This window comes from Telmatherina bonti (genome assembly GCF_933228915.1).
Source record: "Telmatherina bonti genome assembly, chromosome: 8".
Classification (NCBI taxonomy): Eukaryota; Metazoa; Chordata; class Actinopteri; order Atheriniformes; family Telmatherinidae; genus Telmatherina; species Telmatherina bonti.
Window position 1 is genome coordinate 18,187,747 of NC_136626.1, and position 72,089 is coordinate 18,259,835.

Genomic DNA, 72,089 nt, shown 5'->3' on the forward strand with positions numbered 1-72,089 from the left:
TTCTAGTCCTCAACCAGTTTCTTTTGCTCATTATAAATAAAAACAAAGAAACATGCAAAAACTGTGATGGAAAATATCCCACTTTGTTTGAGGGACACACACAATACACTGTTTCTGGTAAGGAGACTCTGTTCTGATTAACAGTGACTGAGCTGTGGCAGGTTTTTCATTGTCTGTTACCAGCAGACAGGAGAAAAGCACAACACTGTCATCAGATTGTTCTGGCAGCTGAACAGGGATCTTTGTTCCTCAAGGTGCCTGGTTGAGGACCCTGATGATGGCACCATTGAATAACTCCATTTAGATATTTGTTGCCTGCCGCCCTGAACACTGACAGAGGTCAAGCTAGCTTTTCTCTGTGGTGTTATGTCAGCCGTCTAGAATGACCAGTCTGGCTTCTTCTCTGTTTCACCTTAGACAACTGCGCACGGATCATTTCTGTTTCACATGGTACTACTTTTATATATCTATTTTTCCCCTTCTTCTGCTTTTATATTTTCCTATTAAATGGCTATTATTATTATTATTATTATTATTATTATTATTATTATTATTATTATTACATACAAATCCTTGTGTTTTTAATGTTGCAGCAGTTCTAAAGATTGGCTGCATAACACTAATGAAAGCTCTTACACTTTTAGTTAAGTTGAACAATAAATGCCTATTAATAAAGCATTTTTCTATTCCAGCAGCAGCAGGGCCTTGTGAAAAGAGAGAACAGGATTTCCTAGTGAATTTATTTATCTAAAATAGGGACCTCTTTTAAAGGGAATATGTTACTTCTTCTTCACAGAGGATCTTTGTCTTTATCATAACATGCATGTTGTCGTATGGTGATGCATTGTTAATTCGTGGATTTATTCCATAGTGAAATGAGGAGTTTAAAACCACAATATCTGATAATTAAGTGGGCATGTAAGTCCAAATTTATATTCTTCACATTTCCTGGATATTTGCAACATAATGTTTTTGGCTTCATTAATTCATTCATTCATTATCCATACCGTTCAGTCTGATTAGGGTCATGGGGAAGCTGGTAGGCAAGGTATACCCTGGACAGGTCGCCAGTCCATCACAGGGGCAACACAAAGACAACCATTTATGCTCATGCTCACTCCTAAGAGACAAATTTATACTGACCAATTAACCTAACATACATGTCTTTGGACGGTGAGAGGAAGCATCAGTAATCCACCGCACACAGGGAGATGATGCAAAATCCACACAGGAAGACCACCGTTTAAAATACCCCTCAGTTAAAGCCGGATCAGCGACCGTTTTGCTGTCAGGCCACTGTGCTAACCACTATGACACTGTGCTGCCATTCATGCTATTCTTGCACAATCAGAGAATTAAGCAGCTTAACAAACTGCTTGTGTTGAAAAACACCAATTACAGTCGAGCTTGAGACTGCAGGTTGTAGGGAAATGATGTGGAATATTTTTAGGATAAATTTGCATCTACCTGCAGACATAAGATCATCTACCTTAGTAGACAGACGTTGCAACTTTCTGCTTCCTCACTAATCACATAATGTACTCTGCATTTTGTCACAATGTGCCAGATTAGGCAAACTTTTTATGATTATCCCACCATGCAGAAAAGCTGTGTATCCAAAAAATACTATATTGTATTTTGTCAGAATCTGTGACTCAAAAGCAGCTGAGTACCCACAGGAAGTTACTTCTCATTGCGTCTGATGGCTGTCTTAACTCAAGCAATTTGACTGAACACTTCCTCATTGAATAAATTCAGCTTCTGCACCTCTTATGTACGTTTCTGTATCAGCTGTAATTTTAGATGATTTTGCTCCTCATTCCTGTAGGGCTTTTGCATAATCCCATGTGCTGCAAAATGTAAATTCATGGGTAGTGATGGCACTGCACAAATGGCATTTGAAGAAAATAGAGATCTGGTGTGAAAGCTTGCATCCCCAACCAGCTGACTCATTCACCGAGCTGACATCAAAAGTTTCCTCCACTTAGTGTCAGTAAATATGGAGCTTCCAGTCTGCATGCAGAGCAGCGAGCTGGCTGTGTACTCGCTTACAACCAAATATCATCACTGGAGTGGGAAATTTACACTAGTTTCCAGTAAAGTTTGGCTAGTGGTTGTTAAGTCCATTTTCTGAGCTAGTGTTTTCCTTTCCTCTCACTTTGGCTGGGAAAAATTCAAAGTGTGAAAAGTTCATTTGTTACATGATGACATGGTCAGAGTTTTGGTTTGGTTTCTGTCAGAATTCTATTTTGAGTAAACACGGTTAATATAGGCGGTCCAAGACCAGTTTTTGAATCCTATTTCTTATGAATAAAAGGTGTTACATTTTTGTTACTCAGTGCCTGAAAGAAACATTAAGGCGAGCTGCCCCAAGATAAAACGCTGTCTTTAAATGAAAGTCACACGTAGTACCTTTTTGTGCCTTTGAACGTGGCACAACTCTTCTGCTACAGATTCCTTGCATTGCTTTGTCAGATGATCTTACCAATGTTGGACCTCAATAGAAACACAATAAATGATAGACATGTCGGGGATGATATCCAATAAACCCAATGATAAATGATACTACAGTCCAACAATAGGGACAATACAGGTCATAGATTTGACTTTGAATCACTTCAACATTGTCTGTAACAAAGGGGACAGTTGGAAGAGATAAACATTAAGGTATGCATCTGTGCTGGCAAGAGCAACCGAATGAGACACAATATAAAGATCCTTTTCCACTAGAGTGTTGTTTTCTTTGTCCCTGAATGAGATTGTGAAGAACAAGAAAATAAGAATTTTCTTTCTTTTGTTATCTTATACCTCCTTTGTCCTATATGGCCAACCTAAAGCCACGTACAATATCAGTACTGTATTACTGACAGTATCGGTTACAGCTCTTCTGCTGTACGTGGGGAAAAAACATTATTTGAAGCATAAACAGTGTGAAATGCCACACACTGTAAATCATGGGTGTGAAGCTGCTTTTAGGGAACTTTGGGTAATTGGTGTCTAAAGTGATACATATATATATATATATATATATATATATATATATATATATATATATATATATATATATATATATATATGAAATCCGCCTCATGGTGGCGTTGTGCGTGTGTGTGTATATATATATATATATATATATATATATATATATATATGATAAATGATTTTTTTTATAGACAGACAGACACTACTGAAGACAAAGTATTTAAGTATTTGGTTTAAATAAACAGCCAACATATTGTTTGGAGCCCCTTATTATGACTTTACTGTTTGTTTGAGCACATTTATGAATGTTCAGTTGCGTAACTGATACTCCCATGACAACATTTGACACTGCTGTTAGATGCCCTGATCAGGATTTTCACATTAATGTTGCGTGCAGATAAGCCCCAACAGAAAAGCAACCAGACAGATTTTCGAAGACAGCTGCGTTGTCGAGATGTTTATTTACAAAATAGATTTTATGTACATGTTGACTTTTATATGCATTTACACCATTACGACCTAATCATCTCTCACTACACCCATAACATTCACTTTTCCGATCATTTAATGTCTCATTAATATTTTTCTCTTTAAATTAAATATTAGAACCCCACATTTTTACCCCCCTTCAAAGGGAGGATAGTTAAATAAACATGCCCTACACTCGTACCAACAAAGTTTCATTTCACAGTGTCATTGTAAACCCTTAACCAAATTCATGTCAAGTAGATATCAGGACATTCAAATACAAACACAATAAACAAGTATAAACTGTCTCTTTGAAATAAAAATCCAGCAGTATCCAAGCAGTAGATAAACACATCATGTCAGTCATGTTTCCAAGGGAGAAGTGCGAGGGCCTCTATGGTTAGCAAGTCAAATCTTGTTTTTCAAAAATGATGTGGTAGCACAAAAGAACGGCATGTGGTAGTGAAATGTTTTTGCCCAAATCAGTGAGGTAGAAACTTAAGTTTTCCTGACTTCAAAACTATTTTTAGTCACTGCAGTATGCCACACTGATCTGAAAGGGTGTGAGAGATTTTCAACAGAACCACAGGCTGTATAACATGAACAGTTCAATTCAATACCAAATGATAACTGCTGCCCTTACCAAAATATCTTACACTGAATAGAATATATTAATAGTTATTGTCTACTTTTCTTTTTAAAGGAATTAGCTCTAAAATTTGAAGTCCTTGCTGTGCCCATTGATATAGCAGCTCCAGGTAAGGTTTGTGTCTAAATTTGAGTGCCGACAGTGTGTGATTGTCTTTTTAAACTCTCAAAACTCTCATAAATATACATTTCTAAATAAACCTTTTCAGATAAACAAGAAAGACCAAAGCTCTTCATAACATACTTCTGAGGAAAATCCTCTAAAACTTGCATTGCTGCCCAAAATCAGCAAATTCAAGGATTGTCTTGATCTCTCTCCACATAAAGGAGAGTTTCCTGGGAGGTTTGCTCTCAGCTTTCCTGTACTGTGCTGCACTTTCTGATGGCAGGTGAAGCTGAGGTAAAGCTCAGCTTGTTGGCACTATCTTTACCCGACACTCTCGTGAAGCTATAGGACTTCCATTTTCTGTGCGCACATCAAGTCGCTGTTGATCAGATTCCACATTCGCATGAGGTCCAATGGGAGCAGCTTGTGCACCACAATCATGTTTTTAAAGAAACAAGGTTCTCGGTTCAGTTTACTTTTCTTGTTTTTCACCAATCCAAACGTCTTAAAGGCGTTGTGCTTTACTGGGGCAACCTGTAACACCTCTAAACACATGCCCAAGAAGACATCATCAATGGGGTAGAGCTCCAGGGTATCTGCAGCCCAGTAAAGCCTTCTAGCCAACGTCCCATCCATCAGAAACCCCCCTCCGCCTGCATATGGAGGGTAGAATGTGTTATTATACAAAGCTTGGGGAATGTAATATTTGTTGTCTTTTTTACGAATGGGTTTAGCCTTGTAAATCACATCCCCCACAAACAGGTTCTTGTCCTGGCTGCTGCTCTCTAGAAATTCCAAAATGTTCTCCACACTGACAAAGACATCATCGTCACCCTTGAAAACGTAGCGGACACTGTGGCAGTAAGCGTGGAACCACTTGAGGAAATGGGTCTCTTTGAGAGTCAGGTTGAAGAAACTATCTAAAAAGTCCCACTGGAGAATATCGCCATAGATGTAGTCCTCATACTCAACGAGTTTCTGGTGGTTCGCTCTTTCTGCCTCATTGGAGGGTTTACCAATAAGGAAGAGGGTCTTTATTCTTTTGCCGTTCACAACCTGCTCTTTGCCCCATGTTTTTCGAATGACCTCCCTGCGATCGTGCTGGGTGGCCATTGACTTAATCACCATAAGCAAATATACCTCCCCCGTGCACTTCTCTGGGTGGTTGAGGAGCATAGGAAAATAACGGCAATGTCGATAAAGCATGAACTGCTTGAAGTTGTTCTCCAGGCTCCTGAACCACGGCTGGTTTGAGAAGTTGAGGTTGGCACTGCAGTTGGAGCTTGTCACATCCCAGGCACCAGGGCTGCTATCTGCAACAGTCCTTGGCTCCAGGGTATTGTTTTGAGCTTTAGCCTTTGACTTCTGCCTGCCAACTTTCCAAAAGCTTTTTATCCCTTGGAATAGGTCAGTTGTCTCAGCTCCGGGCTCTGCTCTCTGAGAAGAATGCATGCGAGCCTGTCTCTCAAGCTCGAAGGGAGCCCCCATGTTGATGCTTCCCCTCTGGACAACAGTCAGCGCCACCACGGCCAGGAAAAACATGACACTCACCCTTTTGTACACTCTCCAGCGTTCTCTGTTGTTCATTCTATGGGAGAACAAAGATTGAGAATGAGTCAGATTAAGGAACATAATCTAATGTGTTTAAATAGATAGAAAGCTGAAATATGTGTTATGATGTGTTCTGATGGGATTAATATTCTATTAGTACTAAACTTTGAGTTTTGAATCTGATCTAGCTGGATTTTAAACTAATACATTACCAAAACTGTATGACATTTAAGGGTTATTCTCACATCAAACAACACCTAAACCACAGACTGTGGAATGTTTTCCCTTTATGGAGTAGCAGCGACCCCCGGGGCAACATTTTTTGTACCCTTTTTTGTTTACATGTTTTCACATGTTTACCATCCCAGATTTATGGCCCCCGTTAAAATAATATACCACTGTTACACAAAGATGAACACCAAAGCATTTCATATTAAAAATGTTCCTCCAAAACAGCCTATAGTCTTTTTTCATTTAGTTACATGCAAAACGCACATTCAGCTTTCTTCTTTATTTAATTTCATTTGGTTTCCCATGAGTCAAACTCATAATATAGCACATTAACACCCTTCAATGAAGCAGTATCATCTTGAAGAACACTTCCATGATGTCATGCTGGGGCTCGTTTTGTTCACTGCTTCTGACAAACTCCCTGGTGGGCCCCAATACCTTTAAGGTTCCTAAACCACCAAAGTAGCTAATTAAACTGTGATTAGTTCAGAACAATCAGCTGGAGTTCCATCGGGAGGACCATTAAATGCCAATTCAAATTTCACAAGTTTCCTCGTATTACACTATAATGAAACCAAAAGATTACATTTGCTTGCGAGAGCTGTCCCATCTTCTGCTATGTTAAGTCAACTGATGAAGGACTTGCAACACTTTTTATTTAATTCACCTAAGGATTTCCAATATCATCCTCTGCCAAACTGTGTCTTGTGCATTAAGTTGTTTTTTTTTTTTCTTTTTAAGTAGACAGTGTAAAATTAGCGAGGCAACAAATGTAAAATATACAACAATGATAATAAAGAAAAGAGTGCAACTTACGTGTTTTATTCCCAGTTTCTCTGCTAAACCAAACGACTAGAGCAGCAGGGTAGTCTTACTTGAAGTGTCACGGGTTTTCAGAGAAACAACGTGAGGACAATCCTTTTCAGCGATTGAATATTGAAGCAGGAAGGAGAGCTAGGGAGAGATCTGAAGTGTTCGCGTGCGCTCTGGCGCATGTGCGCGCTCTGTTCGCTGCCGAGCCGCTCTTAAAGGCTCGGTTACGCACGAGCTCATGTGGAACAGGATGTGGCTGGTGAATGAACAGTGAGGCTTTTAAAGCATGAGATTCAGTCGTGAAGTTGACAAGGCTTTTAATGACAAAGCAAATAATGAGTTTCTTTAGTTTAATCTGTATAGATAACTAAAAACCTTTACGCACATTTGTCACTTTAATATCATCACGGAAACTAGCAAATATTGGGATTTTTAAAAAAAATGTAAATTATGACTAAAATGTTCCGAATTTCCTATGTTCCGAATTTCCTATTAGCTTAAAGCAAGATGATAGATCATGTTTGTTGAATGGATAGTTAATAACCATAACTCACAGGTTCACAATAAGTGTCGTAAAATTTCTAAATCTCTTGGCCGCTCACTCTAAAACCACAAAATATCCTGTTTAGAAACTTGACACATATTTATCTTCATAAACTGACTGTTCTTTTATGCCTTCAGCCACGTACTCGTACTCCCATTGAAACCCTTAAAAGGCTGGACATAACCAATTCTTACCACTGCATATTTGAGTGACACTTAGAGCAACGCAGAGCAAAGCTAAAAGCTAAAAAGTTTTCAAATGGCCTCATCTTAAAATGGTTTGATGTAGATTTTCACCATTTGACAGTTTTGACCCTGCAGTCAACAGTATGATTCTTCTGCTTAAACCTGGAACTGCTGAATTTGTGTGATTGACCTTCTTCATTTATTATTAATCAGTAACATATATACTGATATTTACACATCTTACAATTTCTCACAAGACTCCAAAAATAAGCAAGTAGACCTTGTGGCTACAAGATGCTCATTCCATTATGGCTGTGTGTAATTTTCAAACAGAGGTCTGAAACCTGTACATGTGGCTAAAAGGATGAAGTTAGTGTTGCCTGTACAGTGTAAACATTTTTTTAAAAAAAATACAACCAATGAAAGATTACTTATAAAATCATTGCTGAAATAAAGGTCTGAATTCAGACCAGATCTTTGTATTTGCATTGTTGGAACACGCAGAGGTGAAGTTTTTAATTCATTAATTCATTCATTTTCTGAACCGCTTAATCCAATTCAGGGTCGCGGGGAAGCTGGAGCCTATCCCAGCTGGCTTTGGGCGACAGGCAGGGTACACCCTGGACAGCTCGCCAGTCCATCGCAGGAAGTTTTTAATTATTCATTGATTTATTTTCTTCATCCCCAGTCCCATTAGGGCTTGCTGGGCAGCTGGAGCCTATCCCAGCAGTCACTGGGTGAAAGGCAGGGTCCACCCTGGACAGGTTGCCATCCCATTACCGGTGAAGTCATCTAGGCTAAAATTTTTAGCAATTGATATTCCCGTCATCCTGATAATGATCTTCTTCAGTAAGCCTACTATATTTAGTTTTGCTGACATCAGCAGGAGGCTCCTGGTTTAATAAATTGTCATAAAGCTAACTAGACAAGTTTAAATAAGTATTGTTTGTTCGTGTCTCATTAAAGTGAGATATTAGTTTGACAGACATTGTCGTGTTTGAAAGAACTCTTAGGTAATACTTAAGGATGCTTCACGTGTTTTTTCCAGCAATTTAAGAAAGTAATAGTTTATTGTATTATAGTAGGAAAGACATAGTTAAGAGCACACATTTATTATCTGATCATTTAATCATTATTACATTTTCATGATGAAATAAATAAAAAACCTACAGATTATTGTAATAGTCTCTTTAACAGAAACATGGAGTGAGGACTGTGATGGCTGGTTGCCCAGCCAACTCTTTCACAACTGCACCGAACACTTGCTGTGGTAAAGTGTGTGTCACAACTTCTTTATAGTCGCGGGAAAGAACAATGAAATATCTCTGCTTAAAAACAGGAATTTTTTTTCCGTCTGGATGCAGCTGTGATTCCAAATCTCACCTTCCTCCTCTTTTCTCTCCATTTCCTGGTTCCAACCAGCCATCCTTCTCAGGCACATATGCATCCTGTTGCCTTGCAGCTGTGTCTTTTCCCGTTTAGACATTTTTTTTCCTTTTTTTTCTGTATCTCTGTAAATTTGGTCTCTGCAAGTTCTGCACAGAAACAAAGTGGTCATGGATATCAGTGGGCTTCATCTTTTCCTTTTTTTTTTTTTGTAAACTCAGTTCTAACAACTAAGTTCTGACAACTAAACTTGACCATGGTAAACTGCTGCTTCAGTTTCATTGAATATGAGTTTCGTTTCATGCTTAATCAGGATTTGTCATAAAGGCATTAGCAGCCGACAACAGCGACTTTAAAGCTAATCCAGTAAGAACAGATGGATTAGTCATTACATGGAGTACTGATTCACTGTAAAAGACTTATAATCAAAAACAATGGAATGATAGTAATCCCAATAATCTATAATCCAACCGATTATTATTATACAGTTATTGCTTCATGCAATATCAGTATAACATTGTTTTTAATCACTGAACAATTTGTCATTGTTTATTGGGGGATTATTGGTGGGAACCCTGCAATGGGTTTCAACCACATCAATTTCAGCACAAAGTCCAAAGATTAGCAGCTAACCACAAAGAAGGTTATCATTTCAAAATGCACTCATAAATTATGAAACTGTCCAGCTTCACAGAAAATAATCAGTATTATCTATCAGATATATTAACTTAGTAATAAAATCTTCATCCTTGACAGGTAAAACGGCCCACCTTTGTCCTAGTCCCCATTCCCTCAAACCCGTTATCAGTAATAACACCTCTCTGCTAATTTGACCTTTTGCTGTAGTTCATGCCAAAACAGAAACGTAACTGTGTATAAAATGTACAAAGAGTTGAGCGTGTAGGCAAAGAGAAATAGAGAAATGCTTCATTATGTTGTTGTAAGACCTTGTTAGGTTAAAACACACCTGGGAAATGCAGGAGAGGATTACTTTTGTTTCTCTTTTGTCCACTGTTGAACTGAAATGAGGGAGCCCCTGAAAAAAATTCCCTTTCTCTCCCTTTCAGTGGCCGTAAACTCCTCTGTCACCATGAAAGAATTTACTGTTTAAGATAAGAAGATGGCTTGAGGGGATTTGTTCTCCCTTTTTCCACTCAACCATCAACTGAGGACTGTCATCTGTTAAAAACTCAAAAAGCACAAACGTGGTGTCATGAGGTTGTGGTGTTAATGCCACTTTGAGCAGCAGGTAAACACAACTTTCTTTATACAGATCAACTACCCCCCCCACCACACACACACACACATGGTCCAGAAAGTCTTACGTACTGGTGACTGAACTTCTTGTTTTTTAATACTTTAACAGATTTAATGCCTAAAAGTCCAGTTTATTTCTTCAATCTCATGCTGCATATCAGTTATTAACTTGATGCCATTTTTTGATCACCCAATATGTAGTTAGGCCAAATGTGATGTTGCACTTAATTAAATTTAGGATAATTCTAGAAAATTTTGGGTCATTTTGCTTTTGGGAATATCCAACTATGGCTGAGTGGATTGTTTTTTCAAAACTCAGACACCAACCGGCATAACCGGCAGAGGATGTGTTGTGGACCTTTACCACAACCCCAGGGGAAAGGTAATGGGCGATTTGTCAGATGTTCATCTGTTAACACTCTCTGTCACTATCCATTGTATATGTACATGTGGAGATATAATCATAATTTATACAATACAACTACCACAAAGCAAACTACGTTACATCACCAAAACCTTTCAACAAGTAAAGGAGGGACAACTGAGTTGAGATTTAACCTTCAAACTTTCATTTGACAATGAACTGTCAAGTTTAAGTCCAGAACTGCTGTCTCATATAGATAATTCAGCAGTTTCGATACCCATAGTAACTATAGAAGAAGGTAAGTGGTCTTTAGCTGTTTTATTTATTTATTTTTTTTATCATATATTAACAAACCTTGAAGGCAAAAAGGTGACTTTTAGAAAATACCAGCCCACACCTTGGATTTGTTCCAATGTTCACATCGTGAAAATGAAGTGTTTTCTCTCTAAAGGTTAATGGGTTGTTTGTGAGGACATTCCTGAGAAGGTCAGAATTATAAAAAGTGTATTCCTAATAAAGTTTCGAGTTGATTCTATTTGAACGTTGGCCTCTTTGACATTTAACATTACAGTTTACATTGCAGAGTTGTGTGTCCTCCTAACTTCTTTCTTAGTCTGATGTACTTACCAGAAAATCCAACATAGCCTCAAAGGAAAGACAAGCGTTTGCAACAATGTGCTGTTGTTGGATGAGGGGGGTGGGGGGCAGGAAACAGGAGGTCTGGGAAATGCTGTCTCTTTTTGGTTGGAGGCATCCTTTATCAGTTGTGCACATGGCTGTCTGCTGATAAACACAGCTCAGATGGGTGCCAGTGATCCTCATGACACATGGGAGTCCTCAGCAGAAGATATTTACAGTTTTTCGTTGTTGCTGTTGTCACTAAATAAATCAGTCCCTCAAAAAAATACTACCTAAAATGACCTTAAATATCACATTACAAATCTGTTTAAACTTTCAATTAAATTGCTCCATCGGATAGTTTTCGTTCTCTGTGAGCTCTTCCTTAGAGTGTTTATCTCAGCTTTGTTTTGAGAGAAAGCAGCAGCTTCCTTCTTTTGCCATTACAGCTGGACCGTTTCACCATCAGCCACCTGGCTGAACATGCGTCAGTATGTCATGTGCAGCCTGTTTCCTCACATTGTGCTGGACCTCACGGGCTGCATCCATAATGTTAACTGCTGAAGATGTCATCTATCATGAGAGTTAACATGAGTTACCCAGCCAAAAACCACTAATCCATTTCTTGCTGCTTTTTTTTCTTTTTTTATTTCACCAGAGGCTGGCAAACCATCTTTATAATGTTATGTCCTATTAATTTCTCCACATCTTCACTCGTAATTAGTTGTTTTAAAAAAAGGAGGAAAAAAAAAGAAGAGCACAACAAAGAACATCTTTTGATAATTAAAAAAGCTCCCTTTTCCCTTTTTTTTTTCTTTTAAAAACATTTACAATTAATCATGTTTGTGTTGTGTTTATATGCCCTAATAAGGTAACAGTGTTTGCACATTTCAAGGTGTTAAAAGCATATATGCTACATAATCTTACTGGTTGATTTACCAGGTACTGTTGCTATTCAGCCAGTCACACGACAGCACCTCAATGCATTTCACATGCAAGTTCAAACCTGGCATTATGAGACTTTGAACATTGCACAGTTGTTGCTACCAGACAAAGTGTTGATTGACTGGAATTTAAATCCACAACCATCTCTAAGGCTTATAGAACAAAGAAACTATCCAGTGAACAGCTGTTGTCTTAATTAAAACACCAGTTGATATCAGGGGAGTCATAATTTGGCGCACATATCATTAATCATGGATCCATCATTATTTACATTGTTTAAGGCTGGTGATGGTGTAATGTTGTAATGGGGGTATTTTCTTAGCACATGTTTGATCCCTTGGTGCCAAATGATCACAATATAAACGCCATTGCCTATGTGAGTATTGCTGCTGACCATGTCCATCCCTTTGTATCTCCAGTGTACCAATCTTCTGATGCGCACTTCCACCAAAATCATGTGGCATGTCACAAAGCTCAGATCCTCTCAAACTGGTTTCATGGACATGAAAATGAGGTCACTATATCTGAATCAAGTAGAATACATTTAGGATGTGGTGGAATGGGAGATTTGCATAACACATGTACAGTTGAGGGCTGCACGGTGGCGCAGTGGTTAGCACTGTGGCCTCACAGCAAGAAGGTCACCAGTTCAATCCTTGGCTGGTTTGGTCGGTGGCCTTTCTGTGTGGAGTTTGCATGTTCTCCCCGTGTATGCGTGGGTTCTTTCCGGGTACTCCAGCTTCCTCCCACCATCCAAACACATGCATGATAGGTTAATTGGTCACTCTAAATTGCCCCTAGGAATGAGTGTGAGCGTGGGTGGTTGTTCGTCTCTCTGTGTGTGGCCCTGCGATGGCCTGGAGAGCTGTCCAGCATGTACCCTGCCTGTCGCCCAAAGCCAGCTGGGATAGGCTCCAGCTTCCCCGCGACCCTGAATTGGAATAAGCGGTTCGGAAAATGAATGAATGAATCTGCAACAACTGTGTGATGCTATCAGGTCAATATGGCCACAAATATGGCCACAAATCTCTGAGACATGTTTACATGTAAACCTTGTTAGATCTATACCACAAAGAACTAACTTTTTTTTTTTGCTTTTTGCTTTCCATCTGCCCGAAAAACTGTCATGATGATCCACTTATGCAACACGCCTTGGGGGGGACATCACTGGGGTGTCGAAACTCTTAAAGATAATCACCAGGTACACAGGCAGTCAGATCGGTTACACCTCCTTAGGATTTGTATCAGTGAATCTTTTCATGACATATCTCATCATGATTTCACAACGGTACTCAAAATCACTGGATTTCCTCTCTGGGGAGAAAACATCATTATCGGCTTTCTTCCTCTTTTTTAGGTCACTTTGTAATATCACACATACAATTTGCAGAACACACCCTCCGAATCTTAAAAATGTAGCAAATCACAGAAATAGCACATACAATGTCAAATAGCACAGATAATCCCATTAAAGAGGGGATGAAGAAGAGAGTTGGAAGGTACGGCAGAATGCTAATGGAATGTGTAGACTTCAGGTGAAGTGGTCAAGTTTACATGATTATCATTATCACGATTATGTTCTTCTCTCTGGGTCAAAGGTGAGCATCACATACCATTGATAAAAGGCTAAATGAATATGGGAAAGTGATTTTCTGATTATGTTATGATTTTATAATTCCTTTACCATTTGTTGTGATGTGGCATGGGGGTAAAAAGAAAACCCTTGGAAGTTAAAAATATCAACTGCAAAGACTGGCAAACAGGTGTTATGACACATTTATTACAAACTGCTGAAAATCATCACAATGCATTACAACAAAAGTGCTGCACTTCACAACTGCAAACTGTGAAAATGTACAATATAAGCAATGCAAATTCAAGATGTTATTCATTTCTACATTCACCGTTCATTGATGAAACAAGGTTGGAAAAACACAAGAAATAAATCAATACAGAACGGTTGTGACATGTAGAAGATTAATGAATTTTTAAGTCTGACCTGTGAGCAACACATGGTGCATTACTCATCTGCCTGACACACCTTTTGAACCCTAACTTAGGTCAAGTTTGAAAGCATGAGCTCACAAAATGAGGCTTCTCTGGGAATCTGTTAATCAGTATGGAAGTTACACACAACTTTTTTTTTTTATAGCTCAACGTGTTCCAAGTAACACCTTAAGGAGAGAGACAACAAAAATTTAGGAGCTTCAAAGTGCACAGTGTTGCATGGCTGGAGGTTGTCAGTATCATCTGCCTTCATATTATATTACCAACGTAGAATGTTTTGAAGCCAAAAGAGCCAAAAAAATGGAGAGCCACAATCCTACACATTGTTCCACCCGTTCGTCTTCCTCCTCTTGCTGCTGCTGCTGATGCTTGACCATCTCTGTCGCTCTGACCCTCATCACAACCTGTGGGGATGATGTTACAGGAAGCCTGATGGTCCTGGGGAGATAGTGCTACCCCATGGTGACAGCTCCTTCTTCACCTCCTCTTTAACTGGCTGCCTGTAGAGGAAGAGAGAAAAGGATAAAGAGAAGGAGGAGCAGGGTGGACTGAACATTTACGGCATCTATTCACTGCAAGATCCTGTGGACTGAAATATGCAATATTCCAAAGGTTTATCTGATGAACACAAAATCTAACAAAAAAAAAACAAAACAGAAAAGACTCATTCCTCTGCATTTCAACAGTGAGGGTTTGAAGTTTCTGTTTTTTTCACAAAAAAAAAACCCAAATACTGCTCTCTGATCAAGAAAAATAGTCCTATTTATTTATTGCAGCTGTCACTGAGGACGGGAATGAGAATCCTAAGAAATGCTGGTGTGCTCTCTTTGCCTTCTCTGGTTGCATGGCAACAAAACAGGGATCTGTCGTCACATTCAGTCAGCTTGCTTGACCTGTCTTGACTAGGATAATGCTGTGGTTTCCATCCTCTCCATGTGGAAAGACGACAGAGATTTCCCTCCTTGTTTGCACTGACTGAATGGGTGGCCAAGGCAGCAAAGCAAAAGTTTTTTTTATCACAGCTTTGTCCGTGGGGCTTCTGACGTTTACAGAACTTCTGTTTACATAAGGTAGCTTAGAGTGAATTTTGCCTGTGTTTGCAATTCCCTCCCTGCTGCACCAGGCAGCAAATATTAGATGGGCTACTGCCTGACAGTTACATGTTCAGCTTAACAGAAATTAATAAGAAAATAGCTTGAAAAAAAAAAGATAAAATGGCTGAAACCTGCCAATTAAAGCTAAAAATGCTAAATAGGAAAGTTGATTGTTTGCCATGTGCCTGCTTACTGACATTCTGGTCGGGTTATGTTTACAGGAAGTGATTTGGTCATAAGGCAATAAATGTCTGACGCTTGCCAGGCCTCCAAAGCACAAGACAACCACAAGGGGATGTGGTGTCTTTGAGTGAGCACTGGATGCTATTACAAGCTTCATGGTAATAGCACCCATCAGAAGAGCAGGAGGTAATCGCTCATAAAATGCAGTTAAGACGAATAAAAGCATGACGAGATGTTATCAGCAAGCAAAGAGCACCAGATCTTTTCTGCAGCCACTCAAGTTCTTAGTGTAAGATGTGCAGTTGGCAGTTAATGAAGCTGCTTGCTTCTTTCAAACAGGGACTTAACACAATTAGCTTTTCCTAATTTCTCTAAAATACTGGTAAACTGTGACAGTGATAAATGGCTGCTGTGTTGTTTGTAGAACTTGCCTTGAGGAAGATATATGCAAGTCTTCTATGCATCACCCATCAAAACCATAAACTACAAACATTTTGGGGTTGTTGGGGGGGGGAGAGATAAAATGCTCTTTGACAGAATCCTTCATCTTGACTGTACATAGACCCTGAAAATCCTTGCGCTTGTAAATACGAAATGGTCTTGGTGATGCATCATGTTGTATTTTTAAAGAAGACAAGGCAGGGGGTCAGTGATGTACAGTGAAACGTAATGATCAAGGCAGCTGAAGTCTAATCAGAGAGAGTCAACGCATTGGTCTCACGTAAAATTATTCTGTCTCCTGACAACTGAGTCCTAACAATTGCCAAACACTGGCAACTGCGTCAACAGAGTTATGCAAAAGCCTTGAAACAACACAATGCCGGATTTTGTTAAAACCTTCCAGTTAGATGGGTAATTTAAGATCAGAGCTCAAGGAAACTGGAGCATGATTTGTCATCTTACAGTAAATTCCACTTTTATTGTGTTATAAGTCTGTCTTTGTTTTCAGGAAACAATTGGAGTATGTAGTTGTAATAAAACCTTTCGAAACCTGTTCGAAGAAAGGGAAATGACTAATGTAGAAAGGTGTGTGAAAGTAAGACAGTCAGAATGAGAGTGTGTGTCAGAAGGCTAAACATTTGACCACATCAAAAACTGCACCTATGGAACAGAGTTAGGAAGGAGTGTATTTAATAAAGTTACATTTTTACAGAGAAGAGTGTTGGAAGGGACTAAATATCATCACGTCATTTACTAGGCTAAAAAAGACCGTGTAGTGATTCAGTATCATCTAATCTATGTCCTACGGGGATGAGAAATGATACCCCCCGTAGAGTTTTTTTTTAACACGTTTACATTTTGCTGCAAGTATAAAGATGGATAGTATTAGTTCAAAGTGGAAAGATCTGTGGGAGTAACAGTTTTATGCTTAGTTTCACATGGAGCACTCTTTAGATGAGATGCCTGAAAGGGTCATATGTACTTACTTAACATATTTATTTTGTCTCCTTCTTTTCTGTAATTTATTTTACAATAACATTTCCATTTGCATTACACACACAGTAAAATAAATCACTATGTTAACACAAAGTGTATTGCATGATAAAACTATTTATGTGTATTAATGTAAAACAGGCCTTCACACACCAAAGTAAACAATTTAAAAACACACTTGTTGTTGTGTCTCACATGCAGTCATACAGACAAACACGTACATGCACAAATATAGCATTCTAAACATACATGAATGCCCTCATTTCTGTCTCTTTATTTTGGGGATCCGATTATAGCAAGAGTCAGCCCAGCCATGTCCATGAAGGTTGCCACAGCAACCACCCAGATCAGGGCAGGTCAGAGCCTATACCACAGCTGCAGGGCTGCAGTGCAGGGCCCTCAGACCTTTTTAGCTAAAATAAGAAGGTGGGTCTCAAGTCTCTTCATAAAAAATTCACAGTCTCCGCCGCCCTGTAATTCTCCGTTAGGCTGTTCCACAGATAAGGTCCATAGCGGTGGAAAGAGGCCTCAACCATAAATGGTCCTAACTTCGGGATTAACTAAAATGCTGGTACCAGAGGACCTCAGAGTCTCAGAGGGCTCGTAATTTAAAAGCAGGTCAGACAAATAATTAAAAAATGACGAAAATGACCTTAAAATCAATTCTGAAATGCACATAGAGCCAACAGAGCAATTTTAAAACTGCTGTAATGTGTTCTTGCCAGAACTCGTGCCGCTGAATTCTGAAGTAATTGTAGGCTAAAAAAATTCTATTTTTGGGAAGCCCAGAGAGCAGACCATTACAGAAATCTACAATAAGGAATACATCCGCATCTCTGTGATGGAAAGAGAGAAATGGGCAGGCTCTGGCAAGGTTTTTAAGATGATAAAATCCTGTCCTTGTGTGAAATAAAATCCAGCTCAGAGTTTAAAAAAAACAAAACAAAAAAAAAACCAAACAGGTTTCTCACACACTAAGAATGATTGAAATGTAATTTTGGTAAAATGATTTCTCTCTTGTCTTAAGGACCCCTAAGTAGCTTCATTTTGTTGAAAGACACTGAACCTCAAAATCACGGCCGGCTGCCTTCCTAAGCTGCTGACAGAATGGATGAAGACACCAGCTGGAGCCAAACTTTGCCAACACTTATTGCTGCTGGTGTCAATTTACCACGCTTAACATATGCTTACCTCCACTACCTCCTCTTCCTTCTGTAGAGCTGGCAGAGGCAGGCCGGCTGCTCTGCTGCGGCTCCGACTCTGAAAGCTGGGGTGCCAGGGTCAGTCCACAATCCCGGTGAGACGTGTTCTGACCGGCTGTGGTGTCTGGTGTGCGTGGAATCTTAGGCTGGCTTGTAAATGCAGAAATATATTCACTATTGATGGCAAAGGGAATGAGAGAAAAACGAAAAGAAGAGAGATTTGTTGTGATGCTGTGATATTACAAATAAAAATCCCAACCACAAAGACGATGTGTAATGAAGCAGTCAATGTCTGGGGAATGTGTCGCCTTTCACCACGTGCATATGGTTGACACATGATTATCTTTTTGATTCAGTCCATATAAGATGCCACAGACATGAGTAAATAATTTCACATGAGTTTGAAGGCAAAGAAGCTGTGGCTGTCCTCTTGTCAACACCTTACAGACTTCATGCCCTTGACTTAGTATCCATTTCAGTCAATAGCCTCCATTCTGGTGATACACTATTGATCAGTTGGATGGCTGAGAATCTATTAATAGCGTGGTGATACTTTTGAGATTTTACAGTCTCAGGCTTCTCCTTATATGCTTGTACTTACTATTTTTTACACTGCCCGATAATGTTATAAAAAAAAACAGCATTTTAAAGTTTTTCTTTTGGATTTTAATATGAAGGAAGTATAATTTTGTGGGACTTGCACAAGTTGTATTGACGAATGCCATGTACGTTTTATTCCAGTTAACCTGCACACACACTGTGGCTGGTGTGGAAACATTACTAATAGTAAAATGAACATTTAATCTTCATCAGCAGCAGTCACAGAATATAACGAATGAAGAAACCGGGATGAATGAGGACAACAAGACGAAATAACTGAACTTTGCTGTTACATATCTAAGAAACAGGATCACTTGAATAATTGTCTCTTTCCGCATACAGTCACATGGAAATGGATTAAATTCTCCCCGTCTTCTTATCAGACAGGAGCCATATGACCTACATCCTGTGTAGCAATCCTATCACGTTTAATGGACGGATTTAATTCTTGCTTCTGCTCATGGTACAAACTGTGGCTCCACCAGTCCTGATATCATCAGTGACAACTGTGTAACAAAGCTAGATTTTATTTCCGAAACTATCTTGAGGCATGATATTTGCAAGCTCATTCAACAGCCAAGTCCAGTTGGCGTGAATCTGTTGCATTAATTGATTTTAGTCCATAAAATCTTACTACTGCAATCAGAAGGGGGAACAACCTGAACAGAGTGGAAACCAGTATGACTCACCAGCAGGTTTTTTATTTTGAAAAAAAGACCATGCAAATTACATAATCTTTTCATTACCCTTAGAAGCAAACACAAAAGAAACACCTGCTTTATGTGGCCTTTGCCACATGACCGTGTTGCTAAGATTCCATATGAATGGCCTTTCTTTCACTATTAATGAATTGTCATCCGGACTGGGGTGAAATGAGGCTGTTCTGTTTATACTCAGCCAGCATGTTTTGTGGAGGTGTTTTACGTTCCTGAGGAATGGGAGGGGGGATAACTGAAGCTGTTTCCTGGGACTCATTACTGCTGGGGGGGAATTTGAGAGTCAAGTTCATCTGGGATTTGAAGGAGAGGAGAAGCATGGGAGGTTGGACTGAATGGGTCGCTTTGTAGCTGCTGCTCGTTTAAACGCATGTCACAGACTCACAGACCAGCTTGGCAATGCTGAGTCACCCATCGCTGTCCAACAGCACTCGCCAGCTCTCCTCGGGGACACACACGTACTTTCTCAGGGCTGCTCAGGAGCCTCTACAGTTATGATGCTTATGTTCATTTGCACCAATCTGTAACACCTGCAAATTGTTCAAATCTATTCATGGCTGTTTTTTTTCATAATTGTATGCTTTGTTTAAGATATTCAAGTTTAAAGTTAGAACGGAAATGACTTTCCTGTTTAGTCATTTGCATAGTGCACCATGTTGTTCAAAACATTGTCATCACGAAGTTAAGTTTTACTTCTCCCCACTCATTCTGTTTGGACTTAGCTGCGCCGATATGGTTTCGCAACTGTTGGTTCAGCTCATAGCATGCCATTTTCCCGAAATAAAAAACAAAAATGACAAATGACATAAGATGAAACTTTACGTCCATGATACTTTTTTTTTTGTCAGCATCTACACTTGCATAAACTTGTGGTAAGAAAACCTTCATGAATCAGACAGACACAGACAGAACCACACACAGTAAACATCTACCTGTGCTGATTGTGTTCCTCCTCAGAATGTCCTTTTCTGGTTGTACGTTCATATGCTCCCTCTAAATCTGAGTCCTGGGAGAACCGTCCACAAACTGAATCTGAATGTAAGCGTGACAAGAGTTTGAAATTAGCAGCTTTATCTCACAGTTTTTGGAATAAAGCAAACAATGTTTAAAATGCACAGTAAAAAACAAAAAAACAAAACAAAAAAAAACATAAAAGAGACAAATGTGAATATTGCACAGTATAATTTAATGAGAAATCCAAAACTTTACAACCATTCAATTCAAGAAGCTAAAAGGAATTCTTTAGGGTCTTACAGAGTGAAATGCTTTCTGTGAATCACATGATGATGATATTAATGCCATGAGTGTGAGACAGATTACATCAACTGAATGAAGAAGGGAGGCTTGAGAGAAGGAGGAAGGGAGTTACTGTGGGATGTTCAGATGATCAGGAGAAAGTTTTATTGCTTGGATAGACTTTCTTCTTTGTTCCAGTACCCAACAAAAAAAATCTCACCCATCTTCAGTGGCTACAGACCAGCTGCTGACACCGTTAAAGCTCTGAATGGACTCTTTGTCTCACCTCAGTAACGCTAGGTCAAAAAGGGATTGAAGACTCCAGCTTCAGCAAGCTCACTTATCTGGAGAAAGCAGGCGTCACCACGGTGATCATATTGTTTGATTTCTCCTGTGCTGTTAACACAATCTAACCTTCACTACTGCACCAGAAAATACTGGTAGATACCTCCACAGCAAGCTGGATTGTTGACAACATGGTCCACAGGTTGTGAAGCTGATGTTGTGCATCCAAGAAGGTTGGCCCTAGCACAGGTGCACCACAGGATTTGATAGTTTTACTATTTATCTTCAATCTGTACATCTCTGATTTCCAGAGTTCTGTCACCCTCAAAAATACTCAAAAACTGCTGTTGTTGGGTCTGTCAGTGATGGACATGAGGCTAAGTACAGAGAAGTGGCTGCCTGCCTCATATCATGGTAACAATCACTTCATGATGAATGTAAAAAAAAAAAAAAAAAGAATAAAGGTGATGAGTGGGGATTAGAGTGGGACTATGAACAAACCAAACACTTTTTCCATTCTGGGACATAAAGTACAGGTTGTGTAGGACTTCAGAACAGTGAGAATTCAAAACTCAACACAGAAGCTGTGTAGAAGAAGGGACAGAGCAGACTCTGCTTATTGAAGAATTTTGGGTCCTACAATGTTAACAAAAAGATTTTGCAATTCACTATTAGGTCTATGGTTAGAAGCAGGAGAGCAGCATCAGAGTAGATTAACATAAAGTATAACTGCAAGACGTCTGCACAACAGTAAGAGCAGGTTATGCTTTTTCTACCACATCGGTGACTTTTATGATGGCTGCAACAATATAAATTCAGTTGACAATTCATTCTATATTGACAAATATAAGATTAGTAACTTAATAACAAAAATAACAAAATATTCTTGGAACAACAACAAAGGAAGACAATCTGCTGCTCTGTAGACAAATTTAAAGTAAGCTAAAATATGGCATTAGCCGCTTGGCATTCATTTTGCTGACTCTTTATCGGGTAAAGTTTCTGAGGATGTGGATGGTACTTCCTTGTCTGGAAAGGCTTGTGTTCCTTATGGACCTTGGGCATCACTTCAAATAAACCAGATAAGCATCAAATGAAATGCAGCAGGTGGAAAGGAAATTAAATTTTCCAGCAAAATTCCAGCTGAGGAAATAGCCAAAGAAATGAGACGTGGTCGACAATGCTTTACTCTGCTATTAGCAGGTTATAGTGCTACTAAATCAGCTATTAGCAAAGTGTATTTGGAAACATTAAGAAAAGATATATCATGCACCAATGCTGTGTCGCAGTGAATCATTGGTGCTGGGGCGGCTGCCAGAGCGTGTAGGAGGTCGTGAGTTGTATCGAGAAGGAGGCAGGCTTCCTTCCTCGTTCTTCTGTCTGCTCTGGGGGTATTCCCTGTCCCTGCTGCTCGCATGTGTCTCAGAGATGGCTCGATGGTCACTGTGCATAACATAAGCAGAAAACATATGCATTAAAAAAAAAAAATAAAAAAAAAAAAATGTGATTTTGTGAAAATATCTATTTATATTTAACATTTACATTTTTTAAAATCTATTTGCTTATGTTTGGTTTGTTCTCAAAGCTCTAACTTTTACATTGTTGCAGGGTACTCTCTGACTAAATTCCACTTAACATGATTAAATATAGGGTTAATATATCAGATACACATAATGCTCCTGTTCAATGGTTGTCCCCTTACGCCTCATCATTTTCATAATTACTCATCTAATTCTTACTGTCAAGCATGGAGAGTATTAACCATGTTTTACTTTCAGTACTTAAGTCATTCCTGTTCCTCTCTGTTCCTGTAGATTGTTTCCTTTGTGTTTTAGACATTGCTATGATTTATGGCAGAGCAACTGAACCATTCGTTGCTCTGACCCACTGAACTAGTTTGAATGGCAGAAGCTTCATTTTGCAGCTGGTTTAACAAAAGGGGCAGCATGATCCTTATCAAAATGACCTAGAGGGCAGACTGCGAGCTGTTTGTGATGCTGTAAACTGATCTGCCTTTAGATGAGCGTTGTCTAATTCCAGTCCTTGCGGGCCACTGCTCTGGATGTTTAGCAATTTCAAAACACCTGTCTCATGTTAACTGCTCGTCATCAAACTTATGGTAAACCTGACAAAAAGCTGCCAGAGACAGGCATCCTTATATGAATTAGATGTGTTGAAGCAGGGAAGCATTCTTTTGGTGAGAAAAGGAGTCAGGCGTTTTTATTGAATTACAGGTTTGACAGGCAATTCACAAATCATATGAAAATCACTTGCTGCAGCGCACCACCTCATTTACCTTTAACCAAAATAATGCATTTCTTGCTCACGCTATCATGCTGAAGGCATCAAGAAGCCCTTGTAAAAGCAAGCTGTAAAAGTGGACTTAATAACATTGTATGTGTGTACATATAACTTACCCCACGCTTAGATTACGAAGAGAACTAGGGGTGACAGGTCGCTGTAACGGCTCATCACCATTTGGCGCTGTCAAAGGTGTTGTCCTCCTCTTCACTTTTGTCATGTTGGTCATAATCTACCACATTGGAACATTAACTTGAGTAGCATGTGGACACTAAAATGAGACATTGAATGTGCAAAAAGTGCTATTTGGGTCTTTCTTATGTTAATTGATGAACTTTCTGTCATCATAGAGTTAAACAGAGAGACTGTTTAACAAAACCAGCATCTTAAAATGCACGGATTTCTGTCTGCATGTATGAAATGTAAATGTGTAGACTTTATAAGGTTGGATTTACTAAATGTTGCCAGTTTTGAAAACATATTTGCTTTATCTTGTTTCAGAATTCAGAATATGTATTATACCAGCATTTTGAAGTAAAACAGCACAATAAATTTAAATCTGCCAGGGGATGACACTGAGTACGCCACACATAACAGAGAAGTCCCCCCCCCCCCCATTTTTTTTTCCTTCACTTCTATCGTGTCTGGTTTTGTTTTCTTAAAGTGGTCAGTACTTACCAGAAATACTACAACTACACTATTAACTTGCACTGTCTGCAGGCTGACTTGAGGTTAGCTGCATATGTACATGTGTGCTGCTCTTACTCCCAGGTACTCGGTGGTCAGTAGAGTCTCTCCAGACAGTTCTCTGTTCTGCGGCTGAAGAACTTCCTCTTTGTCAAGTTCAGTCTCCATTAAGTCTTCCTGTCCGTAGATGACAAAGAACCAGTTAAAATGACACAATTTGTGGTTGGCATGAAGTTCCAACACAACTGCCACCGTCACTTGTACAACTTCAATAGTAATGCTTTCAACATGACTAACCATAAGATAATAGACTCTTGGGATTTGGTGATTGCTATAAACATGGTCATTTTCATTTAGGTAAATTTGCTCAGACAGTCTAAATATAAACTGTTCTCAGGTACAACAAAAAAACAAACAACAAAAACAATTATAAAATGCACAACACTGAATATGACAGTGGTCTGACGGCAATCAGAGAATTTATGCAACTACCATGGATGACACACATAAAAGACACATACTCTTGACAAACACACACACACTGTAATTCACTCAGTAACTTACTACAATACCTCATCTTGATAACCCAGTTTCCCACAACATCAAGCCCAGCAGCCCCCATAAACACACATGCAAGACACACAGGTAAAAGACACCCAATATCCATGTCACGTTAAGATAGTCATCTGAAGTACATGTTTGAGAAATGTGTCAGAGCAGTCAAACACTGGTTGCTCTTCCTCGCACTCTCATTTTCCTTCTGTTTCACGTTAGTTCTTTTCCCCTCAGTTGGCTCATTTAATGTTCTGCCTGGACTGAATCAATGAGGAGATAATTTAATATTAAGCTGCCATCATGACTGTCTAACTGAGAGAGGGTCTTACATCATTGTCATCCTCCTCCTCTTCATCATCTGACTCTGGCCCATCTTCCTCATTGGCTGGAAAGGAGTATAAAGACTGAAAATATGTCACGTCTCCCCTGTGCCACATTGGAATATATTTTCCAAAAGACATATACAGTAACTGCCTCAATAAACGCAAATCCAACTCACAAATAAAAACTAATGGTAAAGTTTCCAATGTAAGGATTACTTAGTTTTGGATTGCTAACGCCTTGTTGGTGTACTAACAAAGTAAGTTTGTTTTCACAAACCTGAGTTTAGCTGTTTGATGATGAACTCAATCTGTCTGTTGAGATCTGGGTTTTCCTCTTTGTTGTAGCACCGAAGAATTTCCTCCAAGCTCTGCACATATGTGGGAACACATTTACATGCCTTATTTTCTACTGCAGTTAGCTTATTCTAGTGTAAAAGTTGGATGAAGTTCATAAAGCTAGTATTACAGGCTCCCAGACATATTACCAACATGTTGCAGTTAAATAACTATATTAACTTTTGAGTATTTATGTAGCAAATATGACAATGAAAACAACAAACAGAAATACGTACAAAAACAAAAGAAGAAAATCAAACTCAGAGAATTTAATAGAACTTAATGAAATCAAATAAAAGAAGTGGTTTAAAAGAAACCATTTATCCAGGTGAGAAAATCTCTTAATAAACTAGTCTGTCTTAAGAAAATAAAAAATATTCAGCATTATAATATCCAGCACGACACTTATTGGCAAAGGCTTTTATTAAATCATTCCCATGCATATCAAATAATGGTGTTAATCTGCTTTCTTTATTGGCTTTTCATCTCTGTTTTTAGCCAAAATTCTATGATAAATACTAACTGTGCTGACATAATAAAGGAAAACAAATGCAGCAGAAAAAATAAGCTATGTCTGTTTCCTTCAAACAGCCTTTCTGCTATCTCACCATCTCTTTGGCTTCCTGTCGCACAGAGGGAACACACAGGATACTGTACAGGGCTCCATTCACATATGGTCGAATCTGAGGACAATAACGCGACAGCCACAAACATCATCGCTGTTTTTGTTATCTTTGGACACATTATAACAGCACAAGCATTAGGAACTATGTACACAGGAGAAGGAACAATATTTACATTTTATTGGTATAGTTAAAGTAGACTTAACGTAGACTTACAATGCATTCCTAATTGTACAGAACATAGCTGTGTATGAAGCAAGTGAAACTAAACTCATCTCTAAAACCAGCTTTCCCCATATCTGCTTGGGTTACAGTTGTACTGGTTTTTCCAATTTAAAAAGACCCACTAGTAGCAAAGCTGCATTCGTGGATTTATGTGATAACTACTAATGGCTGATTCATATGGTATGTAAGATACATCCAACAAAACCTGCAGTGATCACACTGCCTGAACTCTATGTGAAACATCTGTGTTTGGTGTGTCGCTGATGTGTAAATCACCTCATGGTTCTCGTGTCCAAGAAGGTCAGTCAGAACCTTAAGTACATGTTTGGCATTTTCTGCACACTTTCTTTTCCCTGTATGAAAACAGCCGATCCGACACACAGACACATACAGATACACTCTTTAAATTTGTTTCTGTCAAACAATAACTTCTTTTTTGTTTAGTGTATTATTTGGATTAATAATTGATTCCATTAATTCCAGTATTTTTTAATGTTCTATATGCTTCCTGTGTGTAAGACTGTTTCTGTATCTGTTTTGCCTGAGGTGCCAGAACTCTGAACCTTTTATTGGATGTAAATATGTCTTTCTTCTACTGAGTACTGTCAACAAACAATATCAAGTACACAGGCTGTGGGAGGACAGATCTGGGTGAAGAGAGGGGAAGTTAAATGGGTAGATATCTAGCTGGGTCTGGCCTTTACATCTACTTGGACCTGTCATACTGTTACCTTTAGTTCGTAGACACAAGTTCATTAGCAGAGCTGCGGAGTAATCCAGTGTGTAGTCACTGAGGCAGTCTGAGTCCTGAAGCTCATCCACAAGCCAGTGAATCAAATCATCTGCTATCATGGCTGTCTGCTGGCTTCTCCTAGCAAAAGCACAAATATCCTAGCTTTTCAGCACAGCAAAGGTTCATGTTTATACCTATAAAATGTTTTACAAATGTTTTTTCTAGACTTTTAATAATCTCTTTAGTCTTCCAATTAACAATGTTAAATATCTGTCTTTTTTAATATAGATGCAGCATAGCAAGTAAATATCTATTCAGTTGTATAAAAACATGTTTGCTTTATCAAAACGTAATTTAAAATGGCTGAACCTTTTCCAATTCCAGTTCAATCGTCCTGAAATGATCATCCACAGCATATTAAGAGTAAATTCAATTAGACTTTTTTACATAGCAACTTTCAAGCACAAGTGAGAGGTAAGCTAAAATTAAGTGGAAGAAACGCTTGATTTCTGGAATGACATTGATTAATGTTTGAATATAATTCAACACATGAAGAAAATACCTGGTACCTTTGAGTTGAGTAAGGTCACAAACCACAGCTTCTAGATTTACCAAGTTTGAGTCCAATCTTAAACACTTTACACAGTTTTATCAGGAGACTTATCCAGGCGCACTACTGAAACTGTTTATTTTAGAGAAATGTTGCTCTCCATGTCTGATACGGTCCCAGATGTTACTGTCACAACATATCTCCTCTCTGTCTCTATGTATAGTTTCAGTTTTTCTGTAACTGAGATTCTTAATAAAAAATGATTTAACTTAAAAAAAAAAAAAAAGAAAAAAAAAAAGAAAGTGGCTGGCTACTTGATGCATCAGGCTTCAACAGTCTCATTTACAGCTGACTCAATGTATACTATTGATTGTACAGACTGATCAAACTGTGACCACTGTATTGTAACATCCAAAATTTGGAAATATTATACATTTCATGTGATGTCTACCGTTTCATTCTAACTATCTGTATGTTGCGGCCATCTTGGCCAGGTCTTCCTATAGAAAAGAGATCTTTGATCTGGTTAAATACAAGCTAAATAAATAAATAAAATAAATTGACTAAAATCTTGGTTTTCATGGTACGCCACTTGTGCAACCACTTACAAACTTTTTATTTTTGTGTAAAATTTTTAGGGGTTTAAAAAACATTTCATGCCAACTTGTAATGGCCACGTCTCATCGTCTTTCGGTTGGTATCTCTGCAAATAAAAGAGCTCATAAAGCCTTTACCTGAGGCTCAGTTTCTGTAGGGCTACCAGCACATGCTCTCTTGTCAACGACTCTTTTTCCTCCTTTCTGAGTGCCTCTGTCAGTAGTTTTAGAAGAATGGGAATTTGAGAGAGATAAACTCGCCCTGTAATCACAAACACAGCACAAATTAAAATCTTAAGTACTTAAACTTTTAAGATCTCTATGGTTGGCTCAACATGACAATTAAAAATTATTTAATGTTTGAATTATTTAATATTTAATTGTTTGATGTTAAGCTTAAATACAATTTTGAACTGGCAAGAATATGATACAACTGATTTCTAAACAATTTCCCAGTGAGAAACCCGACTAAAGTAATGAGTTGTACAGAACGGGGAACTTGAAAACTGACATCACACTGCAAGACGTTCCACAGATTTCACCAGTTCTTCTTCTTCTTACAAAGTGACCTCCATAGTACAGTACCAGTCAAGAATTAGGGCATGTTTAGCCATGCCCTAGTAGATCTGTCCAAATACTTGACAGATACTGTAACCAACATGCTGTTATGGAGCATGACTAATAGTTTCACTTCTGAATGCAAAGCAGTTGAGGTCTTGCATCAGTCTAAATTTTCACAAGTACTTATAAGAAAATATTTTGCCTTACAAAGGTACAATCTGCTTCACTACATTTAAAAGTAGTTGAGAACATACCCTCTGCAAGAGAAGCAAATGCATTGATGAGACGAGCCATGTATTGTCGGACAGTCTCGTTTGTAGATCTCAATAACTGGAGCACAGTTTTCTAAGAAACAAAAAACCCAATTATACACACATATTTTTATTGGTGTTTAATAGTGGGTGACTTTGAATATGGAAAAACAAACTAAACTGATGTATTCTGGGATAAACATGCAGGCAACTGCCTTCTCTTTGCTAACGTTTGCTTATGCTAATGCTAACTTAGCCAACACTATCATGTAGCAAATGACAAATGACAATGCATGCATTGTTATATCATTTTATGGTCTCTGCGCTGCTGAATTTACCATGCAAATCAACATATTTAATATCTGATTCAGTGGTGAGTCGTTCCCTAACTTCAATGTGTACATTACTTTGAGACGACTGTAAAATTCTAAACTTTTGCGAGGCAGCTAGTCTTTGCAGGATTCACACTTCACAGCAATGCTGAAGTGCTGCTAACACAACAAAGGCAATGACCCCTTGTCAAGTTTGTCTAAACTTAAATGTCTTCTTTTCTGCTATTTTCTTTTTCTTTCTTTCTTCCTTTTTTTTACAGTACCTTTAAAGTGATTTATATCAAAATATTTATATGAACCATCACTGGAATAAAGGCTTACTGTTACTCTGGGACAATTTACTTATGCTTTTTGCATAGTCAAGTACAGAAAATTTATGTTTGTATTTTAATAAACAAATTATTGAGAGTATGACTAGCGAATCATTTACAGGCTGTTCAAAGAATGGCATTGCAAGCATGGAGAAAAAAAAACTAGCTGGGAGAACAAGATCATTTACTCTCCTAAAAACATAATCATGATAAATGAGTTTATAATACAGCCTTTTTATGATGATGGAGTCTGGAATACAATCCGAGTCTCTAGCTTTGACCTTTGTTAATATCTTTGCTATTTCTTTTGCAGTATATCGACTGTGAATTCTGTACTATCCCGAAAATAATCTCAATGACTTTAAAAATGCTATGTTAGCTTAGTATCCAGTCTGTGCTGCCCATCCACCGTAACACAATCAGAAACAAATGTATTTGCGTCCTGCACATGTTCCAGTCCATCAAGTCAGACCTGTATGGAGTTGAAAGCCTTGGGATTAATTAAGTTTTCTATTTACTGTACGTTTTATTTTTGCGCCAACAGTTGATGAAAAAAAGACACCACCAGCGCAGTTAGTGTTTAAATAATTTTGGGAAGAATCTATCACAATTATGTTCTCTGCAACTGCATTTAAACTACCAACCCACCTGCTTTGTACTGTAGCACTCCAGCAGATCATTGCTGATGTAGGCCTGAAGAACTGTGTCTCTCTGTTCACCAGGGAGTGAACGAGTGAGTCTCTTTAAAGAAGAAAAAAAAAGCACTTTAGAAACTGACAATTAGATAAATGTGACACCGTTTACAAAATATCCAAAAACTGTCATTTCTCAGGTTGCAATGTTTGTCATTAATTTAGCTAAACATTCATCAAACGGGATTTTTTTTCCAACATAGAAAAATGAAAAAAAAACAAACAAAAAAGCAAAATGACAACATGGTCTATGGTCACTGCATACTGTGAACTGGGGAAGTTAGAGATCAAACCAATAAATGTCCAACTAAAGAACATTTTTTTTCGAAGCCACAGCCATCCTAATGTCTAATAACAGCACCTCAAATTCACTGTACTCTTTTTTATTAATTACAATAACACTTTAAATGGTATACTACATGCAGAATGTCCTCTTTATTACTGACATGACACCCATGTTACATATGGCTGTACGGAGTAAGGCTAATGAGGAAGCATATTCCAATAAATAAGGGCTTGTACTGGAAGCCCGGTCATTGTAACTGATAAGAAGAACTCCTCAGTAAAATAAAGATGCAAAAGTCATTTTTTAAGATAAGTTTGGATTTTTTTTTCTTTCTGTCTGTGGGAGGCTATTGTTAAAAAAGTTAGAAGTAAAAGTAAGGCAAACAAATAAATTAATAAACATAAAAAAATATACATGTGAGTTGGTCATTGGTCAAGAAAAGAATTTAAAAACAAAATAAAAATCTTACCCAGCGTAGTGCCTGCAACAGCAGACATCTAAGTCTGTCTGGGCCCTCAAGAAGGTCTTTCTTCAGCTTGTCATAATCTAATGAGGGCAGCATTGGCACTTCCTTCGGCCTTCTGGAGAAAAATCAAAATGCCACCCTCACTTTTGCATGGCACCCAACTATGCAGATTAGCAGATAAAAATAACTAAGTAATTAACTTAAATAAACACTTCTTCAGACTTACTGTGGTGCAATGGAAGCCCGAAGCATAGAAGAGGCCTAAAGAAAAATGGAATACATTTTCTTGTCATTTCATTGATCACATTCTTTTAATTTGAATGTGCATAAAAAAAACCTGCTATTTTGAAAACTGGATATCTGATCTTTGTGATCCTTTTCATTTTTAGGTTTCCCTATTCTACAACACTTGAGATAATTCCCATCAAGGTGATTATTAGTCTTTTAGGCATGCATGCATCATGCTTGGGTTACGTGCTTAACAGTGAAATATGCGTTGCATTATGATTTGGTTACATCGTCCATGCAATAAATGACAAAACCGGAGAAGACGGGTTAGTATCTGTGCAGCCGTTATCCCTCAGGCTACTAGTATTTTAAACTTGTAGTTATATGAGATAAAAAGAAATGGTATCGAACAACCATAAATATATATATATATATATATATAAATATAATAATGGAGGTGGTGTGTGTGTTTCAGTGTTTGTAGGATGAGTAAATTTACCAGTTTAGGTTTTTCTTTCTTTCTTCATTTGAGGGGATTTTGACCTCTGAAACACAATCTAAATCTTTGTGATCTCCAGCCTATATGGTTGGACATATAGGCTGGAGGCTGCATACAGTCAGAGGAGTGATCCATGTTGTCTGAAGTATCAGTTGGTCAGATTACATTTTAGCTTTGTTGTACAGTAGTTAATCCAGAAAAGGGGAGGGAATAGTGAAACCTGGATTCTTTTTTTCTGTAATCATGCCCTACCCTGAGGAACAGGTGGAAATATTTTCCTGAAATCCCTGTGCAAGTGATACCTTACTAAGAATTATGGCATTTATTTCTCAAATGAAGAATATTCATTCAAAATTGTAATCAAATAAATGAACAATTCTAACATCATTTTTCTCCAACAAAACTTTAAGACCATATTTATTCTTAAAAAAAAAAAAAAAAAAAAGGGAAAAGCTTTAGCTTTTGTATAGTCCTAACAAAGATCACATCCACATGACCAGGAATGTTGACCCTTTACCAGCAGCTGTAAGCACTGCACACTTGTTTAATTACTGTTTTAACCTTTCAAATCCAGGTTGATCGTCACTTTTCCTTGTAACATCATGACCTGATGCTCTATGGCAGTTATGCAAACAGAAAAAGAAAAAAAAAAATCTGCTAATCCCAAGTGCCTGCTTTGAACGTTGTTAAGAGTCATCGCACTTATGATAAAGAGTTGTGGTCGACTCTTTTCATACGACTGTAATCCAACCCTTCCTGTCTGACAATGTGAGCGTGAGAGACATGTTTTCACTTCAAAGCATCTTGTCTTGGCTATTCTTGTCCTGTCATGGTGTCTGGCGAAATTCTTTTAAATACTATACTATTAAACATAAGGGGGAGAAAACTTAACCTAGTAGATAACTATAAAAAGACAGACAACCAATAAGGAGATTTGAGGAGAGGAAAAATGCCTATGGTCTTTGGGAACAAGTGAATAAAATGAGGGGGTATGTTCTGAAAGACGCTCTTGTTTGGCTTCATAAGTGGCCTACAAAAAGGGGTCATTCCTCAGACAAACAAACCTCTTAACTAGGACAATCTATTGCCAAGCAGGAAATAAATAATTATACAAAGGGAATATGGACTGAAAACAACAAGGTCGGGCAACGAAATGCATTCGTGTTTTTGAGGAGCAGACATAATGGCTATATGAAGAGAAGGAGACGAAGCGAGGTACAAGCACGATGAGATGTGGAGCAAGGACAAGACGAAAAGATGAAACCATATGAGACTTACATAGCCATCATCATAGGGACTCATAGAGTAATATCCCTTTGTTGGCAGAAGCATCACAGACACAAAACACACACACAAACACACACAGATTGTTCAGTTCAAAACATGGAGATATGAGAATTCAACATAACAAGCACAACTGTAGACAGTTTTTTTTTCTATTATTATGAATACTTCTACAAACTTTCAGCTATTTTTACCACCTGTCTACAGTTTTGTAAAACATTACACTACTCAATTATAATTATAAATATTATTTTTGCTATAAAGTACCACGGCTGGTGGCCGACTTAGTTACAGAATGTGTCCGTTCTAATGTAAAAATAAAAAGGAAGATACACTTTTTTTTTTTTTTTTTTTTTTTTTTTTGTAGGGGGATGGTGTGGTCAGTATGTAAGCATGACAACAGAAGGAGCAGGACAAGGTGAGGCTGAAAATACTGGACGGTTCTGAATCACTTCTCAGCACAACTTCCCTGCAGCGTGTCTGAATGAACCAGCTTAACCTGCAATAATGCATGAAGGCAAAGCCATAACTATCCGTCAGCAAAACAAACAAACAAAAAAACTTGTCTGCCAGAAAGCTGCTGTCATTCTTGTCAACAAAACAGGCGGGCATTCTCCCACCGATATCACCTCCGCCTCCTTCCTCACTTGGCGAGCAGCACCAGAGTCTGGACAGATTTGCTTGAGTAGTGACGCTCTTTTGGTTATAATCTTTTTATGCAGGCGCGCTTGTAACTCATACATACATTAAAGTGAAGGATATTTTGGTTTATGAAACATTGCAAAAGAAGTTGAAGTCATAACAAGAGTGTTTTAAGTATTTGGGTATTTTTATTACACAAATACCGGTAATCTCTTTTGTTGCTATGGGACCTTTTTTTTTTTTTTTGTGGCTAAATATGTTTTCCTGCTAATCCAATTAAAAACATGACAGTGCTATGAAGGTACTCCAAACTTCGGCTTGCCGATAAAGAACTTAAAGTTCACTGCGGATCAATGTCACGAGTCTTTGTTTAACGGTTCACAATTCCCTATCGTCAATACTCAGATGGCAAACTGCATGAAAAGAGAGACAGAATAATATTGTCGATTCAGGATGCCAACTCTTTGCACTGTGGTCACTGACAAATTTTTGAATCGATCTACAAAGAACACCAATAACAAGTGTTGTTTTAACAAATGTTCCCAGTGACCTAAAGGAAGGGTTTTAAACTGGTTCTCAGCTTCAGGATAAACCACATCAGCACTTAGGAAGCTGATCAAACTCTGAACCTGTAAGAGCATTAGAACCAGCAAACTATTCTATGCAACAAAGTCACACTGCAACAGTTACTTCATATTAAAATGAAATCTTAAAAGGTTTTAAGTTTATTTAGCCACTATAACTGGAAAAATATTTCATTTCCCAGAATCAAAGTTGAAAAGTTGTCTTTTTACTTTCTCTGGAGTTTTTAACCCCAGTAAAGCAAAATTAAGGTCTATTCAATAGTTTCCAGGATATCTATTTTGCATTTAGGATGTGTGTTGTGACTCATGACAAAGAAGTACAAAGAAACTTGGCACTCATTCGTGTTTAAAAGTCCTTTCCAAATAGTGTTAAACAAACCCTGTGTGACATGGTTCTTCTCAGTACTTGCCCAGTTGACACTTGTCAGTCCTTTATTGAATTTACTTTTCCCTAAGGCCTTGCGCTGTTATATTTTCCTATCAAGGTGTGAATGACAAAAAAGGGATGGCTGAGTGTGCTACTTACAGTGCCAGGCCTGGTAAAATCTGAGCTCTGCACCATATTATGCCTCATCTGGCTGTTGACCAGACGAAAACACACACTTTGCAGGTACTCGGGGGAGATCTGCAGAAACAAAGCATTTTTCGTCAAGTTTAAATATGCAGCGACGGTGAAGAAAATAGTTCCTTGAAGTGAGTTCATGCTTAAAAGCCGTAAAGTCTATTTTGAAACTTTACTGTGTCAAAAGCACTTATTAAAATTAGAATTTGTAAAATTCAACTTTGCACATCCTACAACAGATTAAGATTGGCATTTTATTTAGTCATTACATGATTTGCGTAAGGGCACCAATCATTAGTTCATGATGTTCAGTGTGTCTCTACCCTACGCCCATCTGCTGTAGGTAGTTTGTAGCTATAGATTGTCTCTTATTACGTGTTTGCCCAACAGCAAGCCTGGCCTACCATTTTCCCACTGACTGTCGCTTCCAAAGAGTCGACCAGCTCAGCAGTGACTCCAATCAGGTTGTGGTAGTCGACTTGCATCTTGTTAAACTTCCGCATATAGCTGGTGACACGTCGTTCTGATTCAGCAAGTTGAAGCTGTAACTGCTGTATGTCATCTGTGAAGTTACATAAACACATAAAGACCATATCACATCATGAGTTTCATTGGGTTAAAATGTCTAAACATCGCTCTAAAAAATATTTAAAATGGATTGAAAAAGAAAAGATTAATTCATTTCTATTATTTTACGTTTGCCAATTAAACATTTGTAAAGAAAAAATGCTGACATATGTCCAGTTGCCTTTGTCCTTTGCTCCTCCCTGGAATGAACTGGACTTTTGTTCTTTAATAAAAGAAATACCTACATTCATTTTCATTCAGTTTTTTTTTTTTTTGTTTAGTGCCACTTCACAATAATGACATCTCAGGGCACTTCACAGACATATCAACCAGTTTATAAAAAATAGTCTAGCTAAAGGAAACCAACAGATTGCACATATTTTTTACTTTGATCCAATCCCCCATCCTGAGCATGCATGAGGCAACAGTGGAAAGCAAAACTCTCTTTTAACAGGAAGGCAAAACCTCCGGCAGAACCTGGAGATTCTAGTGTCTGCTGTTGTACACTGAGGCATGTAATCTCCAAGTCTAGGGATGGCAGTAACACAATTCATGAATATGAAGTTGGCAGTCACACAAGAGATGTCTGATCCATATTATGTGGAATCTTTGCTTTTTTTTCTCTCTTTTTCCTATCCATATGCATATTGGACTCCCTGTAGCTGTGACATTTAGGTGCGAATCCACAAGCCTTTCTTGTAAGAAATGCATACTTTAATAAAAAGCAACTTGTTCTTCATTTATTTTAGACCCAACACATTTTACGTGCACTTTCTATCTTTGAGGAAAAGTTAAGTAATTATTTACTTTTACCAGCCTTTATTTACAATAACTTGTGTCCACAGGTAATTTTCTGCAAGGCTTCCAATAATAGCCTCTGTCTACGCAGACTTAAGCAAATATGCAATAAGCAGGTGTGGTCTCGGACACATTAGATTCAAAATTATGGATTGAAGAGCAAAAGGAAACGCCACCTCATCTCTAAAGTTACGACACAGATAAAAGACATTAAATGAAGACATAAAAATACCAGTAAAATCCCTGTGATTTACAGTTTTAAGTTTTGTTCTTATTCAGTTAACTTTACAGAAAAAAATAATTAAATTGTGAGGATCAGACAAGTTAACCAAAAAAGTTGATCTGGAGTTATTGCGGCATATTTCTTTCTGGTTATATTCACCTTTAGTACTCTTTACACCTTCCTTCTGGATGGCTTGTGTTAAGGGGAAAAAAAAAACTTTTCTGGTTTCAGTATCTGAGCTTTTTTTCTTCAGAGTTTGATACTTCTGTATGTAAAGGTTTTGTATCTTGCTTGAGTTAACAAGACCATTTAAAATATACCGTAGATCCTGTTTGAGCAGGTCAAACTCATAATTGCCATTTGTTTAGGATTTAGGTTTGACGTTTTATAGTATAAATAAACGTAAATTGAAAGTCAATATTTGATTTCTTTAAATTATATATCAAACATTCTATTAACCAACACCCTTCAGCAGTCAAACAAAGTCATCACCCAGTGTACCTACAAGCACTTAGAGCCGTATTTTCAATAAGTTATAGGTTTAAGTTATTTTAATTTGTACAGTTTATAAACATATAATGTATACTTTGTATAATTTGTGTGAAATGGCAAAAATGAAAAAAGAAAGAGAAACACCAAAGCATTATCACTGATGTCCCCAGAAGTTATGAGTGAGAGACTTAAGATTCAATACTACTGACGCTTTTTGCCCCACACAGGAACTACATCAAACACCAGTTCAAAGAACTATTTATAGTCTTGTAGCAACTGTCTAGCAGGAGTGTTTCCAACCTGATGGAAACTATCTGTGAAGCAGCATCTTCTTGTTTTCTTTTTTCTCAATCAAGGTAACGGCTTGAGTTTATATTATAATAAACCATTTCAAATCCATATACTGCCCTGCCAGGCTACTGAGCCCAAGTCATCAATCAATTTTCTCAAAAGCAACTGACATGATCATATATCCTCAATTATTTTTTTTTTATCTTGCACAGCTTTAGATGAGCTTTAGCTCCATCAGAAGTAAAAATGGCGTGTGCTTCAGAACGAGGATAAACTCTCTTCTCTTTGTATCGTTTCCCTCAATAAGAAAATATATACTGATAAAATGTCTTGTGATTGGTATAACTGACAAGTGTGTTGGTAGGTGTAAGGACTCGTTATCAGTTCAAAATCGTCGCATCTTGGAAACAAATAAGACTATCTTTCACAAAAACACTGCTTTCCAATATGATAAAATCTCATATCAGGTCTAGAATAATAAAGATGAACAAAACAACAAACCGTATCTACTTTTGAAATAGAGAGGAAGTGGTTAAGTTGCTGATAATTTCCATTTTCATAAGACAGAGGAAGTGCATGCTGAGTTGGTTATTAGAAAGTACCGGTACAACTTTACTTAGAGGGAACTTTGTCTGAGTGGTTGTAGAAGCAACTGCTGGTTACTTTTGTCTCGCCATGAAGCAAATGCATAGAACACGGTACTGTTAACCCCCTTAGTACTTAGGACATCTCTGTCACAAGGCTTGCATGCAAGGATTTATAACACTTGATATGTTGAGTTTTTTCTGCATGCTTGAGTGAAGCACAGACAAAGGATACGTATAAAATCATCAGCCTTGGAGTCTTGGATGGTTTTAGTGTCACTGACAGGAACTTCTCCAGCTTATCTTTCAACTGTGGTATCCAGAATTCCTGAGCACACAAAATGAATGTTACCAATAATACAGATGATAGGGCAAGATTAATTCTGAAGGTGGAAATAAGGGATATGTCACAATACAAAATCAAATATTAATAATAGAAAAAAAAAGGTTTGTAATGCTCTGAGCACCTGAAAGAGATCTTTGAAGGAGGGGTGAACAGTTGGGTTGGGAACAAAAGGCAAAGCATAGTAAGGCAAAAACTCTGTGGTTTGGCTCAGAGCTGCTCCCCGTGTTTCAAGATACTGCTTGAAGTAGGAAATCCTTTCCTCAAACTCAGCTCGGTCCTACAGACAGAAATGTGTTTGGCAGTGAAACAGTTCATCTAAAGTCTTTAATGCAATGTAACAACACAGCTCCTTTCAGTTACATGATTACGTCTTTTATCTTGGTAAAAACACCAACGACTAAGGAAGCAGCTTTCACCGTAGCTTTTTTTTTTTCCTTTTCCTTTTTTGCACACACAGGGTACATCATACCCCAGAGGTTGAAAATATCTTTCAATGAGATATTATGGCAATTACATCATACTAAGAAAAGGCTTGTGGCGCAGCTTAGTGGACATTTTGAGAAACAGCACATAAAGTTTGTCGCGGTATCTTTCTTTTTCAGTAAATAAATGAAGAGACATTTCTATTTTCCTACTTGTCTGCCAGGGTGTCTCCTCAGTGGGTATATAGTGAAGTGGATGTGAAGATAGAACTCCAGGCTCTGTGCCTCTGCATCAACGTCTTTTACCTCAGAGGGAATATTCTCCATCCACAGTTCAAAGAACACCTTCTGGTCTCCGTCATCAAAAGAGCTAAGGAGGTCTTTCTATGAAAGACAGATGTAAAGCAAATAAGTAGGGAAAAAATATTCACCAACATAAAGTGTTTCTTTTTATAGACATTTATTTGCATATCAGACAATGATAACTGATCCACATTGACATATATTTTGGCTCAAAAACTGCTAACAGATGGGCCCAGCTACAAGAAAATAAGTGAGAGAGAGAAAACTAGGGAAAAAGTAAATTTGATTGCATTTAAAACAAGTTATTTAGCATGTGTCATAACTTCATTGTCTACATTGCTATGAGTGTTATACTACAAAACCAGTGAATGAGTTTTACAACACTATCATTTAAACCGTCAGATTTTTATGCAACTCTGCAGTATGTGTCATGTTAGTAAGCACTGTGAGAGCACATATCCTTTCTCCTTTTCAGCACTCTTCCTACCATCAGCAGACAGTACCTGTGTGGATAATTAACCACCATGAGGAAATAATGTGTTTTAAGAATTGTGTAATTACCTGAATGACGTAGGTTTTTGAATCTCTGAGAGTACAACCTCGGGGCTTTGAGACAAGCTTGCCTTTGCTTTTACACTCCTTGTCAAAACTCTGAACAGACTCTTCAAATTCCTCAAACGTCAGGTACTAGAAGAAAGACACAAGCATAACAGACACTGTATTCCCACAAAAATAATCAGAACAACATGAAACTGTTTTCAAACAGAATACACAAGACATAGAATAATTGCCTTGCGATGTATTTTAATGTTATGGGGTGCTATATGGGTCAGTGCTATTTATGCTTTATTTTAATAGAGGTCTATTGATCATTCCTATAATTTATATTTGAATGAATAGGTATTGCCTAAATGTGTCACCTCTTTGATCATTCCAAGAAGATCTGCTTCGGCTGCCAAGATGTCCCCCATCTTGGCTGGCTCCTTGGAGCTCATGTGCAACCCAAATTTTCCAACAACTGACAAGAAATACTCTCAATCAGTCAAGACCTTTCTTATTGTTCTTCCAGTGAGCATGCTGAAGACTGCAAGGAGAACATGGAAATTTTTCATTCTTAAAAAATAAGAAAAGACAAATTTATTGTTAGACTAAGCATCTTTTGTTAAATACTTGATAACTGCAAATTCGTATTCAAGCTGAGGATGACTTTCTTAGCTTGAATGAGAAGCATCAACTCAGGTGTCTGTAAATATGGTGATATTTAATTTCAGTTGACATTGTAAAGACATAAAACTAATTCACATCTTCAGCAACGACATCGTTATCAGCTTGTATGAAGTGAGCGAGGAAAGGCTAGCTAGGCTGCACAAAGGGACATATCAGTTATCAAACCTACCTTATTCACTTTAAACGTACACCATTTACCTGGTGAATATAGACACGTCCTCGGTGCATTAATTCGATCCGTGGACGAAAGATATGAAAATACATGTTTCGGAGGAGGACTTATCTTACATTTTTATAAGTATGCTTAACATTAGCTAGCAACAGTACACAGGCAGGACGCTAAAAATACCTAGCAACAAGATGAACAAAGGCGGAAAGTAAACTCAAACGTCGTAAACAACACCAGTCGTGTTCTCCTTTACCCAGAAAAAACATAAATGTTTGGTGCTTTTCGATATTGAGACAACTTAGTTTAATTGTCAGCATACTTTTTGAAAGAAATAATTGATGAATGTGTTTTTTAAAAAGTAATTTTAAAGGCAAATCTTTAAAAAAAATGCCATTTATTTTGTATCTTCGACCGGAAGTAGTTTTGGTGTCAAAGGTTGAGCACATTGTTCCTGCGCGGTATAGTTGGTCTCAGAGACTAATAAATGAGATCATACAAAGATAACAAATATAGAACTTGTACATAACACTTGTCAAATCCGGGAAAAAAAAAAACTTAATTCGACGGATTTTGTACATAATACATCATTTCAGGTAAGCATGAAGAATGATATGGGGAGCACGTTAAAGCTAACAGTTAGCTTGGATAAAGGCATATGGTAGTGTTTCCTAGCGTATACTAGTATGAAAATTGTTTTATTTATTTATTTATTTATTTAGTGGAGGAATGTATCTGCTTTGACAACCTTTAATCAGACTAACCAAATTAAACTAGCTGCATGATTTTCCATTGTTTCCTTTACAAGTTCATAAACTGGAGCAGAGATGGCTGGGATTCTGTTTGAAGATATCTTTGATGTAAAAGACATCGATCCAGATGGCAAGAAGTTTGACAGAGGTTTGTACGATGTAATACAATACACATAGTTACACAAGACCTCTGAAGCGTGAGTTAACTGAAACTCATGCTTTAGTTGCCTCCTTCTTTCCGATTTATCATTATTAATGTAACACACCTGTGTTACATGTATGTTATGGAAATTGCAACAATAACCAACTATATCAAAATAACTGAAGTGAAAAAAATGAATGTCTGCAGGAAAACCATGGGTCCTAGCATTCAAGTTCGCTAGACACCCCCAAACAACATAATTACAATTCAGCTTCTCCTTGCATCTGTTTCACATAAAGAAGAGGGGCAAACACAATATTAGCCAGAGGTTTTTAAGTTTGTCTGACCAGTATGCACTTGGTTATAATTTTTCCTAAATGGAAAAGTGTCCATCATCTCATCAACATTATTCTGTTTGCTGCAGTGTCTCGTCTACATTGTGAAAGTGAATCCTTCAAGATGGACCTCATCTTGGATGTGAACATTCAGATTTATCCTGTTGATCTGGGTAAAACGGTCACCATTTTATTCTCAAGGGTTTTTAGTTTTATTAAGCTTAATGTTAATATTAATCTGACTTGCACACAATATATCCAGAATAGAATGTGGCATAATTTATTTGCATTATTTTTATTAATACTTATTTTTGTTGTTTTACAAGTAAAGTGATCTTATTTCTTTTAGGTGAATCTATGCTAGCTTTTTCTTTTGGTTTCATAATCTTAAACTCAAATCCATTTTCTTCCATTTGTCCTGCCTTTCCTCATTTTAACAATTTAAAAAGATCCCATTACTTTTAGATATCAAGTAGTAGTGTTGATCTAGCCATCTGGAAACATCAAAATTATTGAGAAGAACCTATTTCTCAAACCCTGAAATGCAAAGGACACCCTGCTCCTGCAAAATGGAGGGATGAGACCAAGCCGTAGTGACAACAGGAAGAATTGGGATTAGGCCACATGCAGGCAGGCTGTGCATTATTGCTAAGTTTTCTAACTGGACATAGATGAGAGTAAACTGAATCATGCATCAAAAAATGAGCCAAGTTACAATGTATACACCTAATACCTTTATCTTTTCCTTTCATTGTCTGCTTTGTTCAGGCGACAAGTTCAGACTGGTGATTGCCAGTACTTTATATGAAGATGGAACACCAGATGATGGGGAGTATAATCCTCAAGATGATCGACCGTCTAGGTAAAACAGGATTTTGTGGATGATACTGTAGATGAATGCTGTATTTTACTACCTAATACCACAGCCACTTTAATGTCCACAGTATATTTTTGGTCTGTTTAAAATTTGTGCTCTTATTTCATGTTATTCAGAGCAGACCAGTTTGACTATGTGATGTATGGAAAGGTCTACAAGATTGAAGGCGATGAGACTTCAACAGAAGCTGCCACACGTCTGTAAGGGAAATATGACCACACAGTATTTTGCAAATACTCACCTAAAGTGTGACTGAATAGTCATTAACTATTAGAAAGAAATGTAAAGTGCTACCAGGAAGTTGAAGATGAAAATTAGGCAGCACGCGTTTAATTTATTAGTGTAATCCTAAATTCCCTGGTGTGCTCTGTCTTTCAGCTCCGCCTATGTGTCTTATGGAGGTCTCCTCATGAGGCTGCAGGGGGATGCCAACAACCTTCACGGTTTTGAAGTGGACTCCAGGGTCTACCTCCTCATGAAGAAGCTGGCCTTCTAAACCTCTGTGTCTTCACCCACTCACGTGGTTTCTACTGTTGTCACAGTTTACCTCAAAGTCACCGTAAGCAGGGCACCAAACCGCTTCATGTTAGTCTGGAGCTATGAGCAGCTTACAGACAGGACACATGGATTTTTAAGAAAACATCTTATCTTCCCCTGTTGGTTGGTTGACAGTGGTTCCACCAAGGAGATGGATGAGAGACTAAAGAACTGCTGCAGTTTTGCAAAGTGTAAATAAAAATGTCTTTTTATACAAAATGTCAGCCATCCATGTCAGCTGCTGATTTTTCTCTTACCTTCTCCATCTAAAGTTTGAAGTGCATTTGTAACACAGTGACACCGAAAAGCTACGATGTTATTTGATTTTCTCTACAATCACATGTCGATGATCATTGATGCACCTTTAACTGGTACCAGCTCAGTGTATGACTGCAAACTAAGACAATGTTAAAAAATTCTTCTTTGTTCACTCTTACAGATTCAAGTTAATGTTTCATCTTTGAAAACGTCCTATTTTATCTGGAAATAGTATATGATTTTTCGATTGCAGCTTACCCATTGGACTTTATTTGCAGGCGAGTAGCTAAAAACTAGATGCCAGCGAATTAAAATGTGGACATTCAGGGAACAGAAAATTGAATTAGAAGCAAAGAAGCAGCTTTTGTGCATGAAACAGGCCTCCCAAAGTTGGTGCTAATGGATGTCACAAGATTTGGAAGCAAACTAGCGATGACTCACAGACTCCTGATAAGTACAATGAAAACCTTAAGTACACATGAAATGCACTGACGCTGCAGAATATTAATTGCACTTCTGTAAAAATATCCACATGCCCAAGCCCACTTTTACACCAGAAACAGCGTTTATTTTTAACACACCGTGATAATGTGTTGTAAAGGGATTCCTGAAATAGTTTTTTTTTTTCTTTTTCATTTACTTGATTATTATCAACTACTGATCAGTTTCTCCCTGGTTAGTTTATTTTTAAATACCTTGAAATAGACAGAATTGTGACTTTGTGTAGCACAAATTACAACTTTTTAATTTTTTTTTTTTTACTGAGGTTATAATGTAACATTTATTTGTGTAGCCTAATGCACAGAGAAATCCCAAAGTGCTTTAAAAGTAAAAAATAAATAAATAAATAAAAGCATAAACATTAGCAAGTTTAAACAAGGCACTGTTAGGGAATATATAAAGTTATATTACTGTGCAAGTCACAAACATAGTTTTCTAACCCTTTTAAAGTAAATGGGTTAGAAACCCATACTTTTTTTTTTAACAGAGTTAAATTATGTACACTAACCCGTCTGAGTTATAAGTAGGATACAGCAAATCTGGTCGTTTTGCCTCTTTTCACTGTCCTAAATATAAGTTAACCTAATAAAGAAAATATAGTCTAACCATCATCAGTCACGAGCTGACGTTACCTTTCCTCTCCTATGGAAGGAGTGTCGGATCGGATGTTTTGACTTGTCAGGTTGACGGCTAAGTTTAGACCACCGGAAGTGATGCAGCTTGTGAAGGAGCTCTTCATTCACTCGCAACCCTGCGTGGTCAAGGATGAAATGTTAAATCACCGACTCGTCTGCAACGAGCTCAATCTTCACCGGGAATTCAAAACAGGGATCGTCATGCTCCATTCTGGCTGGTGTTGAAAAAGGGAAAATGCATCCCTGCTAAAAGCTCAGTTCCGCTGCTTACCGACATGTTCAGCATCTGCTTCGCCTCTAATTGGAAGCGTTGAACCAGGGATTATGTCAGCAGTGTTTAGTTCAGAGATAAAAAGAAAACCTTGCTGAATCAATGTGATCAAAGCTTAGAATAAAGATTGTACAGCTGTCAAACAGGATGGATAATCGACGTAAAAAGAAACTGACTTTCTTCACCATCGGACTCATTTTTCTCCTGAGTGGTGTGGAATATGGTAAGATACCACGCTGATGGACTGCATCATTGTAGGTCATTTATGACGTTAAAACATAGGAAAAGATTTGTGATGTTTCGATAACAGTGCTTAATCGTGTTTGGAAAAAAAGTTTTATATTTAGCCTATATCGTAAATATGAAAGATATATCTGTGGGTTTTCATCTTCAGCACGTGCCTGTTTGTCTTCTTGACCAGTGTCCAGTCACAATTTTAGATAAGTTGAAAGATCTGAGCCAGCACCAAAAACCCTTTTGATAATACATTTCAGATCTGAGATTTAAAAAAAAAAAAAAAAAAAAAGTCAAAATGCCCCTGAAAGTAAGTAAACAATAAATTTAAATATCCATGTTTTGATAGTTAGTTAACTTTTGGGAAGAGTGACCTCCTTTGTCGGGCGATTTCTGGATGATAAGCAATGCAAATGCCTTTTGTGGATCAGAAACTTGTGTATATATATATATATATATATATATATATATATATATATATTAATTCCTTTTTTAAATGTAAAAGTATTAGGCTACAGTGAAGTAAATTTATCTTTACCCTTAAGAGCCTGCAGTCTAGAAAAAAGGCCCTGCATCAGACATTTCATGTTGCTTTCTGGCTTACCCCGTGGACATAACCATTTAACTAAATAACCATCAAACCAACAACTAAAACATTTTTTTCTGTAATGATAGCATGATGCTGCATGAAGTGCATGACACAATGAAAGAGGATAATCTACTCAAAATAACCTTGAAACATGAGTTGAGTCAAAATACATTCTTCATGTTGCTGGTTATGGAGTTAATTTAGCAGAGTGAATGAGAACTCTTGAATTCTTCATGCCAATGTTCTAATTAATAATAACAAATTAAAATAAAAGGAAATGATAGAAATAAACATGTGGACTGTAATTATTTTTTTTCTCTACTGGCCAATAGAGTCAAACCATTCTGCTGTAGGAAAGATAAAATATTTTACCAGATTGTTTAACTTAATATTAGGTTGTTGTTGTAATATATTATCCAGGCCTGATGTACAGTCTGTATATTGGATTTAAGAAAATCAATAGCAAAGTAAATTTTTTACTATTTTTTTCTATCAAAAATGCCTCACAGCCTTTCTGCAAATCAATAAACACCAGCTCATCTTAAAATCTTGTCATTGATAACTGCATAATGGTGACTGTGTTAAGTTAGGGTTCATTTGAAGTTTTATCACTTTCACACAGTAATCTCTGTCTGGGTGATGAGACGATGGCACGATTTCCTGATGACAAAAGAATCTGAGTAATGATTTCTTCTGGAATTCTATGAGAGCACGCCTTATTGTGTGTCATCTGACCCCGTTATTGAGTTTGGATTGTATTCGTTTGTGGCAACCCATTGTCTGTGTGACAAAACAGATTGAAACACTGATGGGGAGGAAGATGGACCACTGTAGCAAAAAACTTCATTTGTTAAAGTGGCTTCCTGAGTACTACTTGATAAGATTTAATGTTGTAAGATAATTCAATCAACTGGTCACTTGTTTCCCCCCAACTCACCTTGTTAATGTTCACTCAATTCAGAACACGAGCGTAAATGTCTAAAATCTTAAATTCTGACCCGAGTTTGTCTTTTTTTATGTGAATGTGAATTCCCCTCTTCTTTGTCTTGTCAGCTGTTATATTGCCCACAATATGGAGGTACCTGCAGACTTTAGATGCAGCTCCGTACTTCCTGGGTTTGGCCTTGTCAGCATTCAGCCTGAGTGGCCTCCTGTCGGGACCTCTGTTCGGCCACTGGTCTGACAGAACACGAACCACAAAGAAGATCATTTTGCTCTCCAACCTTTTTGAAATAGTCGGTGAGTTTCACTTTTTCCAGCAGTTGTGACTATCATCATCAGTATGAAACAGTTTTTTGAGTTTCCCCTGTAACTACTTTTCTTTTTTTCACTGTCCAGGTAATTTAATGTACTTCATGGGCTACTCCAAGTGGCTCTTACTGTCAAGTAGACTGGTAGCAGGTAAGTCTAAGTGTTTCAAGTAAAAGAGTTATTTCCACTCATTTGGCATTTTGAATTGTGATATGATACATTTGTCTTATAGAAAAAAGAAAAAAAATTATTTATAAACATAAGAAATAAGAATAGACTACAGTGATGTTTAATCTGAAGAATACAGGTAAAGCTATAAACGAGAGATAAAAAGAGTCTCCAAGCCTCTCAAACCCCTTCGGACTCCAAATGCTCCTAGTATCTGAGGGCAGTGGTGTACCCATATTTTAGTCTAAAGTGTCCCTGACTTAAAAAAACCCAACAAAAACTGATAATTCCCTGCCACCGCAATTCTATTATTGCTCTTCATAGTTAGTGTCCAAAGTTAACATAATCATGTTAACTCTTGGCAGTAAATTCCCATTCACAAATGTGCCAAAAAGATTAAATATAGCCCAATTCCAATGAAGCTGAAATGTTATATAAAAATGTAAATAAAAACAGAATACTATACTATACTATTAAGATTCACTACTGAACTCATGGCTGTCAGCTGCATGTACCACACTTTCAGTTACTGGTCATTTCACAGACAGTATCAACTTCTTCTGGGACTGCAGGCATTTCTTTAAGGCTGATGCTGATTCTGCCTAAACAGGTCAGAAGTGAGACTGTTTGCCTCAAACCTGTTTTTTATGTTTTTTTTGTTTTTTTTTTAATGAACACTGTTCTCTTTGACAAGAAAGACCAAAACAACAGGATAACACTAAATCGCGCAGACATATTGAGATAACACCAACAAGTCATCCACTCTCGGTACATCGGTGAAAATACCACTGAAATGTTCATACAAGCTTACTTTCCATACCCCCACCCCCTCGCTTGGCCTTCAGTTGATGTGCTTCTGGATCATTTCAATTGTAAAATTAGAAACATTATTGATGTTGTGGCTTCTGTCAAGGTGAAAGTGATCACTGCTATAAAGGCAGCTCCATGGAAAAACGCCACGCTGAGCAGAGCTTAAAAACAAGAATGTCGGAAAGCTGAATTTAGGTGGCGGAAAACAAAGCTACAGGTTCACTATGTCATCTATATAGAGATGGAGGATTTATAATCCAGAGCTGAAAAATGCAAGACAATCTTACTTTTCTGACATCATTGCTAAAAACAGCACTAATGCTCAAGCTTTATTTGTTGGTGTTGACAGACTACATTAATCCACCTCTGTCCGTTTCCTCAGAACTTCTGTCCAACCAGACCTTAAGTTTGCTTCTTTTTTTAACCAACAAAATTCTGAAAATCACTCAGTCAGTTAGTGCTTCCAGGCCAAGAGCGGGACTCGTGTCCTTCCTGTGTCCGTTGAGAGGAGACTTAAACCACATGACAACCTTTCTCTCCAATCAGTCCAAATAATCTGGAGATCATTTGCCATCTGGAAAACACCGCTTGCTGTCTTGATGCCCTGCCAACTGGGTTTTTCAAGAATGTTTCACAACGGATGACCTCCAAATATTTTACAAATTGTAAATATACCTCTTCTTTCGGGTGTCTTCCCTCAGTCCTAAAAACAGCTGCCATCAAGCCACTACTGAAAAAGAAACTTAGACTTGTCCCTCATGAGCAGCTACAGACTGATATCAAACTTCCCCTTCCTTAGTAAGATTATAGAAAAAGCTGCCTTTCAATAGTTCCACAACTTACTGATACTAAATAACTGTTTTGATGTCTACCAGTCAGGTTTTTGGCCACATCACAGCACTGAGGCTGCTCTAGTTAAGGTCTTAAATGACATCCGCTTAAACGCAGATATCAGTAACTTTTCAGTCCTTGTACTACTGGATCTCAGTGCTGCATTTGACACTGTTAACCATAAAATCTTACTAGATCAGCAAATAAAACCGGGTAGCACTTAGCGGCACTGCAATTAAGTGATTTGAGTCTTATTTAAAGAACAGGGACTACTTTGTGTCTTTATGTAACTACGATTCTTAGCAAACTAAAATAACCTGTGACGTTCCTCAAGGTTCCATCTTGGGGCCACTGCTGTTCAACATCTACATGCTCCCACTTGCTCAAGTTGTTAAAAACAACATATGTTACCATAGTTATGCTGATGACATACACATCTACACAACCATCTGACCTGGAGACTATAGTCTGATCCAAACTCTGATCAAATGCATCGATCAAATTAAAGACCGGATGTGCCAGAACTTCCTTCAGTTAAACGAAGACAAAACTGAAATAATAGTCTTCGGGGCCAAAGAAGAAAGATTAAAAGCCCGCAATCAGCTTCAGATAGCTACATTAAAACTAAGGACAAAGCCGGTAATCTCGGTGTAGTGATGGACACAGACCCTTACTTTAGCAGTAATATTATGACAGTTGTGATGTCGACTTTTACTTAGGTCATCAGGAACAGATTTACTTTCTGTTCCCAGAGTAAAAACCAAACATGGAGAGGCAGCGTTAAGCTTTTATGCTCCTAACTTGGGGGGGGGGAAAACTCCCAGAACACTGCAATTCTGCTGAAGCTCTCAGAAGTTTTATATAAAGCTTAAAAACTTTTTTGACGCCTTTTATCACAGTAACTGTTGATTCCTCACGCTGTCATTTTTATTCAAAGTATTTTTTATTCCCTCTCTTTTATTAATCACTTTTGTTTTCTTTTAAACATTTCACTTGTTTGTTGAATTATCTTGCACATGAAGTGCGCTATATAAATAACCTGCCTTGCCTTGCCTATGCTTTACAAATCCTTTTAAACCTATATGCAACTGAATACACTACAAAGACAAAATATTTACATGTAGGGATTTCTCTAGATTCTCAATTTGTTTTTATTATGTTATGAACTGTGATGAAATCATTTCCAGCAGTACATTGAGAAACATTGTTCTTAATCTGTTGGACTATTAGCTCACAAAGTGATGAACCACACCTCATCGCTGCCTGAGAACAAGCGAGCCTTTCAGGAGGCACCTCTTACACCCAATCATTACTCTCACCTGTTTTTAATTAACCTGTTCACCAGAGGAATGTTTTAAATGAGTGTTTCTTGAGCATTCCTCAACTTTCCCAGTGTTTTACCTGTCTCTGCATGTTTGTAACATGTTGCAGGCACGGAATTCAAAATGAGTGAATATTTGCAACAAAAAAAAAAAAAAAGTTGATCAGTTTGAACATTAAAAATCTTATTATTGTAGTTTACTTAGTTGATTATCAGTTAAAAAGGATTTGCAAATAATTGCGTTCTCTTTTTATTTACATTTTACAGAGTGTCCTAACTTCAGTGGAATTGGGTTGGAATGTGTGTTGTGCACATGAAACCTGAACAGGTCTTGAGTTGCTCTTCATACTGTCTACTACTGTAGTGCATTATGGGTAATTTAAAACAACATGCTAGCATACTGTAATATAACAGCATGTACTTAACATAATATTTGGTTTCTATGAAAGTTTTGACCAAATTAAAACCATATGATCTGATTTCTGTGTTGGTGTAGACCTGCTAGAGCTCCAAACCTATAAATCTGCAAATGCACGTTCAGCTTCTAGCTAACTGATATGTTCTGAAATTCAGACAGCTAACAGTCTGAGCTTACAGGTTAAAAAAAAAATTATTAACTTATCCCACAAATTACGGTGTCGTAGGAATAAAATACCAAACATCTCTTGCGTGGTAATGACATTTTCTGCAGGCATTGGTGCAGGTGCTGGCTCCTCCATCTTTGGCTTTCTGACTAGAAGTACTGCTCCGGAGGACCGGGCCACTGTTTTTGCTGCAGTCATGGCATGCCGACAAGCTGGCCTTCTGATTGGTTTGTGCCTCCTTTCTTTCTGATCACTAACATTAAAATCGGTCACATGAATATTTTAGGTTTTGTAAGTCAAATAATGAGGTTTTTGGGGTTTTAAAATACTGTTTAATCAGCTCTTTATCCTAAATAGAACTGTATGACAAGATTTTACTTTTAAGAGATGAAAATACAAGTTTAACTCTGTGTTTGATACAGGTCCAGCATTTAACATCTTTCTGAGGCTGTGTGATTTCCACCTGGGCCATTTTGTTGTTAATAAATATACTGCACCAGGGGTAAGGATTCAAACTTGTCATTGTCAGCAGTATTGCAGCTTTTTTATACATTCTTTCCCCACAAATGCATGATTGTCACCTTTATCTCCTGTCCTTTTGCAGTTATTCATGTGTCTGCTGTGGATTCTCCTACAATTAGCAGTGGTCTTTATGTACTGGGATCTTCCAGCCCTTGAAAGGAGAAAGACAAATGATAGAGAAGAGAATGTGCATGTGTTTGGGAAAGATGAAGAAGAAGGTGAAGAAGAGGCAAAACCGCTTATGGGGTCCCAGGAGTTGGTGGGGTCCTATGGCTCAGTGGTGGTGCCACCGGCATCCAGCCCATGCAGGAACCATGCGTCATTCACATCCAACACCTCACTGAATCATACTTCTCCACCTCTGTCTCCTGAAACACCACAAAACCATGAGGGCTTCAAATTCTTAAAAAATTCCAGCTTATCCAGAGGTAAGCAGCGGTGTAGCTTTAACTTAATAAATACATTGGGCCTCATTCGCCAACAGTTCTTACAAACAAATTTGTTCTTAAATCCTACTTACAAACTTTTAACAAATTATGGCAGTTCATTAAAACAGAACAATAAAGTTCCAGTAATGTTTTTGTTAGAATTTTAAATAACCTTTGATGAATTACATTTTGTTATTTCAAAATAATTAGCAAGATTTTGAAGATTGCATCCTAATTTTATAACTCCCTCAGGGGAAATTTGAACTGTTTTTTTCATCCATTTCTTTCATTCATTCAAGAACACGTGGCATTAGAGACAGATTTCTGCTTTTCCTAACAGCATCGGTTCAACAGACTGCGCATGGATCCATGTGTTTAACCTCAACAGCACTCCATAAATGTCTTACCTTGGACACCCAGATCAACCTGCAGAATAAGATATTTAAAAATTAAAATGGATCACAACTGTGTCTTTTTAATATGATGTCAAGTTTCATGAAGAAATCCGGGCTTTGTCATGGCCGTCTGGTTATTAGGACCTATCAGCCTCATCTTCTGAGGATTCATCACCCCATAGGTCAATCACATCTTAACATGATGCCATAGCAGGTGGACATTTGCTTTACCGTCTGTAGAAGGTACAGTGGCCTGTGTAATGATCATTTTCCCCTTCAGCCACAACATCACAAGGATGTGCATCCTGATGCGCTCATAGAACCAAACTGCAGGCCATTTTCTGTCCTAGTTCAGGAGGAATAAAAAAATAATTTGAACATAAAGCCATTTTCACATTATTTGAAGCTCATCATGTGATTATTTGTAAGTAATTTAACACTTATAAAATGAGGAAAATCAAGCTTCAGTGCACATCTTTATTATTATATTTTGTTTTCATTAACCTATTTGTCGTTGTGCTTGTTGTTTCTCCTTGTCGGCCTCACCGACGGCTGTGTCTGTTTGCACACAGCCGTATGTTTTATGAACTTTTATGGGCATTTTTTGGGCATTTATCTATGCAAAGTAGAGCCAGTAGGTCTGTGCTACAACTCCGGAGAAATTTGGATTCATCAATCTAAGAAGAACGAAATGAACAATTTTGCGATCAACGAACATGTTTATGAATCTGATGGAGGGTTTTCGTAAAAGGACAAATTTGAGAAGATTTGTAAGAATATTATGCTGAATGAGGCCCATTGTTTTTATTCATATTCATATTTCTGCTCAGACTTTGTTGTTGATCTCTGACGTCTTCTTGTTCTTTTTTTGCCTCTCTCTTTGTGCCAGAGTACCTCAGGGAGGAGGTGGTTGTGCTGCTGGCGGCTCAGTTTATTACACTTTTTAATCAGACAGCGCTGGAGGTGACTATGGACTCAGTGACAGAAACACGCACTCACACGTACTTTATGAAACACTATCACAGCATAAGTCAAAATTACAGACACAACACGCAATCTGTTAAACCATAATCTTCTTAAGAAAATTGACTTTGTATTATTTGTAGAAAAGGCATTCTCTTCAAACCAGACATTCAAAAAACAAAAAAAGTATAAAGAAATGGTGTATATCTGTGTGTTGGGGTAGATTCTTTGTTACTGATGGTAAAACTGGGAGCTTGATTGGAAGGCAGATGGACTTAGTTGGTACTTGAAGATATTTCACCAGATGATTAACTTATTTACAGCAAAGGCTTCTTGTATGAGCAAAACACCTTCAAGAACCAAGAAATAAAGTCCTGTCCATTTCTATTCCAGCTCCAAGGAGTTTATTTTTGGGTGTAATTCATTGGTTGTTGTCTGTGATTGGAATCACATGAATAACCTAAGAACATTTTTGTACTTGAGTTTTTGACACTGAATTACCCAATACACTGGCTTATTTTCATTTATTATATCTGCAGACGATGGTGACCCCCCTGACCCAGAAATATTTTAACTTTGGTGAACTGGAGAACAGCGTGATGTACTGTCTTGGTGGTGTGGTGGTGATCGCTGGATTCCTCTTTGTGCGCTGGTTGAGCCGCCATGTTGCAGAGCGGGTGGTCCTTGCCATTGGGCTGACCATCTGCAACATCTCCTGTATTTGGTGCCTCATTTTCCTGACTAACCCACTAGGTCAGATGGACTTAAAGTCTTTATTATTTGACTGTACAAACAGAAACTTATTGTCCCTTTTGAGATGCAGTTTGTCAAATGAATGCATCAGTTATCTGAATATTTTTAAGCAGCAGGGATGTTTAAATCTAGATCAAGCAAATTGCCAAGTGCACTAAAGTCATCACGACAAAAAAAAAGTTTGTATATTTCATTTTTTCGTGTGTGTATTCTCACAGTATAATTTGAACTGTTAACATACTTTGTCTTTTTTATAGGTGGCTTTTCATGGCAGCTGACAGAGTTCATCATCGGAGTATTTCTGCAAGTTTTGGGTTTACCATTTGTAGCTGTGGCTCAAGTGTCGCTTTTTTCCAAAGTAACTGCAGAGAAAACTCAAGGTGAGAAACAGCACCCCCTAGTGGACATGTGTTTTCACTAGAGAGGCTTATTCGAAAGGATTTGTAGCAAAAACTAATATTTCATGCGTTACTCCCTGTAGGTTTCAGTCAGGGAGTGCGTCGCTCAGTGGGTGGTCTGGCAACCATTCTGGGTCCTCTGTGGGCTGGTGGTCTTACTGAGAATATGTACATAATGATGGGAGTGATGGTGGCACTGCTGGTACTGCTAACGGTAAGTATGGAAATAAAAAAATAATAATTGACAAGTTGTATCTGTCTTACTCATTCTGTCTATAACTGAGTGAAAGAGATGGGATGCCTGCTTTTAATACAGCCAGACGGTTGCTGTCGTGTGCAAATTAGCTCTTACTGTTAAGTTGCTACTCAAAAGAACTAAAAAATTATGTGAAATTAAAAATCTGTTTGTCATTCTAACTTTAGTTAAGTAGATGTTTCTTTTCCCATGTTTATTTTTTTTACATTTGTGCATTATTTATATTGATCAGAAGGTGGGTGTGATAAGGTCAACTTTAGTTTTTTTCACAAGTGCACAATGGAATTGAGCTTTACATTCAACTAAATCCATATTTTAATTGATGTCTAGTCCTAGTTTCTCCTAATACTTCTCAATAGTTTGTTACCATTTATTTAATCCCTTAATTACTATTTCATAGCCATCTGTTGTGTAATAGGCTTTTATAATTAACAAGAAGTGCTCAGAGAGCAGACCTCCTCCGAACAATAGCATCAGTCACCTGAGGAAAAACCCCAGCAGACCCCCCAGCTACCAGCCCAATGCCAACACACTTATGTAGCCAGTGGTGTGAGGTGGTTCCTCAAAAATGGGTTATATTTTCACTCCTGTTTTAGAAAACGGAAAAAGTAGCTCAGAAAAAACTGTTTCAGAAAAAGGGACATGTAAGACTACTCTATTTAGTTTACCCAAAAATCAGTATATTTGCTCATTTCTGCTTTTCTGTTTCAGGGAGGAAGAGTTTTAAAAAAAAAAGACTAAACCAATACTGGCCCACAGGCTATTAAGAGACAGGCTCATAGCCATCTATATATATTTGTATTATGTTCAGGCTAAAATTAATGCAGCTGATGGCAAGGTAACCTTAGCTGAGCTGCTGGTTGACGTACATATGTAGGGACGTTTGTAATTGTAAAAGCAGCTTCGCAGGGGGTTTGGAAGTGGGTATACTACATATACCTGCATATAACCTGGATTTCACCACTGCTTCAAGCTAATATCACAATCTATTTCCATCATCATGACAGAGACCACATCTTGTTTAAAATCTTTTGTATGATCAAATGCAATCACTTGGTCCTTATTTCATTTCTGACATTTCCTAAAATTTACTCCAGCACATAACTTGAGTTATATTGCTAACAGACAGACAGACAGACAGACAGACACTTAAGTTTAAAGGAAAAAGACCAGTGTTTTTTTTCACTTTTGTTTATTTCCATATATTTATACTCTTTCTATATATAATGTTTTTCAACATTAGTAATCTGTGTTGACTAAATAGTAAACAAACATACCGTGGAAAGGGACTTTAAGTAAGGTAGTGAGATGTGTACTGACTTCTGTAGCCTGCAGCTCTTCTCAAATTAGGTTACAAACAAGGATAACAAGATGGTTGTGATGCTTTTAATGAAGCGTGGCCAAACTACAGCATAACATCCTAATGTTTGTCACTGACAAGGAAGTAAACAAAACATGGATATTGTTTATTGTAAAGTATTTCTCTCAGAGCACCGCTGGCTGTGCAGAGGTCAGATCTTTTTTGGCGCTCACAGCATCACATAGTTCATGTTGAAAGATTCAAATCATATACTCAAAAACAGCTGTATTTTTCTTCAGCAGCTGAGTACAGTATGTTGTTGTGTCCTATATTTTATTTATTTATTTATTTTTTTTAATTCTCAAATAAGTAGCTCTGTATCTAAATGTACACTAGCAGTCTCTAGTTTGGACAAATTTATCCAGTGGATTTAATGAGTAACAGTGTCCAACCTTTGGCTGGTAGTGTGTTTTAGGTCAACATTCATACAGCTGATACTGGCATCAATAAACAAGTATGTTATGTTATGTATTATATATATGTGTATATATATATATATATATATATATATATATATATATATATATATATATATATATATATATATATATACACACACACTTCTATTAGGTGTTTTCTTTAACTCTCAGTCAGACTTCTGCACCTGTTGGTAGGTATTCTGGCCCAATGCTCATCAGCATAAAACTCTAAATTGTGTGGGATATGTAAAATATTTATTTATTTATTTATTATTAATAATTTGAATCACATTTCCAAAAGCAGTGTCCCTTTACACTAAATTATAATTTAGCAAATTTTAATTTATTATTAATTTGTCAGTTTCCAGTTATTTTAGTGACGATTGTAAATTTTGCCTGGTTTTGCCTCTGTATGCAAAAACAAAACTATTTGCAACTATAAACAGAAAATAGGAAAAAGTGTGTTGCCTTTCAGAGCACCTAATAATTGTTATTAACTCAAATGAATGATTTGCACCTTTTGTTTAGATGATGCTGGCCTTCTCATACAGCCGGCTAGTGGAACCTGCAGGAGGCCAAATGGTCAATTCGGACAACTGTGATTAAATCTGCATGTCCTTGACACAGGAAACTGTTAAGGTTAGTAGCTTTTGTGTGGCTTTTTTCTGGTCATGTGTACAGTATAGTGCAAAGCAAAGGTTGCTCAAAAGTTCTCTTACAGAGAATTATTGTATAGAAATTGATCTTATTTCCCACAGACATGAAACCAAAGTAAAACAAAGAAACAAAAAAAATCCACCCCAAAAAAACAAAACAAAAACTTGTTATTTCAAACAATTTAGATGTATTTAATTTGTTTTGTACAATTTTAGGTGTTTTATCTGTGTCAGTTTTTTTGTCTTTGTCATTTTAGTTTTTTTTCCTATGTTTGCCATTTGTTTATTATTTTCTACACAAATTTGCCTGCAGTTTTTAAAAAAAAAAAAATACTTTTATGCCATCAAACTAGGACTGCTGATAAAATGTATGCGTGTAGACTGAAGTATTATGTCTAGTATATGTATTTATAAAAAAAACCAAAAACAAAACAAAATAAAAAAAAACAATAAAAACCCAACACCCTAACCCTTACTCACTTGGCTGTTAATGGTCTCAGAAGCTTTAACCAGAGCTGCCAAAATGCTTTTACTTTATTCTAGCTGAGATGCTTAAAGATAGATGTGTTGTAAATGTACATACATGCATTCGCCTGCCTAAAATACAAATGACATCCTGCAGTTATTTTAAGGTTCAGTAGTTTTTTGTTTTGTTTTGTTTTTGTTTTTTGTTTATTTACATATTTATTCTCTCTTTGTCAGAGCTCAGCGGAAGTTTCCTTTCTGCATCTCCAGTCTTTAATGGATCCAGTGTTTTGAATGACTGCTGATGATTTTCAGTGACACATCTCAGAGTCACCGGTTGTGCAAAGACTGATGCACATTATATGTACATCATATTTCCCATGGAAATATAAAAATCGACTGACAATGCATGTGATAATTGCCTCCTTTGACAATACCAACAATGTGCATGACACAAGCTGCCCAGTTTGTTTAAGCACATGCAAAATCGCACGCACTCGAAATGTATGAATGTGCCTAATAGTTTTTAATTCAATGGACTGACATTAAATTAAATGCTACATTAAATAAAAAAGTTTTATTTGAAATATTTAGAAGTAAATTTCACCTGCAATGATAAGTATCATTTGTTGTTTTTCTTGTTTTGGTTTTAATTATAAAAAATATTGTTGTTTTATTTTCTGTGAATGTTGTATTTATTAATTAAAATGTTTAATTGTGTGATCTGTAAATTGATAAACTAATAAATTGAAAACAAAACAATTCTTGTTGATATATATGGTAGTCCAGGATATTATTTTTATTGAGCTAAAAATATGTTATATAAATATGTGCTCTAAACGGTTTAGATATAAAAGTTTGCCATGATCCTATTAGAGATTTTGATTCCATACATTTAGTGAGAGAATGTGGAAAATCTGGAATAAGCACTTTTTTTTTTTTTTTTTTTTTTTTTTTTAGTTTTATTCAATAAATCACAGTATTTTACACCAGATATTTTCTTTCTACTTTTTCATCAGTTTATAACAGAAATTAAGAAGATAATGAAATAACATTTTATATTTACTAATAAAACAAAAATAAAAAGGGTAATAGCATCAACAATAACCACCGACAACAACAATCCATCCATCCATCCATCCTATAGGTCATCATAATAATAATGAAAGGACCATATTTTTATAAATCAATATTTATAACTTGCCAGAATGACATAATCTATTGATCCCTGTCATTATCAAATGGATTGCTTTGTATTTGGTGTAATTTTGTATGTGTGTTTTTACTTCTTAAATTTATTTTAAAAATTGATTTATTCTTTGAATCTGCATGATGTAAGAATTATATTATCATCTCTCACCAAATAAGAACTCGGAGCGTGCTGCACATGTTCCATCATGGAGGATTCATTTGAAAAACCTCAAAATACTAGATTATTACCAAAAGAACAACTCAAATCCGAATGTAAAATCCAAATGAACATTAGATTTAGATTTCAAAGGCAGAGAGTTATATAAAAATGTAACATTAAATAATGGACTTAAAATAATTAATGACACATTAAAACTAAATGGCAACTATAAAACTTAACAATGTGTCTCCGCTCCACTTACAGACGATGTCACATTCATTTACTGCAAGTTACGCAAGACTTGGACAGGCTTTATTCTTTAGTCAAACTTTCTGAAATAGGAGCACCAGTGCACTGAATACTTACTGGAAAAAAATAAGTTGAATAAGTTAATGAGTGTTATGATAATTCATGGAAAAATGTATTAGGTTGGTATTTTCTGGAACACACTTACAGTGGGAATATTCTGGAGCTTGAGATGACTTGGAGCCATCAGTGGTATTCTACTTTGTCCACATTTAACACACATGGGAATGAATTTGATATACATCTGGTTATTAAGCTCATACAACTAATCCCCTCTATGGGTAACTATATAGCAGAATAAAAGTGAAAATGTATGTTGTTAGAGGAAGGAAATAAAATGTTTCTGGTTAATATAAAACCGGGTGTCCAGCTTCTGACCGAGGACCTCAAGGGCTGCAGTCCTGCAGGTTTTAGATGTCTCCAGGACACCTGATTTTAAAAAAAAAAAAAAAAAAAAAAAGACTCTCCTGAACAGCTTGTTGTCACATTCTGCCCATGTTGATTTATTAATGTGATTTTGGAGGTCTGCAGCAGAAAACACATGAACCGCCTTCGAGGACAGACTTTGGACACCCTGTGTATGTATTTTGATCCCGAGTCAGTAGACTCTACAAACGATGTCATTAATATGACATCAGATTTGTGACCTAAAGTCACTCATTGTTGATCTATATTTTCTTTGATGTTGACTGCAAACTGAAAATCTCTATTTAAAAGTCAGGAGTGTTATCACAAATTGAAGCTGTTGTGTAGTTTCAGATTTTTTTTTTGGCAAAATTTCAGTGAAAAACATCCAGTCAAACCCAACGAAAGGTTTGTGATCTGCCACCTGTGCAGCGTAATGAAAAGCTTCCGGCTGCACGATGTGCAGGTACATTTTTCTTATTGTTTCCAGCTGTTTGACTGCGGTTGTAATGCATGTTTTCTACACGTGTGGGCGCTCTTAGTCTTTGTCATGTTATCTTTTAACCCAGCGTGTAGTGTGTGTGCATGTGACCTCAACCAGTCAAGTACACTGTTACAACAACACATGGAGATATTAAGCTGTACTGACAAGTCTGTCACACAAAATTATGTCTTTTTGATGCACAGCTCTGTAAATGCACACAAATCGGTTTAAAAAACATTTTGGAATAAACCCTTGACTTCTTTCTTTTGCTGTTGCATTCAGATTAAAAACACAAAGACACAAAGAGCATTATGATTTATTTTTTATTTATGATATTAAATTTCCCCATTAACTAGGATTTTATCATCCACTCAAATGTAACATGTTTGTATTGTGTGTGTATTTGTTTGTATAATTTGCTGGTAAATAAGCACAGCAAACACACTTTGTTTTTTTTTCAATAATACATTATAATTCATGAAAATTCAGGAGAATAAATCTATTTTAGCAGACTGATTGTTAATACATTAGTAACTTACAAAGTAAAATGAGTTAAATGAATATCAATCAATATCATTTTTAAAAAATGTTAAAGTAATTTCAGCTCATCCTAAAAAATTTAAAAGAAATATTTTTCATAGGTTTTAACATAAATATAAAATATAAATATTTACAAATTAAATAAAATATTAACTAAATTTCTTCTCCGTGCCTCTAATTTCAAAATGAGAAAGAAAATAATTTTAAATAACAATTATCAATAATCAAAACATTTCTAAAAACAGATTCTGCTACAGAAATATTATTTAAATCACAAAAGATTTTGGGTTTTTGGATTAAAAGTACTTGTGTTACCTTATTTGTAATTTGCAGTTGCAATTTATTATTGTATATTATTTGCCTAATTTGATCCAAATAAATATTTCTGTAATGGGATCTTTCATATACTGTTGAGGTTCTCAAATTAAATTTCAATAAATATTAAAAAATTTCAAACTGTATATACAGTGTGATATCTGTGTGCATTTATAGTATGACAAGTGCAATCAGACTTAGAAGATTATTGTAAATTATGCAAGGAATTGGAATACAATACAATTAAATTAAGATTGTGTATCTCTATCTATCTATCTATCTATCTATCTATCTATCTATCTATCTATCTATCTATCTATCTATCTATATATATATATATATATATATATATATATATGATTACATTGTTTATATAGTTTAAATTTTTTAAATATTTGTTGAAATGATAAAGAATCTATAAATGTATAGTTATACAAACACACAAAAATCTAGTTTACAAATAAACAAACAATTCATGCAAGAAAATGGAAATATATTTGGTGAATGATGATGATCGTAGGAGAATCAGCCAAACAAACCGCCAGCAGACTGAAGGGGTTTAGGAAAAACATTGACTTTAATCCAAAGCCACACACAATCTTCACTCAGAGCATGTGGCCCATCGGGGTCGCTGTGACCTTGCCATCATGGAGCCAGAACAAGGGTGGAAACAAGGCATTTCATGATGACACGCCGTCTGCCTGGCAACATGGTGGCGAAGGGGGCGTGCTCTACTTCTGTGAACTTTCATTGAACCTGTTTTGATGTTGGGGTGGGGCAGTTTCAGAGATGTTACGACACAGTGCAAGTGACAGAGATATTTTGGGGTTTTCCTTTTTTCCTTGTTTTTGGGGGTGGGGCGGGGCACCTGTGTCTCTCTCTCTCTCTCACACACACGCACACACAATCCCCAAACACAGTTGGCCTGAAGCGGCACTCTGGCCGAACAGCGACCCTTCGTATGAGGGTCGAAAGTGCAAAACACGTCATAACAGTTTTCTGGTAAATTCGGCAAGCTGGCTCCTCCTCTTTCATCTCCAATCACAGACCAACACCACCAAATTCTCTTATGATCATGGACGTGTGAACTTTTGGTGAACTCTTCTCTACCTCATCTGGAGGACAGCGAGGGTAGGGGGAGTTTAGTAGGACTCCAGTGTTTGTTGTTGACTTTTTTTCTATTCAGTTTTATTCCTTTTTTTGTTTTTTTTTTTATCTCCCCGGGCTAAAACCCTTGATGACCGCCAGACTGCCCCCCCCCCCCCCCCCCCCCCCCCTTCCTGCCAAACTGGGTTGGGATGGTGTGGAGATGAATCACTGACTAGGGTTTCTGGGACACTGAAGCTTAGCCTTACACAGACATTTTATGCAGAGGAATGTGGTTAAAGCATGTCCTGAAGTGGAAATATTTCCCTTTTTTTATTACAGTTAGATGTGATCCACACTTTTAAAATAAACTAATCAAAAGCAATGAAGAATGTGGGAGATAATTAGAATGTTTATTAGAAGCAGTCTCAACCAGGAAACCTGAAATTGGATTTAGACCTTTTTTTTCTTAATCATTTTTTTTATTTTTTTTTTAACAAACAATACTTTAAAAAAATGAAAAAATAAACTAGTTTACTCGTATAAATATACAGTAGATAAATAAACAACCAGTCAAAACAACTTTAAAGTCAATATTTCATATAAATATGGCCTAAAACCGGCATGGTCAACAAAATCATGTGGCACTCTTGAGCATATCCAGTCACTTATCCGATGCAGATTAAATTTCTTTTCCACATGAATATTACAAAACCCTTTTCCTGTTCACAAGACTTATTTTTATTCGAAGAATAATACCTTCAAAGTGTTTTTAAGACTCTCATGGAGGTAGTTGTGAAAGTAAATGCAAGGAGAACTGCTTTCAAGGTAAAACTTAGAAACTTTTCAGTCGTCAATGTCATCAAATATTTACTTTGTGCTGTGGTGTCGGGGATTCCTAATGTTTGTGCAAAACCCATTCCTGCCAGAGGCGAATCAAAATGGTGGCACTAGCACAAACGTGTAAAAGTCACTTAGTGTTCCTGCAGGGACAGCACTTGAATTCTGTGTTAATAATACATGTGTCACTTTGAAGGTGCGGCATTTGAAATGCAAAATGGTTCTGGAAAAAATGGGGGGAACCAGAATGCTTTAGCACTGGTGTCACTGAGAAAAAGATGCGCTTCTATAGGAGGACTGCCAAAAGAAAGGGTAAAATACAAGACAAACTCATACTTAAGTCATACTTTGACCTAGATTCTTCTTTTTAAAAGGTCATGTCAAGAGTCTAGCTCTGTTCTGATGATGATGTCACAAAAAAAGTTGAACTCCTTGAGAAAAATGAGCTCCATCCGTCACCCAAGGCTGTACCACAGTTTTTCTTTACCACTGGTCATATGAAGAAAGCATGATTGTGTAATGCTCTTTCTAACTGAATGAATAATTAAGTCTGCATAGAGTTTAACCGGGGCAACCTCGGCTGTGTTGTGCAAGCGAGCCAGCTGCTACGGGGACTTCTGCGCTGCCATTGCCTCTTGCTTCTGCCAATTACAGCTGTGTAAATTTTTGCCTAGCAACCTCTGGCCTTTCTCTTTGATTTTAATATGTCAAACTCTAACATTAGATCTGTAAGTCTTTGTTTTGATTTTTTTTTTTTTTTTTAACCTTTTACAGCTCACTGTTCCTCAAAGTGTGTGGTCTCTGAAAGTTGAGCAGCACATAATGGATTAATTTACTTTGGTCCCATTTTACACTTTTACAAGTTTTGTAACTACCTGAAAAGAATACTAATTATTGCGACTGCACTTTTCTAAAGCCATAACATCTGCAAATTTTCTTTTCAACTGACTTTTTTAAAAGGTCAGTTCTGGAGGTGCCATCAAGCTAAGGGAAATCTATAAAATGAAGCTTTAATGTTAATTTTCCAGAAAAACACACAATGAAAACAAATGAATAAAATAAGAAGCCATCTTAAATGTTAAAATATGAGCAAAATGCAATTTTCTTTATGCATCTGTTGATGATTTGTTTACTGTAACTTCACAGAGCTCGCAAACATAATTACTAATCCAGCCACCTTCATCTCCTTCATGGCGTTTTGCCTATTGTGGTGCTTTACTGTCTTAAAATTCTCTGAATTTTATCCTGCAATTTGTACCGTGTAACTCTTAATTGTATTCTGTCTGCAACTTCCTCCTCCCAGGTGCCACCACACCAGCTGAGGCCATGCTTATGCACTGCCTGTGCTCCCAGAAAAGAGATTACCAACCCATCTGTATCACACAAGTCAGGTCACACTAAGCCGATGGGAGTCCTGCACAGCAAGGCCCCGCCACAATTGTTAACCCTGATTAACTTGATGTGCCGTTCTGTAGAGGGAACAGTGTGAAAATCAAGTCAGTGCCGCGACCCAGTGCCCTGCCGCTGAACCGAGGGGGAATTAGGTAAACTTGGGGAGGGTGGATGAGAACGAGAGGCAGGAAAGAGAGTGAAACCATAATGAAAAGAGACACAACTCTGGTACATTTAGCCAAGTGGCTTGATGAAACAATAACTAACACTGTTTTAAGCTGAGGACAACTGGAAATTTGTACTCTAATATTTTTCCAATAATTTAAAAATTCAATCACGTCTAATCCCTGAAGCATGAAAGACTTTTACCTCCTCTTTGACTTAAAACTGACAGAAATGTTTAAGGCATCAATAATGAAGCTATAACTTCAACTTTTTATTTCACATGTAGATATAACATTGATTTGATTATATTTGTGCTGTGGATCGGGTTGTGTTCAAAGAGTTTTAGCTTCATCAACAACTAACGACTAACCTTAAAGTGGAACTATTATGTGCATTCCAGGCTAATTTATTTTTATTTCTGAGACCAGAAGGGCTGGGATTGATCGAGTTATTGTCACAAATCGCTTTATTTACTTCAGACCGACCCTCTTCGTAGGCTGTCAGATCAGCCTGTGGGCAAAACGAGTGGATTTAGACTCTTCTGCATTAAGCCCCGCCTCCCGCCACTGCACTGCATTGGGAGCGCACACCGCACCTGCTTTCGCCGTCATTGTAACATCTCATAAACTGAAGGATTAAGCTAATATGAACTCAATAAAAAAAACAAAATACAATGTCAACACACAGCATACAGCCCTACATGTTGGAACCTGAATCAGACCCTGAAAACGAAGTGGAAAAAAGTAATCCACAGCAACAAATGCAGCAGGATGTCTCTCTTTGGTAAACTCACCAGCCATCGTTCGAAATAACTTTATCTGACGTTTTCCACCCGCCTGATGTATTTGTACATGCCCTTGTTAACCTGTAGAAGGTAACCAATCACCGAACCTTATCCCCCAGGACGTCACAAGGATTTCCAAGTAGAAAAAACTCTCTAAAACGACGTGTTTTTCGTCGCCATGGAAACTGAACGGAGAGCGTGCTGGAACTCAAACTCAAACATGCGTTTAGGTGAAAAAAACAGTGCCGTTCACGTGTCTGATGAGGATTCAACACTGTAACACTGTAGAAAGCTCAGAAAACTCCAAATACCATAATAGCACCCCTTTAAATGATAAACGAGCCTGACATTATGACGTTTGTAGGTCAGATGTTTTTGTGTTTAGAAATGTGATGATTCAGTAGTTAGATGGTTGGGGTGCACAGCCCATCAGGTACCCTGTCCTTGGAGATCTTCCTGGCCAAGGAGACTTTTACAACACGTCATTTCCTCCCATTCCTGGTCTCTATCCATCTATCCATCCATCTATTTTCTATACGCTCATTTCACTCCCAGTGAGGGTCACAGAAGAAATCCATCACTGCCACCGGCTCACTGTGAATGTCACATTTCTCAGTGTGCATCCAAAGTAGGATAGAATTGCGAGTCTCCTGTTGTGTAATAAATTTAATATGACAAAGTGTTGATTAAAAAATATTGATTAGTTGCGATAGACTAACTTTTTACTTTTTAATTACTGGCTGCTGCAAGTATTTTTTTTTTTTTTACAAGCAAATATTGGGTATTTATACACAACATCTTATAAACACTTAAAAAAATTGCAAACAAAATTTGATACTGAGTATAATTTTTTTTTTGTATATGATAAAAGAGTTCAGATTACATTTCATATGCATGTAAATTGGAAAAAAAAAAACAAGCATCATATTGTAATACATATGTGTGCATTTGTGAAGCCAACCACTCAAATGCCACAAGAGCAGCGTACTGAAGCTTTTAATAACCTCGCCAAGCTCTGCAGTGGTCCTGCCCTTTCTCCTTTGACCTATTAATTAAGCTGCTTCTCGCAATATAAGTTAAGAAGCAGCTTTGCTGGTCTGCACTGACAAATCTCTTTCAGTTGAATCACTGCTTTGTGAGGCCGCTATTGTCTTCTTGGCAATGCATGGACGCTTCTTTGCTCATTAATTTAACTCCAAATCATTTACCAAACCACTAATCCTCCATTTTTCATTGCATTAAAAAGAGAACACAGATATTAAAAGCAACCACTGTAGGTATGTTACATTAGCAGGTCTTTTTTTTATTTGTGTAAAAAAAAAAAAAAAGTGGAAAATTGTGAAACATTTAAAGCTGCATATATGAGAGATGGTTGCACTATTAGGCTATGGTAAGTAGAAGCATGAGGAGAGTAAAGGTCACATTCCTTTTGACTTGTAGGTGTGATCACACCCTGAATTCAACAGCAAACTGTCAAGCTCATCATTTCCCAAATACAGACAGTTTTGTGTGAGCTTTGTTTGGGGAACTTTTTAGACAGGCTTTTTGAGCATGCTCTTGGTTTAACAAGCAGGACGTTAAGAGAAAGAGACAGCAGACTGAGGGGAAAAGGAGGGGGGGGGGGTGTGTGAGGCAGGAGCCAGCAATAAGGCTGGAGGTACCCCACAGAAAGGAGGGTCTTGGAAGCTGCTTGTATTACAAAGGAGTGACCTGGGATTAAGCACGGTAGCAGTTTGATTTGATTGGGCAGTGCTGTGTTGTTAAATCGCTCATTAAATCCAATTAGGAAGAGGGAGATGGAGACAGAAAACGGGGGGGGGGGGGGGGGGGGGGGGGTTGGGCCTTAGTGTTGCTGCTCACGAGGAAGCTTGCATGCCAGTGCAAGCAGGTGACAATCTCCAGCTCTGAACTCCTGACCTGGCCATGGGACTCCATTTCTTCACGCCTTGTTTTTTTTCTTTTTCTTCTTCTTTTTTTTTTCTTTTCTTTTCTTTTTTTTTTTTTTTTTTTTTTTTTTTTTTACCCCGTCCTCTCTCCCTTGTTCCTTCCCGGGTGCCCATTTACAACTTCCACCTGCAACCTCTTTGGCTGTGCTCCATCACCATGAGATGTGAGGTTGCTGGACATGTCCGTGACATAGCTGAAATGTCAAAGAGCAATCAGCCTGCAGTGTTACATGCTGAACTCACAGTTAAGCCAATTAATGTCTCATCAAATTAAAAACAACAATAACAAAAAAAAAAAAGAAAAAGAAAAAAACCAACAACAAACAGCCAACTGAATGTTGTTGAAAGACTGCAGTTACAGCACAAAAGTGCCTAAACAATTTAACATATGTATGTTATTTAGATTTAACATCCACTGTTGTGGCTTGACATGACACCTCGCAATGATGACGATAATTATTATTATTAATATATTATTGATGATAATAATAATAATAATAAATAAAAAAAATATTATTATTATTATTATTATTAATAATAATAATAATAATAATAATAATAATAATAATAATAAACCAAACAAAAAAGAAGGAAACAAACAGTTACAGCCCTTCTCACCTAATCTTTCATTTTCATGTCCGTCATGTTCTCGTCTCAGGAACTGGTTTGAGGCATAACAACAACTTAATATGAATGACTGATTGTGAACGAGTGATTGGGACAGTTGTGCATCACTTTGCACACTTTGGAAAATAATCAGTAGTTGACACTGGAGTTTTGTCTGCGGTATGTATGATAAATTGAATTAAATTTTTACTAATCTTAAATACAACAGGTGGTGATGGATGAGCAGTGAAATTACATTACACAAGCACATTTATTAAATTAACCTATGCCTTAAATTTCCTTTTTTTGTCATTCTACTGAATCATGTTAATGGGATTTATGTTCCATCTTTTGCAATGGTAGCTATAATTTACTGTTTCATTTCACAAGCTGACATTAAAAAACACAGTTTTACCAAGAAAATGCAATTTAAAAATGAGCAGGAGGAGACTGAGGGAACACCTCTGTGATGTTTAAAACTAAATTCCCCAAAGAACCATTTTAATTAAAAGTGTCTTTATTATGTCCCTGATGGTTTGCAGTCCCTGGAGGAAATCTATGTCTGTCTTAACACTGATTATATATTTATTTCAGCACTGGAAATATGTCTTTACAGACTAATTGTTGTCCTTGTTCACTTAATTTTTCAGTTGTTACAAACTGCTAGTTAAAAAAATGCTCATTTTTATCTGTAGATCAAATAACAATGAAAAACCCAACATTCAACTCAAAATACAACTGTACAACTCTAAAACAAAGTTTTTCCAAAATAATTGATAATTCAGAACTGAACTGAACCAGTTCAAACAAGTAACTTTTGCAAAGTTTAGTGAGAACTGACTGATATAATTTTGTGTGGCTCGAAATATGACATTTCTCAGGACTATGGCCAATTCCGATAAGTTTGTATGTCTGTGTTAATATGGGAGTGGTTTTTATTTTTTGCAGTGTGGTGTAGAACTCCCCATGGTTTAATTTTATGTTTGATTAATTTCTTCTTGATGACTCCTGGCCAATTTAATTAGAAACATTACTGTGTGTAACTATAATTAAACCGATGACACACAATTTTAATCTGTCCTCTGATGATAGGAACCCTGTTGACACTTGTCTATGAAACAAACTGTTAACTAAAAGTCTAACTAAAAGTCTGTTAACTTACAGGTTTAATGATGGAACATAGAAATTCTAATTATTTGAAGACAACATTTCAGTAATTCAGCTTTGAGTACAAAACCATAACCCATGAAATATCTGTCTATCTGTCTATCTATCTATCTATCTATCTATCTATCTATCTATCTATCTATCTATCTATCTATCTATCTATCTATCTATCTATCTATCTATCTATCTATCTATCTATCTATCTATCTATCTATCTATGTATCTTCATATGTATAAGTAATATTTATGTATGGTTGTACAAAAACCATACATTAAAAAATATATATATATATGGTTTTATATATGTATACATATGTTTTATGTATATAAATGCTTTTATATTTTTCACGTTTATAATTTAAATTAGATACAAGTCTGAAATGTTTTCTACCACTTGATACAAATGCAGAATATATATTCGACAACTTGAAAATATTTTGCTGCAATAATCTATTCGAAACTTACTTGAAATATGAGAATGCTATGATGCTAACAGTTTTTAACTGTGACACTCTTCACAATGCATCACATATTGTTTGAAATATTCCCATTTGTATTCAGTTGTTTTAGTTCATAATGGATGAAACATGTAGTAGTTTATTTGTTTCTCTCATTAATGGACTGTGGTTAATCTGTAAACGATCTTCATTCCAATCTTGAGTGCTCTGTTCTAACAATCACAGGCTCTAAAGCACTGAATGTTGTTTTTGTCATCGGTTCTCATGTTCCTCTTGTCCTACCTTGTGTATAGACCTTTAATGGTTCGTTGTCTGCCTTGGTTGAAATGACTTTTTATGGCCTCAGGAGCTGCTTTGGTTATTTGTCCCCAAGGACAGATCATCAAACTGATTTAAAGCTGACATCTTAGCCGCTTCCAAACTTATTAAAAAGGTTTTAGCAAGATATCTTTTTTAAACAATTCATATAAAGTCTGATATTTGATCTGCATGTTTATACACACACACACACACACACACACACACACACACACACACACACACACACACACACACACACACACACACACACACACACACACACACACAAACACACATATTATGTTTAATCTGATTGGAAAAAATAAGTGAAAGTTAAACAGCAAAAAAAAAACAAAAAACGTTTTATTTACATTTTTTATATTGTCACAAAAAATACATAAATAAATTGAAATCCCCTAACCAAAGAAAAAAACAAACAAACAAACAAATAAAAAAAAAAAACCTTTAATTATAGTACATAATGCACATTACAACACACCAATTGAAGAACAATGCTTATATAGAGAGAAACTTATTGGCGCAGATTTAGTTTTGACTATTCCAAACACTCAAGTATTTATTACACTGTTAATATTTATGGCACAATATTAGGAGAAAAATCAAAAACATTTTCAACAAACTCAAGGCAATAATATGTACATTAAATCTTTTGCCAACACAAATAATTCATAGGCATAACACCATTGGCAAGTGCAAATGATTTTATATTATATTGATTTTATCCATAGATATCTGGAATTTCTTAAATAAATTAACAATTACAATTAATTCAATTTAAATGCAAAGAAATATAAACTAATTAAGCTTTTTCTTATCACTGAGACCATACTTTTAACTTCAGTCTTTTTAGACATGATTGCTGCTGTTTTTGAAGTTCATGTTTGTGAAATCACATTAAAATTATTTTCTTTTATTTGAGATATACAAAATTACAATATTTTCAACAAATGCAAGTGTTTCCATATGATCAGTTTTCCTTTTTCTGTTGCTATTAGTCTCATATAACCTTTAAAAACGTCACATCATTCTTTATATGTATTTTTTTCCAATACCCTGTAATTATTTTAAAAGGACTCATTTTCCCAATAGAGTCTCAAACAATTAACAGACGATTTGCTCGGCTTCAGATTTTAATGAAGCCCCCTTCTTTTCTTCGCGGGCCCCTGACTGTTTCACTGTAAGCATTTGAAAACTAAGGCCTGGTTCGAAAAAGTCAAGTGTTCCTCTTAGATTGCCTTACAGGACATGGCTCCCCTTTCTACGTGTGTCCGCTCTCTTAACATGTAGAGGTATTTCTTTTTTACACAACAGAACTGGTGTGAAGACCCCTGTATTTTGTTGTTATTTCAGTAAATAAAGGTAGAGATGCTGCCTGCCTTACTGTAAATAAATGGAGCAAGTACTTCTAGGCAGCACAGTGAATGAACTCTTCAACTCATGTTTTCCATGTTAACTATTAAGCCGTCCCCAGAAAAGCCCGCCAGCATTTATAACAGACAAAGATGTCTCATGAAGGTCTCGGATCAGTGGACAGCTGGGCTAAGGTGGAAGTGGTGACTTATTCACAGGGAAACTTGGCTTGAGTTGCTGTTTCTCTAATGCATTGCTTGGTGCCCGACTTACAATGAGATATATGTCTGTGTATGCCACAGAGTAGGTCCTACAGGCTGTCCGCCTCACTGTTACAGCCAGCGCAGCATCTGCAACCTTTTCTTGACCTTTGCCATTCTGTAATATGTTCAGTGGACTCTTGATCTTGAGTCCAGTTGTCTTTGACTTTTACCAGCCCAGAATACTAACAGGACAACATCTGGCAAAATCTCCTGTATGTGTAACATCACAAATAACCCAGAGAGATGGCTTGATGGGATTTCACAGCATATTAGAAATGCCCTGCCTTCCTATCTTGAATATGTATCAGAATGGCTGAGGGGGACAGTTACGCCAAATATCTTGTCAATACCTCCAGAAAATCAGATAGATCTTCCCCAAGAGGCTCACAGCCCCAGAATAGATGACAACTTTGACAATGATGTATCGTGTCTATGTTGTTCAGTCATGGAGGGAAACCTGCTTTGGCCTGATGCAGTGCAGGCAGCAAGCCAAAAGCGTTTCAAGATGGACACGGGGGGAGACCTATTTAAAAACAATCCTATCTGTGAATCCACTGTGGGCTAAACAAAGGATTGGGCCTCATTAAGATAAGAGTGTCCAGGAAAGCAGACCAGTTGTTATGTGAACATGCTGGGAGACCGACAAGAGGCCATGGCCCATTTTTTTTCTCTGACTGTAAATAGCTCTGTCCCCTGTCCTGTGCATCATGTGTCTTTACTAGCACTAAGAATACTCATCAGTATCCCCCTCCTCCATTTCTCTTCATCAAGTCCATGTTGCTCAAGGTCATGTGTGTATGTCAAGAGTCAGAAAACAATGCTAAACACTTACAAACACGCCAGGCTGTTTTCCTGATGTGCTGCAGAGCAGAAGTAACACCGGGCAGCTGTGCAGAGGAAACTACTCATAAAAACCACTTGTTTATGGAAAGTGAAAGTAAAAATGTACTTTCTGATTTCTGGGTCATCTCGTACATTAAAGAAAGTAAACAAAACAAAAAGAAACATTGGTCATATTTTGTTTTGTTTCTGTGTTTAACATTAGAGAAGCAATAAGATTTTTGTACTTCATGATGTAAGTATATATATATATATATATATATATATATATATATATATATATATATATGATATATATAACAAATATAAATACATAAAATATATGGAGTGGTTTCTTGTCTTTTTGAGCTGTACAGCTTTCTTTCAAAGCATCAGCAGGCAGTCTGTAAACACTGTCCACTGACATCATTAGTGGATGCCTCAAGCTCTGAAATCATTAACAGTATCAGGCATGTCTGAGCTTTATTTTATGAGAATAAAAAGATGCTTAGTTGTTAACTCAGACCCTGTGAACTCTGAATGACACTGAGTTCAAAGAGAGGTTATTGGTTCAAAATTAGCTGAAAGATTTGTGGTGCTGACTGGTGCTTTTAGCAATGGGACGGATAAAGCCCACTAGGGGGCAGTATACTACCTCAGTTTAGAAGTGGCTGTCGTGATGAACAGAGTAATGAATGAAAAAAGAAAGAGAGTGAGAGAGATATGACCCTTTGATGAACTGCAAATCTGCTGGGAGCTCAGCAGGGCAGTGCTGACTGGTGATATGCCAACCCTCCACCTGCGGGAACAGAACAATGACAATGATGCATCTGTATGCATATGAGCGACTGTGGGTTTGTGCCCCCATTGTTGTATTTC

The 72,089-nt window shown here is 37.1% G+C and overlaps 4 protein-coding genes across 4 annotated transcripts; 2 read left to right on the forward strand and 2 right to left on the reverse strand.

The window, feature by feature from the left end:
- Nucleotides 1–4,546: 4,546 nt before the first annotated feature.
- On the reverse strand, nucleotides 4,547–5,791 carry b3gnt7 (UDP-GlcNAc:betaGal beta-1,3-N-acetylglucosaminyltransferase 7; the record flags this gene model as incomplete). The annotated part of the gene is made up of 1 exon (XM_079245499.1): nucleotides 4,547–5,791. One exon carries the CDS (start codon nucleotides 5,789–5,791, stop codon nucleotides 4,547–4,549), a length of 1,245 nt encoding a protein of 414 aa, XP_079101625.1.
- An 8,621-nt stretch (nucleotides 5,792–14,412) lies between these two features.
- On the reverse strand, nucleotides 14,413–39,509 carry armc9 (armadillo repeat containing 9). Its single transcript, XM_079245527.1, has 25 exons — nucleotides 39,429–39,509; nucleotides 39,070–39,195; nucleotides 38,419–38,589; nucleotides 37,905–38,060; nucleotides 37,673–37,765; nucleotides 36,230–36,254; nucleotides 34,887–35,044; nucleotides 34,447–34,545; nucleotides 32,689–32,724; nucleotides 30,910–30,944; nucleotides 30,687–30,798; nucleotides 29,888–29,980; nucleotides 28,600–28,690; nucleotides 27,923–28,046; nucleotides 26,637–26,776; nucleotides 26,182–26,258; nucleotides 25,666–25,740; nucleotides 24,999–25,089; nucleotides 24,728–24,783; nucleotides 23,922–24,020; nucleotides 23,273–23,388; nucleotides 22,129–22,298; nucleotides 20,267–20,366; nucleotides 18,008–18,192; nucleotides 14,413–14,605 (listed from the first exon to the last, which is right to left on the reverse strand). The coding sequence occupies exons 1-25, from the start codon at nucleotides 39,501–39,503 to the stop codon at nucleotides 14,583–14,585; spliced, it is 2,526 nt and encodes an 841-aa protein (XP_079101653.1). The 5' UTR covers nucleotides 39,504–39,509; the 3' UTR covers nucleotides 14,413–14,582.
- An 831-nt stretch (nucleotides 39,510–40,340) lies between these two features.
- Nucleotides 40,341–42,692, forward strand: polr2h (RNA polymerase II, I and III subunit H). The gene is made up of 6 exons (XM_079244691.1): nucleotides 40,341–40,497; nucleotides 40,710–40,801; nucleotides 41,220–41,303; nucleotides 41,899–41,992; nucleotides 42,124–42,207; nucleotides 42,386–42,692. Exons 2-6 carry the CDS (start codon nucleotides 40,729–40,731, stop codon nucleotides 42,501–42,503), a joined length of 453 nt encoding a protein of 150 aa, XP_079100817.1. The 5' UTR covers nucleotides 40,341–40,497; nucleotides 40,710–40,728; the 3' UTR covers nucleotides 42,504–42,692.
- A 1,664-nt stretch (nucleotides 42,693–44,356) lies between these two features.
- On the forward strand, nucleotides 44,357–56,097 carry mfsd8l1 (major facilitator superfamily domain containing 8-like 1; the record flags this gene model as incomplete). Its single annotated transcript, XM_079245604.1, has 11 exons — nucleotides 44,357–44,432; nucleotides 46,086–46,271; nucleotides 46,371–46,433; nucleotides 50,105–50,224; nucleotides 50,420–50,499; nucleotides 50,602–50,947; nucleotides 52,232–52,305; nucleotides 52,845–53,058; nucleotides 53,316–53,438; nucleotides 53,540–53,670; nucleotides 56,020–56,097. 11 exons carry the CDS (start codon nucleotides 44,357–44,359, stop codon nucleotides 56,095–56,097), a joined length of 1,491 nt encoding a protein of 496 aa, XP_079101730.1.
- Between the last annotated feature and the right edge of the window lie 15,992 nt (nucleotides 56,098–72,089).

What these genes read in the sequence shown, in the direction of transcription:
- polr2h (XM_079244691.1), top strand. Translation starts at nt 40,729, where the DNA reads ATGGCTGGGATTCTGTTTGAAGATATCTTTGATGTAAAAGACATCGAT. An exon ending in TGGCAAGAAGTTTGACAGAG is followed by an intron (nt 40,802 to 41,219) that starts GTTTGTACGATG and finishes TGTTTGCTGCAG; the next exon opens with TGTCTCGTCTACATTGTGAA. An exon ending in CAAGATGATCGACCGTCTAG is followed by an intron (nt 41,993 to 42,123) that starts GTAAAACAGGAT and finishes CATGTTATTCAG; the next exon opens with AGCAGACCAGTTTGACTATG.
- armc9 (XM_079245527.1), bottom strand. Translation starts at nt 39,503, where the DNA reads ATGAGCTCCAAGGAGCCAGCCAAGATGGGGGACATCTTGGCAGCCGAA. An exon ending in CTTGTGTCTACGAACTAAAG is followed by an intron (nt 26,259 to 26,636) that starts GTAACAGTATGA and finishes GTTTTCATACAG; the next exon opens with GGAAAAGAAAGTGTGCAGAA. An exon ending in TTGGACACGAGAACCATGAG is followed by an intron (nt 25,741 to 26,181) that starts GTGATTTACACA and finishes TATTGTCCTCAG; the next exon opens with ATTCGACCATATGTGAATGG.